The sequence below is a fragment of the Mytilus californianus genome, unplaced genomic scaffold, assembly GCF_021869535.1.
Source record: "Mytilus californianus isolate M0D057914Y unplaced genomic scaffold, xbMytCali1.0.p SCAF_1, whole genome shotgun sequence".
In the NCBI taxonomy this organism is placed as follows: Eukaryota; Metazoa; Mollusca; class Bivalvia; order Mytilida; family Mytilidae; genus Mytilus; species Mytilus californianus.
The window spans coordinates 103,083,418-103,155,506 of record NW_026262581.1 but is presented as its reverse complement, the minus strand read 5'-3'; the positions used below and the strand labels follow the sequence as shown (position 1 = coordinate 103,155,506).

Genomic DNA, 72,089 nt, shown 5'->3' with positions numbered 1-72,089 from the left:
ACATCGCTTTTATTTATCTATTTTTGGTTAAAAGACAATAGTACAGTTGAATTTGTGCAACCGATTACCAAATCTCCGTGCAAATGTAAATCCGCACATTAACCATATAGTGAGGGCATTCCAACTTTCACATCTAAAACACGCCCGCACAAACAAACACACAAAGACTATTTTTCATTAATTAGAGCAAAATCTGTTCATAAATAATTAGAATACCTCTACTTTCACAATATTTGGTTATGATATATCATAAGTTTAGATCAGCAAGCGTTGACTTCTTATTATGCTCTGTAAAGGGATTATTTGTAGAATGAGCTATACACCTCAGCAGTACACTTTTCAATCAAATGTTTATTTAAAAGAAATAACATGATTTATACTACGGTAAAACATTTTCAATTAAGGTTTTACAGGTACGATTGACGCTTTTGATTTTACAATTGAGATGAGCAGCAAGAAAGAGATTATTCCATATTTTTCTTTTACCAAGGTCAGTGGCGGATCCAGAACTTTTCATAAGGGGGGGGGGGGGGGGGGGGGGCGCTGACTGACCTAAGGGGGGGGGGGCCTCCCGTCATGCTTCAGTGATTCCCTATATATTCAACAAAATTTTTCCCACAAAAGGGGGGGGGGGGGGCCGGGCCCCCAGGCCCCTCCTGGATCCGCCTATGAAGGTCGTACTGTTAAACTATGCTTGATTTGTGTAACTCTAGATGTTAAATGCTACGTCACAAAAAGGCAATCTGATTGAAATCAAAATCCTGTGTCCACGCTGCGCTTGAAAGCAAGAGCGACATGATCTGTATTTTAATCAGATTGCATCATATGGATAGTTTAGATGACGTAAATTTCAGCACAATATTACAGATAAACAATACCCTACAAAAGATTTTCAATGATATTTTCATTACAGGTGTTAGTAATATTACGCCTTGTAACAATAATGTAAATGTTGGGGAACATGATCCTAAAAAGAAACATCATGAAACTGATGCCGACACAGGTAAATATAATTAAGATACTTATTCTAACGTAAATATGACTCCATTTTTACTAGGATGACAGGTCATATGTAGTAATGCTATCACCCAGATTCTGAGTGTGCTTTTAAACACGCATTACTGCGTATACATATATAAATGCGCTGACTTCATATATATTATTATTATGAATGAAATTTCACGAGAATATTTGTTTAAGAAGATTTATTTGTAATATTGACATGGTTTGCCGTGAGAAATATATATCAGTAAAAAAATCATTAATCTGTGTGTACGCGGGTTATTCTTGGTATGAAAATAGTCGAAATCGGTTTTGTACCCATAATGCACGCGGATAAATTTCTCACTTGATGACGTATCAGCATCAGCTGTCAAAGGTTACATAAACTGGTACCCGTCCGTTATTTGACAAGTTTGACAATACCGTCTTGTATCAAACTCCATACAGCATTATCGTTCGGGTCATACTTCCCTTTCTCTACAAGTGTAAAGAAGCGTATGTCACCACTGTTTCGGAGTTTGGTCAGGAATGGACTAATTTACTTTTTTGAAATGGCCGATCTCGAACCCTGATGCTTTTAGTGTATATATGGTGATGGTTTTAATATGGTGGAGGATTAATGTACACATACATAACCGAAACATACCTACTCATTTGAGATTGTCCCGACGTGGACGGAAGAAGAATTCCAGAAAAAGAAGAAGAAGAAGAAGATGCACAGGTAAACGCTTATTTGTTCATCTTTACCGCTTCAAAGATGGGACTGCATCAAAGAAAGCCATGGTACAGGTGAATGATTTTATTTCAAGTTGCCAAAATCGAAGGTAAGATCATTAACTCACCCGAATCGTTTGGTAAAATTTTTAAAAAAGTCTGGATCAACCATGAATGAAGCTCCATAAAGGCCCCTTAGTATTATGCTCTATTTGTTCGAAGATAGATTTGTAAACGAGAATACCCTGGCGTTTAGAAATTGGTGATAGTTTCTCTGTCATGGAAGGGGACCCCCCCCCCCCCCCCCCCAAAAAAAAAGAAAAAAAAAAGAAAAAGGACATTTAAAAAGGGGCATGTACAGCCATCTCAAGTGGAAGTTGGGAGATAAATGCCTTGTGTATGGTGTCTCTGCAAGTTAAAATATCCTTTTAATAAATTATTTAGGGGTCTGTAGTTTGCAAGGCAAAATTTTGTGTCCCTACCAAACATGCATGACATGTAAAAATTTTCCTGTGTCAGTTAAATTTTGGCCGTTTATATATATCTTTGTAAAACAAATTTACATACCTATCAATTAGATTTATTTGAAATTTGCTAACTGAATATTTATGAAATATTTGCAACTTGACATCTCAGCATATCTATATATGTCAAATGAATGATATATTTTACTAAGAATCTGTTATTCCAATTAAAGAGTCTATGCCATAAAGAGCAACTCAACTTATTAAAATTATTTTCATATATGATGATCATGTATAACATGTCGTTGTGTGAATCTTAAGCTTATAGTGTTGTATGTCCACTTTTGATAAAAATGGTGACAGCTATATATTTGATATCCAAGTGCAATGGTCTATTTCCCTATACAATGTACAACTATAATACAAGATTTCTACACTCTACAAGATTTTGTCAGAACTACACTGTTATATCTCCACCTTTCCGTTTGATAACAATAGCTTATTCATCTAGATAGTTCAGAGAAGAAAAAAAAATGTAGTGTTGTATCTCCACTTTTTTTCAGTTCTTTTTGCTGTAAAATAATTGTTATTAAAATTATCCTTGTAGTGCTATGATTAGATTGTTTGCATGGTTTGAACTCAATCTATAACTCAATCTATAAGCAACACTTAGCAAATCCAGAAGTTCAGAATTGGGGATATTACACAGTTTAAAAAAAAAATCATGGTCTATCTCCATTAGAAATATAGGAATACATTTCTAATAACAGCATATTTTGTAGTGAAGTGTTCTATCTCCAGAAAAAGGGATGCTTTATTTATCTAAGTCAAATGCGGATCCAGGTTTTTGAAAAAGTGGGCCCGCAGGTCCCTTTACTAGACAAAATTTGTAGTGAAACCGGTAAAAAGTTTGGATTAACCATAAATGAAGCACCATAAGGGGGAGCCCGGGCACTACCCCCTCCTAAATCCGCCCCTGTATGTTGCTTGTCTCTTAGAAAAAACCAAATCAAAAGAAGACTTACTCTTCATGTACGTAAATTCGATTCTTATATATATAACTTTTTACGACTCAGTAATACAAATTACAATGTACTTTAAGTGGGTAAAGCTTGCATATTCACAAGTCAGCATTATACATTTTTTGAGATTGCTAAATTTAAAATATTTGAGAAATAATTCTTTCATGTAATGCTCTATGCTCATTTTAACATGGGTAGGCATTATATTTGTCGTTATTTTACACTGAGCGTTAGCGAGGTGTAAAATATGGTCAAATATAATGCTTAACCATGTTAAAATGAGCATAGAGCATGACATGAAGGAATTATTTCGATTCTTGAAGGATAAAATGGTATTTTTATCAGTCGAAGCATAGGAAAATGCCTTACGGATGTTTGGCTGTTCCAGTTTCCACCTTATGAATCATGTACATTATATTTTCATATTGATAAGTTTAAAACATAATAGCAGGGTAAATACACGATATTTTAATAACAATATAAAATAAAATGTTATGTATTCCTGACACGCAATGTTGTCATTTAGGGGTATTTTTAACATTGCCATATAAGCGGGAGGTTTGGCTAGCCATAAAACCAGGTTCAACCCATTATTTTTCCTTAAACATTCCTGTACCAAGTCAGGAATATTGCGGTTGCTATCAAAAACTAGTAGTCCGTTTCTATGTATGTTGGCGTTTGTTTTTGTGTTTCCCTCGGTGTTGGTGTGTGACCCGGATTTGTTTTCGCTAATCGATTTATGAATATTGAACAGCGGTATACTACTGTTGCCTCTATTTATGTAAACAGCTAAAATATATATATTTTATTACGATCAAAATGAAAACAACGAGAATGTAAACAGTAAGTTATGTCAAACATATTTTGTGCTAATTAGAACACGCCTTTGTTTAGAAAGCGAAATAAACAGTTGGAAAGCAAGTCCTTCGAAACGTCCGTTGTCGTCAAGCTCTATCAGCAACAATAGCAGGGGGAATTAATTAGATGGCGCTACAGTCGTCCGTGACGTCAAATAGTCCGCCAAATCAATCGGGTAAAAGATTGACGTTTAAAGTATTTATTTCAACTTGTCATGCTTTTATTATAATTGAATTTTAAAATTTGTAGGTTTTGCGACCAATATAGATTCAATACGTCATACAAACATTATCAAAAATAGCTTGTTATTGCTATTTCTTTATCCTGTCCGTTCTAAAAAATTTCAGCCATCTTTTTTGTTCGCCAAAAACATCGATTTTTCATAACTTGACGTTTGCGTATCCAAATACGGAAGAGAACGGTAATAACCTTAAATGAAACCGGGTAAACTATTTCAAATTTCTACACAATTTTAAAGCCATCATTTTTTACTATTATGCATCAATTTTGGTGACCACCAGTCATGTCAATTTGTACCTGGTTTTGGCTGCGTTTCTACTTCAAAACAGTAAAGTTCAACTTCTTTTCATTGCACCTGTTTCCAAAGTACTCTTAAATACTGATTTTATTATAGATATGAATGAAATTGTGATTGAAAATTGCTGTTTTTCACAATTCCATACGATACCTCCATTTTAAAGTAATTAAAACCCTTTTTGATCCCCTACACAAATTGACGGTGACATTGTTTTCTTTTTCAACATACGTCATATAACGTTTACAAAATATGTGTCAGGGTCATGTGCATAGTAAAAATTTAAACATTGGACAAGTGAAACAACAAACAAATTTCTTCTTTATGGCGTTTGAAACTATAGGTCTAAGAAAATTTCATCTATACTGGAAGCAAAGATGACAAATTAATGATGGCCTATGGATAAACAAAAGCACAAAAATAGCAATAGAAAATGCATTGCAAAGAAAATTTCTGGAGGAAAAAACATATGAAAAAGGAAATGAAGGTCAGTTAATTATATTTATATTTTATAAGTTAAAAACCTTGCTTATTAATTATCTCTTTACTGAGTAAGCTACATTAATGAGAGCAAACACTAGCTTTTCAAGTCAAACAAGAAATTAATCCATAGAGATGTGTACTTACAAAATTAAATTTATTCAAATGGCAAATTCTTGTCAAATTTAATCATCATTGATCATTATTAAAGTAAAATGCACAAGATTTGTCATACCAACTTTCATTTCTGAGATTAATATCCAATTATTCTGGTAAAATATACAATACTTTGTTTATAAATATGTAAAGCAGCAGATACAGCAACCTGAAGAGAAGAAGCCCCATTTTTTTTCAAAATCTATAAAATACCCTGAGAAATTGGACAAAGGCTACTGTGCTAGCTAATCTAATAGTTGAATTTTTCAAAATTTTTTAAAATTCAAAATTATGTCACCTTTACTTATAATTTTAAGCATTATTTTTTTACAGATTTTTTGTCATTTTTTGGTAAACTTTTCCTTTTTCTGTAGGATATTTTCTAGGCAGTACTGTACTGTTCAATTAAGAAACATAGGCTTGAGTTAAAAGGCTTTTTTACTTTGAAGAAACTAACTTTTGACTCTTGGTTCCACTTTATTAAAATATAAAATATAAATGGTCAGTACTATTTTTTTTTCAGAAAGATTATTTAAATTGTATACAGTATGTTTTATTGCTTTAAACATTGCTAGAAGTAGTTAAAAAAAAATCCATTAGAAGTGATCCCATATACCATTATAAAAATTGCAAACTGAAAGTAAATTTCATCAGCCAGAGCTAATTTATATCAATTCAGCTAGGTTTCTAGATCTAATTTTTACCAATTTTTTGTCTTTTAATTTTTACCTGTAATCCTTCTCTGAAAAGTAGGGAAGTATCTCTTCTTAATATTAAAATAACATACTAGTAGTTGTTTGTTAATCGACTTTCTTTTATTTTCTTCTTGATTTTTGTAAAATAAACTCCTTTTTATTCATTTGGTGGGTTTTTATTTTTTACTGGTGATATCAAGGGGAGATAACCACTTGCACAAATCGGCAAAAAAAAAACACCGCTTGGTGTTGAACATAACTTGACGTTTGCGTATCCAAAACTGTATTGCCTAGATATTCATATCGAGTGTTTGTCTTAATGAGATGCTTTATTAAATTTAAATTCAGCCCATCATTTTTAGTTTCCTCGAAAATATTTAGATTTTTCGATCAGAAGCCTTGACAATTTTCACACAAACTTCAAGTTTGAAGATAAAATAAAGAATAAAGGACTTTGAGTTGATGTGTAAGTTTTGACCAGTTAAAACTATGTATATTCAGGATTATTTTGATCAATAAGTTTTTACCATGATAATGGTATTTTAGTGAGTAAAAGTGAGGTTTGTCTCATCCGTAGATTTACTGAATTTTCACGGTCACGTGATTCTATTGTTGCTGATAGACTTGGGGTCAAACCGTGACCTGCTTTCCAACTGAAAGACGTCATATTAGAATAATTTAATTTTGGATGTAACGCGTCTTCTGATTGGCTGACGTTGTTTTGTTTATCAGCTCATAGACATAATTTTGTCATGTGACCGTGACGTCATCAACGTTTTTTCATGGTTTACTCCGGTTTAAAATGGAATTTAGAATTAAATTATAAGAAATGACTGTAATATTTTTTCTGTCTATTCGAAATAACATAAAAAATGTGGTGCACACTTTGAAATAACCCGCTGTAATATTTTTTCTGTCTATTCGAAATAACATAAAAAATGTGGTGCACACTTTGAAATAACCCGCTACTACGCGGGTTATTTCAAAGTGTGCACCACATTTTTTATGTTATTTCGAATAGACAGAAAAAATATTACAGTCATTTCTTATAATTTAATTCTAAATTCCATTTTTGATGTTATTTCTTCATAGACAGAAAAAATATTACAGTCATTCCTTAAATAGAAAATACTATGAAATATGAAAACAAGAGATGTATAAAAACTGGAATTGGAATTTTCTTCAATGCCACATGAATGTTTACATTATTTTTTAATACAGCAACGTTTACTTATACAATTATATGTGTGCTGTTTCTTTCAGGAAAATGTATATACTAGTGAATCAATGGTTTAAAACTACCAGGATGTAATGAGAGATGTCAAGTAATGAACAAAAGAAGTGACATGAAGTTAGACAATACAACTTTTGTGCTATTGTTACTTGCAGATATATTACTGAATTTTGTCAAAATGTGAACTGTAAACTCACAGGGACCAAATGTGTTATAATTTGTAGAAAAGATCCAGCTGTGTTCCATTATCTCAAAAAATTGTGAATTTAAGAATTAAATTTTCATATCTATTTACTGAGTTTATTGCTGCCCAAAAAGAGGGTTTTGTGCTTTTTTACAACATATTTTGTCATAAATCTTTTTGTGACAGTTGCTTATTATAATTAGGGCCCAGTTGTTGACATGTCCCGTATATAGTAATCTCTTTGTTCGTCTGCCTTTACATTAGTCAACACTTCTATGTCATACGATAAGTCAAGATTGCCTCAACCGGTGTATAAAAATATGTGGTAGAAAACTTGGTATTTGTAAAAAAAATCACAAATCTTGAAAATACATTTTTTGGGCTAAAATTTCCACATAATTTGATATCAAAGTTTTTTGTCTTGCATGCAAATGCGAGTCATAGGGATTACAATCCAGTGACAGCGTAAACTATTTTCATACAGCTTTATATTTCCGTGAGTAGATGACTTTGATGCTTCAAACAGTATACAAATACTTTATGTTACAAAGTTTCCCTCTGTCATAATTTTTTATGTTCATTGTCCTTGACGTTATTTTCATGGCTCAGAGACTTTTTGAATTTTTTTTTATAGTTTTTAAATGACTGCAAAATTTTTGTGGTTGTATAATTGTATGACATTGTCGTCGTTGTCCGAAGCTAGACATTTGGTTTCCAGACAATAACTTGAGTATAAGTATATGTATCTATGAAATTGTACCACAAGGTTCCATACGACAAAAGGAAGGTTGGGATTAATTTTGGGGGTTATTGTCCTAATTGTTTAGGAATTATGGGCCAAAGACAAGCATTTTTCTTGTTGAAGGAAAATAACTTGAGTATAAGTCTGTGGATCTCTATGAAAATGTACCACAAGGTTTCAAACCAAAAAAGAAAGGTTGGGATTAATTTTGGGTGTTATGGCGCTTACTGTTTAGGAAAAAAAGGGACCTAAAACAATACTGTTATGATACTTTGTATAAATTGCTTATTTCTTGACCACAATAGGTAAATGTCAAAAGAGTAAAAACCTAAAAAAATGAACATTCATAGTAGATCAACGCATTTAAACAAACCATTTTTTTCCAAATAACTTACATAGTACACAAATTTATATCATGTATATTGAGTATTAAAATATGCAGAAGACTAAAACATTTAACTGATAAAGTATAGAAATATTGTTGCCTGCACAACTCCAGCTCATTAGAAAATACGAATTATTGCAGGAAGGTGCCTGCTATCCACATACAATACACTATCATTAGAATAGAATTTGGGCATTCAATGAATAAACATGTGTCTAACAGGTCATAAAGATGATCTAATACACCACTGCTATACATATATGATATGATAAAAAGCAGCAATCCAAATTATAATGATAGTCAGATGATGCATATAAGTGAATTATCACAAAAGTACAGTCGGTATTACAGCAAGATTAAAATCCCTATCATTTATTCTCAACCAACAGATCTTGAGTTCATCCGAGTAGACAGTACTTCAGTACTTTGATTATCTTCGGTAATCTAGCAACACCTAAATGAAAATACAACAGTGTCTACTTTATACTTACCGAATCATACACAGACAGTATTCCGAATGCACGGAGCCCTTATTTGTTGAGAATTTACAAATAATTTCTTCTCTCACTATGACCAAAGTGAAGCAAATTTGGCCAACTTGAAACATAAAAATAACAGATATTTCGGAAAATATAACGGTTCGGTTTGTTTCCAAAAAGGTTTTTCAAGTTTACCCTGAATTTGTATCACTAATGCAGTCTTCCAAAAGTTTGAATAACATCGAAAGATTAATTACTTTGCTTTATCAAGTCTGTGTCCATACTTGTTACAATGCTTATATTATTTTTCAACAATCATACATATACGGATAATATCAAAGTGTTATTCGTTCTATATACATTGCTATGTAGGACAGTTTCGATATACTATACCAAATTATACATGATTTTGTAATATTTTGCATTGAATGATATCAATAACCAAAATGAATTAATGTGTACATTAAGATAATTTATGACTTTTCTTCTGATCGAAGTTTGGTTTTGGTTAAGAATATCGTTCTACTAAGTATTATTTTCTTATAGATTCGCAAAACTTTCTAATTTATTCTAAAATTGCAGGTTGGAGTCAATAAACATTTATAAGTTGGTTACAGAAATACGACATAATGTTGTTATAACCTAATTTTACATGACTGTGATACTGTACATTTTAGTAAAAAAATGAAAGACTTTTGAAAATGACCCATGTGTGAAATTAGCCAAGTCTCTTTCGTATAGTGTAAACTCTTTACTTTCTTATAAAGTACATTAAAATCTATTTTTTGGCGAAGGGCTTCTTGTTTAAAATGTATCGACGGTCACTTCCTTTCATTTCGTATAAATCTAAAAAAACAGCATTATTTCTTACTGTAACAGATTTTCGAAATAATAAAAAATGTGATTCACATTTTGAATTTGAAAGTAAAACTTTAAACCCAAGACTTCGGCAGAAACTGTCTAGTGAGATGAAGGCAGTAGTAGCATTCCACTTGAAATCAATAATAATACGGCATATAGCTGAAATTGGTATATAAAGGTGTCGATTTGAAAAAAAAAGTTAGCTCGTTAAATCTTTAGCAATTTTCAATCATCATTGTACATGTATATCATCATAGGATAATAATTCATTATTATATATTTTTATCAATTATCCATATTTCAAGACATTTTGCCAACTACTTTTTTCAAATAAATAAACCGATTGTTTAAAAAAACCACAATCAATCGTTTAACCGAAAACAATGCGAAACATATATTGTTGATTAATTAGGTAGACGAAGCTAATAATTTAAATTATCATACTTTATAGAGTAAATAACTTATAATTTTTACAGTATGATAATAGCATTAAATTTACGTGAACGCTATATTTCCCGAAATGGTGCTTAGCGGGCTGATATGAAAAACTTATCAACTGCTTCCGGCCACTATCGCATGCCTTTCCGTGACGTTATCGCATTTTATCGCACCGCGGGTAAATTATCACGTTGTGATTGGTTTAACGCCGTCACGTGGTGACCCCCTATGGATCCGTAGGGAGTTAGTAAATTCCATAGTGGGTTCATGACGTCACGTCTACTGTTAATAGTGACGTCATCTATTGATGTTTTTGTATTTCATTGTTTATTTTTCTACAAAACGCTGCAGAAAAAGTATCGCGTGCGATAAATTCGTTATACGGTTAACTACTGACCCCCTACGGACCATAGAGGGTGAATAAAATCCATACGGGAGATTCGGCCTCCGGCCTCACCCCCTATGGATTTTACTAACCCTCTATGGATCCGTAGGGGGTCAGTAGCGAACCATATAACTTATAGCATTCCGACGTTACACCTCAATGGTACGTTTTCAGTGAAAAACATAACAAAGTAGGGTACAACACTATTAGGAAATAGGAAATTATATTATGTAAAATGCAAAACAAATAATACAATAAATGCATTTTTCAAAGTTTCCAGCATAATTTAGCAAGTTACTTGACAAATGTTGACTTTTCCAAACAGTGTTCATTATGTTTTGTTGGTTTTTTTTATTGTCAATATAAAAAAAATATTATACTGTTGTTTTTCTCCTCCGCTGAGGCATATGCTAGAACGATTTCATATCGGATGTATTACATTTTGGCGTCCGTCGTCCGTAAACCTTTCACTTTTTGAACTTCTACTTGAGAACCACTTAAAAGGATCAATATATTAAACTGTTATTTTTCTCCATTGTTGAAGAATATGATAAAAAGATCATAACATGTCATTTTTCAGGCTCTTGGGCTGATATTGAACCTTGGTCTGATAATACATCTGATTTGAAAAATGCCATGTAATAATCTGATTGGTCTTTCAGCACTTATATAAATTGAACAGATATTGTAAATATTAAAGGGGCATTAGCTACGAATAAGACAAAAAATTAAAATATGAATATTCTGTTTCAAACAATTATAAAAGTGGAATATAGAAATAATAATTTGCTATATTTCTCTATTTGCAGTCAGTATGTTTCAACTTCGTAAAAATAAGCTAAAAAAACATCGCTGAGGTATTCTTTACGTGCAAGTCAAAATTTAGCTCATTTGAATCGATATCCATGCAACCTTTAATTTGACCTTTAGTTAAGAAGGTTGCGCACGTGTTCTGCATGTGGTTCATTCACAAAAAAAATTTAATAATGTCAACTTTGAAAAGTGAAACAAGGGAAGTGATGTATTTTAGTTGATTTTAGTCTCTGATGCATGATTTTTTATTATTAATTGTTTTGGCTTTTAACTAGGAATCTGATTACAGTAGTTGTCGTCTGTTTATGTAGTTCATACGTGTTTCTCGTTTCTCGTTTTTATATAGATTAGACCGTTGGTTTTTCCGTTTGAATGGTTTTACACTTGTAATTTTTTGGGGCCCTTTATAGCTTGCTGTTCGGTGTGTGCCAATGCTCCGTGTTGAAGGCCGTACCTTGACCTATAATGGTTTACTTTTATAAATTGTAACTTGGATGGAGAGTTGTCTCATTGGCACTCATACCACATCTTCCTATATCTAGATAACAGGAATTAACATATCGTAAAATGATCTGGCACACCAAAACCCATTTTTATACAGGAAAAACTATGGTCCCCTTACTTCTATTAAATAACACGTTATCAATTTTAATAGTAAAGCATATGAAAATAATGAAATTAACTATTTTTGAAGTGTCAAACACTCTCTGGATGTTTTGGATAAATTACGTGCATTGGATAGTCCGTTTGCAGTTATGATTCTTCCACTCTGTACAATACACTACGGGAACCACACAATTTTATCATACAAAAGTTCTCTTATTTAATTAAATGGTCCTTTTTTAAGCTCTGGTTGCAAATTTATTTGCTACAACTTATGTAAAAACTTCTTCTGTAACGAAAAAGGAAAATTTGCTAGATCTACTTACTGGAACTGATTAGATGATTAATATCCTATCACACTAGGACCACGATCCCGCCACGACCTCAGAAATTATGAAAAATTTTGGAAGTCGTAGCAAGATCATGTTGGTCGTGGTAAGGACGTGTCAAGGTCTTCATGATCGTGGAGGTCCACGACCAACTTTGAACATGCTCAAAACATTCGTAGTGCAGTCGTGGCCAAAACTAGTCGTAGTAGAAGCATAGGAAGGTCATAGTAAGATAGGGATGGGCGTAGAATCATCGTATTGGAAATCGTAGTGCAATGATTCGGGAAGCCAATGGAAAGGATTTCGCTGCGACCTTACTACGATTTCACTACCACTATCCCGATTTCAAGTTACGTCTTTATTACGCTTCTACTACGATATTGATACGATTAGACTACGATGAGGAAGTCGCTGCCACAACGCACTTGCCGTCCTTAATACGATCTTACTACGTCCCAAACACGATAATTGCACGACCTCTGTTGATATAAAAAACAGATGCAATAACTTCTACCTATAATTCAACCATGGACACACATGAACAAAACTTACTTCTGCAATCTTTAATTCAGCTGCACTGTATCGATTTGGCTGATCGGGCTACACATTTTTTGTTATAAGATGAAGGAGAAGAAGAAATACTAGACAGCATAAGGTCCTTTTGGGTGCGCCCTTGGCTTTCTGTTGAAAGAAGACTCCAGTTTGGGCATTGCGATCGACTTATGAAAGAATTAAGGATGGCGGATCAGCAGTCGTTCTTTGATTTTTTAAGGATGCCTCCAGAAATGTTTGATGATCTTTTGAACAGAGAAAGAAGATAGAAACCCGATTCAGAAAGGCACTAGATCCCGGTCTGAAAGTTGCTATTACCTTAAGGCACTTAGCTTCTGGCGATAGGTATCCAACCCTTCAGTACGATTTCAGAGTCGCGCTCAATACTATAAGTATTTTTATTCCTGAGGTTTGCCAGTCAGTTGTACAGGAATATACTTTTATTCTTGAGGTTTGTCAGTCAGTTGTACAGGAATATCCTGTCCAACAGAACCAATTGAATGGCGAGCTATTGGCAAAGAGTTTCAGAGAAGATGGAACGTGCCACACTCTTGTGGCGCACTCGATGGAAAGCATGTTGCTATTAGAAGCCGGGCTTAAAAGCGGATTATTGTTTCATAACTATGAAGTTTTCTTTACATTAGTGCTCCTTGCCTTGGAGGATGGAGACTACACATTTTCATGGTTAGATGTAGGAGGATATGGTTCCATGTCGGACGCCCAGATTTACAACGCGTCAGAATTAAAGGAGTGTTTAGAAGATAAGACTATTGGATTTCCAGAGTCAGATCCCTTACCTAATGACGACCTAAACATGCCATACTTTATCTTGGATGACGACGTATTTCGGTTGAGAACTTATTTGATGAAGCCATATTCTAGGGCGCAATGAAAACGTAATGGAAACTTAGTATAGTCGTTGTTTGATCGCAGTAGACTCGTATTGAGATCGCAATGCGATCGGGAAGGTCGTGGTACGGTCTTATCAGACATAGCAAGAGCGTGACAAGATCGTAACTACAACATATTACTATCGTAGCAGGATCTTATCGGGATAATAGCAAGGTCGTGGTATGGACTTGAAAACTATGAAATACTGTATATTCAGGCCGACCATACCACGATCTCACCGCGATCTTAATTTTTGATAGATCGTAGTGGGATCTTCGTGGTCTTGGTTTAGAGTGAAGGGGGCTTAAAGCTGTAAATTTTCTCCTTGACAACATCTATGTACGTTTCGGCAATTAAGTTTATTGACAGGTTGTAGGCATTCCTATGGAGACCGATTAAGCCCTTTAAATAGCAGACTTGTTCCTATACTGTAATGAATCACAGTTTATGGCCAAACTCAGTAAAGATCCGTCTTAATTTCATTAAATGGAAAAATAAAAACTAAATAAGTAAAAAAAAAAAACACTTACTGTTACATTAATGATATTTTTGCTTTCAAGAATTTTTTTTTACTGTGGAAACTGTCGAATACAGACAGCAATAATTGTCCTTTTCTAGATTTGGATATTTCAGTTTCATTTTTTGGACGGTGATGTTCCGTTTGTCCCTTCTTACAGTGTGTATATTTCGCTATGCCCGGGTCTGTAGTCGCGTTTCAGATTTCAGTGAACGTAATTTATGCATAACTGGTAAATTATTAAGTCAATAAAACCTTTATTAAATTCTTTCATAGAAACAAAGATTTGGTTAGGATGTTTAGCTGTACTTTTTAACAAAATTATTGTAAATTTATATACGTCTCATGTTAACTAATTGATCCTTTGAATTACTATTTCTTAAAGGTTATTAATTTTACACAGAAGTAAAATCTTTGAAAATTGTTTTTATCGGTACTAATGTTGATTTTGTTTTTGAAAAATTAAAATATAACTAAATATATATTGCTTTTTATTTATAGTTGTGTTACTCATGATCCTGCATCCCGTCGATACAGTTTACTTATATTTTGGCATTGCATAAAGTCATGCGTTTCTCAAACTATTTATGACGTCTTTACACTAAATCAGTTGGATGTATACTGATTGAAACTTTAGTTTGGGAGAATATGAATTATTTATTATTTGTAATTGACTTTGAACTAGCTTTCAGTAACTGAGAGTACTCCTATTTCGGTGCACTGTCTCTATTGTTTTTATGTTAGTTGTTTGTGTGCCTCGTACCGATCTGATAAGTTAAGCCAATTGCAACTGATTAAAAACGTTTTTGTTATGTTGTGCTGTTACGTCACTGTCCCAGGTTTAGAGGAGTTGGGTTTGAGCGCTCACAAACATGTTTAACCCCGCTACATTCTTTATGTACCTCACATAAGTCCGGAAGCCTGTTGATGTCTTTCTTCGAAAAAAAAATTGTTATAAATTAGGCCGTTGGTTTTCATGTTTGAATTGTTACACATTTTCCATGTTGGAGCCTTTTACAGCCGACTACTAGTATACGGTATGGGTTTTTCTCATTGTTGTAGGCCGAGCGGTGGCCTATAATTGCTTACATCCACTTCAGACCTTATAAAACGCCACGAGTGTCTGATCAGAAAATTGATGAACCAGGGATTTGTCAACTGAGAACGTCTCGTCTCTTTTCTATAAAAGTTCATCAGAAGATACCAAGACCTTGTTGATAAATATTCCGTATCAACTTCACAAATCATACATGATGGTCTTGAAGTATAGATTCTAGGTACTGACGTTGTTTATCATCTTCATTACATTTTATAGTGTTCTTTTTTATCTGTCTTTGTATATCTTTAACCTTTACTGTTTAGTCCATTTTTGGTATTATCCTTCTAGCTCGGTACTTGTACATCACGCCATTGTGTTATTGTGCTGTGGTTATTTTTTGTATTCTTGTCTTTCATTTTTGCTTATGTGCTTGTCTATAGAGTGCCTATATGCCATTTAATTTTTCTTTGTTGACATTGTTGTTAGTTTTTATAGTGATTAAGATTATAACACAATGTTGACTGCTGTACCCCAATTTTTGACATTTTTACCTATTATGTCTGTTTGTTTTGCTCACATATTGTTGTCAATATAATGAAATTCTATGCGCCTGTCATACAAGTGAGAGGTTTAGCTAGCTATAAAACCAGGTTAAATCCTACATTTTCTACAAAAGGAAATGCCTGTACCAAGTCAGGAATAGGACAGTTTTTTTTCCATTCGTTTGATCTGTTTGAGCTTTTGATTTTGCCATTTGACAAGGGACTTTCCGTTTTAGATTTACTTTGGAGTTCGGTATTTTATTTATTTACTTTTCATTTGAACTCTTGTGGATAGTTGTCAAATTCGCAATCATACCACATCTCCTAAGTTTAATATATAATTATATATACATATATTTTAATCTATAACATGAAATCAAACATACCTAGAAAAATCGTCATTATTCCATAGCATGTGCGTGTCTATTTATTTATATATATTTTTATACGCCCGTTTACGGGACGTATTATGGTATACCGTTGTCCGTCCGTCTGTCCGTCCCTCGTCAACATGTCGGACAATAACTCAAAAACGTTGGAACAAATTTGCATGAAACTTTGGTGAATTGTTAATATCTATTGACGTGAGCTCCTTTTCGATTTTTATAAATTTTCGATTTTACGTATCCGACTTATGGGCTTTTATTCATTAGGGATTTTCCAGTTTTCGGACAATAACTCAAAAACATTTTAACCAATTTACATGAAACTTTTGAGAATTGTTTATATCTATTCACGTGAGCTCCTTTTCCATTTTGATAAATTTTAGGTTTTACGTTTCCGAGTTGTGGGATTTTATTCATTAAAAAAGGGGGATTTTCCAGTTTTCGGACAATAACTCAAAAATGCTTTGAGCAGTTTTCATGAAAATTTGGTGACTATTAAAATAACCTCCCTTTACTCTATTTTATAAATTTCTGATATGACATTGAGGAGTTATGGAACTTAATTCATTGAAAAGGCGACGGGCGTTTCATGTGCTCATGGCGCAGCTCTTTATTCTATATCGGGTTATATGACCGTTGGCAATTTTCGAAGGCCATCTCGATGGATAATTAGATGGCTTCTAGTCTAAAATAAGCACAAAATGCTGATACATTATTACGAGTAAATGATTGTTAATTGTTTCCTTTGGACTTTTTGTAATTTGAATATACGTTTTAGTGTTATTGATCAAATATGAGATTTGCTTGTATGAATGTTAAGTTTCGTGGAAAGGAATTTAAAGTTTAAGAAACTAGGCACCAATTTTTATAGGAAATCATCAATAGAAATCGTCAGCAATTGACCGTAATTTCTACTTGAAAATATGAACAATTTAAAAGCAGATAACGGATTTAAAGTAATGTTTATAATATTGTTTATTTCCATTGTCTTTTAAGGCACTGCTGTGTTGTTGAATCAAGACACTTACAAATATAGCTGTTGTGGTTTTATATACCAGTGGGAGTTCTATACGAGTAGCACAGGAACAATTGAGGCCCAAGTTTGGCGACCAGGTTCTGGAAATATGTATACACTGGTAGGATCGAATACATTGACAGCGACAAGTAAGTATTTGAAAAAAAATAATGTTACCCTCCACTTAACATTTTCTTAAATGAAATTTTTTATGCAACAAATAATGGTAGAATCTAACTACCATGTTAGTCTGTATTAGAAGTCATAGTTAGATAAAATCCGAATTTGACCTGCATCATTTCATTAGATATAATATATACCAAATGGATGATTAAATTTGTCTTGTATATTGTAATCAACGGGATGGTATGAAAGAATCTCTATTCAAATATTACCAATGAATTCAATTTTAGATCAGTTGTACCGGCTGCTGGGCTTGTTTTCATTAAATATTGTATGCCCTTTTTTTGTATTTTAGTCACGGATCCTCTCATGTTACTTTTGGAAATCTCTTGCTCAGCATGTATAATCTGTTTTGCTCAGCAATATTTGCCATTTTCTATTGCATTTATTACTTTATTGCAAAACATGAAACCCTGGCGGGTTAAAATGCAAACATAGTACATTGTATACAAAAGTGACAAGAAACATAATACATGATAAATGTTTTAAACAAGTCAAGTTGATATTAATAATATATATATATATATATATAATAATTGACCAATGTGGACCTTATTTTCGCAATTCCATAGATTGCTTTAAATAGTCTACAACACTAGACAAAATATCAAATTTATTGGTTTACTAAAATAATGATCAGGTTAACATAAACAAATATAAAGATAAAAATAATCGAATTCGCACCAAGTCCAAACGATGTGAAATTTATTGGAAAAAACAAAATTGGCATTTTCTGCTATGCATATAACACCCGTGATGCGATTTCAAATTCCAGAGAAATCAGCAGGATTAGGCAATATATTTTACTTAAAGAAATCCATATAAAGTAATATGCCAATACGTTTGTTTGTTAACCTTATATGATATTTTTAGGTTCCAGACCTTATAAAATGTCAAATATTAAGAAGGTAGTGAAATCGTTTTATTTTGTAGACGCTTGGACCGAGACAATTCAAAGTATTTCTAATGGACAGAGAGTTCGGACGAATGCAAACGACTATGTGGGATTGTAAGTCATTACCCAATAGATTCATTTGAATTTCGGTTAGATTTTGTAACGCTTTACATAACAAGTTGTTAACCTCACGGTTTACAAAAAAAATGATCGTGAAGGAATAAGTAAGGGTGGTAAATGAGAGGCGAAAGATACCAAAGGGACATTCAAACTCATAAGTCGAAAATAAACTGACAACGCCATGGCCAAAAAAGAAAAAGACCAACAGACAAACAGACAAACAACAGTACACAAAACAAAACTTAGAAAACTACAGATTGAGCAACACGAACCCCACCAAAACTGGGGATGATCTCAGGTGCTCCGGAAGGGTAAGCAGATCCTGCTCCACATGTGGCACCCGTCGTGTTGCTCAAGTAAGTACAAACCCGGTGACAAGTCTAATTCGGTAGGTCACATTAGAGGAAAAGGGTACGGGATGGTAGTTACGACAATAGGAACATATTCGTTGTCATCTGTGAAACAGATACTCCACAACGGTCAACGAACTTGTGATGGTGTCCGTAAAATCTACGAAGGGATGATTTCAACTTCACCACTTGGAACTCTTGGTTTAACTTGATAGCTTCCTTGTGAGCAGCAAGCATCTATCAAGGAATCATGATAGGAAATAAAAGCCCTGCAATATCGTATCAACTGGGAGATATATATTCCGTATGCATGCGCTACTGGAAAGTTACTACATAGAAATGGAAGGTTCACCATCGTGAAGGAAATCTTATCGAAAAGACACATGAAAATTAAATAGTTGATCCAATTTATTGAATTATAAGGACAAATTTTGAAAAAAAATAAAATTGTCTGTCAAAATGTTACAACGTTATGATCAGTATCTGAGAAAATCCGATCACCGTTGTAACAAAATTACAAAAGCCAGATTTCTCTTCACCATCTCAATGACATGAAAATGTAATCAAACATGTTTTTTTTTCATTATATGAATGACTAATTAACTATTCTCTGGGCAATGTCGCTCTATATTAATGTTTAAAATGGCTCTTAAAATTATTTTGTAGTGGCTGAATCAGAAAGTGGGGGAAGGTTTTAATATTAATATAAATGTTATAGTTTTGATCGTTAAAGATCGGGTGCCACTATTTGTGTTCATAAAAAGGATAGTGAAAGATCAGTCTGTACTTATACATACATTTATCATTGTAATTTGTACAGTACGGTTTATATTTGTTGGGGAATAAACATGTTTAGACTAAGATGGTTCAATGCCATTTGATCTGTTTTTATAGGATCACGCCGACTAGTCCGGAGGTTTATTTCAATATTAAAACATACGTAGAACTTTTAAGCGATTAAGAGATACTATATTTTTCTACTATTATATAACCATTAGTCAAAACGGTGTTGGAGAAAATATGATTAAACAATAGATCAACAACTTACTTCAGCAAAGTTCTCATCTGTTAATAAAATCTTTAATAAAACAGTGTACATTTGTGTGTTGTAGACATTCCACAGGCAGTTTCATCATCACTCATAAAAACGAAGGAAACAATAAAAATAGGTTGAAACTAACAGGCGAAACATCATCTATGCCATCATCGAAAGACTGGTCAGGTGCGAATGACGAAGATGAAAAATATGCTATATACTCATACGTTGAAGCAAGTAAGTCTATACCAAATTTTATATACCACAAATGTCAGAACAGCTTAGACGATGATATTGCATATTATCTTACCTCCTATACATTTCTAGGAATATGATTGGTTAAAAGCGTCCGCGTGGAGGCCGTGTATATTCCATATTAGGTTAGTAGGGAGGCGGGGCTTATTTCATACACGGTTAGTAGTCATACACGGTTAGTAGTGGTGTTACGTCCCTTTATAAAAACAAAACGGTACTGAGAAAAAATCTAAAAGGTTTCAACAGACGAAGAAATTGATGATGAAGATTGAAATAAATTCATAAAACACATTTAAACCTAACAAGTTGTTATTGTTGGCATCTGTTTTTGTAGGATCAATGGAAGTAGTTTCTTAATGCTAACGGTATTGAAAACTTGCTGATTTCGATAAGTCACTAGTCTAAATTTCACACGTTAAGATAGTCGGTAAGATAAATTCGTTACATAGTATGCTAGTGACGTAATACGGTATATATCACACTATGTAACTAATAATGTGCTAAATACCTATTTGATTACCTTTATCGTGATTGTTATATACATGTACTATTGTCAACAATAGTCTTAAGCACGAGAAGGTCGATCTTTTAAATGCATTAAAAGGAGTAGAGCAAAACCAAAGCACAGCAATAGTCATTGGTATATATGTAAGCGAGTCAAAGTTTTTTCTTAGATTAAACTTTGCCTCCAAAGTAACGCTAGAAAATGTGTAACTTCAACCACTAATAAAGACGCAAGTGTATTTGGTTATGATTACAACTTTTTTATTCCGTTATTCAAAAAGGAAGATTTTTCTTTCGTTAAAAAGGCAAGGACCAATGTGTAAAAAAAACTATTGTTGTTAACAAGCTATGTGATTAAAGGGATCGTGTATTATTTCTTTTAGCCAGACAATTTTTGTACGTACAAAATCTAAAGTTTAACCAAACACTATCTCAAACTTATTTCTCCTAGGTCTAGGATTAAATATCTATTGTTGGACATGAAAGTAATGACACAAAAAGTTTAACATTCTAAATAAAATGCCAATTGAAATATCAAAATCAAAAAGTTTCAAGAATAAATTAACTTAAACAGGAAAAAATAAAGGTTTTACTATGTCAACATCTGTGCATACCAGAAGGAAACTTTTGAATAAAAAAACAATTATTGTACAATGATATATACGGAAGCCGATAAGGGTCATTAAAAAAAATTAATTTATGTCTTAATTACGACATAGTATGTCGTAATAACGACATCGCTATGTCGTAATAACGACATATTATGTGGAAATAACGACATCGCTATGTCGTAATAACGACATATTATGTGAAAATAACGACATCACTATGTCGTAATAACGACATATTATGTGGAAATAACGACATCCTTATGTCGTAATAACGACATAATAACGACATAAGGATGTCGTTATAACGACATCTATATCGTAATTACGACATCGCTATATCATCTATAACGACAACCTTAGAATTGCTACTTTGTGATCATCGACACACTATGGGAAACAACATTTGCATCTTTATTTTAAGAACCATTTATCAGAATTGAATCAAACTTGATATACGTGTGCACTATAAGGTCCTATTCAAGTGTTGCTTCTTAGTTACCCATTGGTTAAAACACATGACCGCCAAGGGACTTTGAAAAAATCAATGTTCAAAATCTTCTTCTCAAGATCGATGAAATGACTGATTTTAAACTTAGTATAAATATACAATGTGTACCTAGTATCCAGGTCCTTAAAAAGAGTTTTTACGTTTTGAGCTGATCCGAAGTTAAAAATGGCCACCAGTGAGGGCAAAATTTGTATCAAAACCCTATCGTAAACATATTCATTTTTGAGAATGATAACCACTGAATTTAATCAAGCTTAATTAATATTAAAGTTAGTTACTCCATATGTCTGCACATAACAGAACCTTATTTCATGATCAAGTCTAATGGGACCCATTGAAATGGCGAACGATTCCTTGAAGCCTCTATTTATATTTTATAAGATGTGTTTAGTACCCGAAGAATGTGTGCTATTGCAATCGCTTGTCGTCCGTCGTCGTCTGTAGTTACCGTTAAACTTTTATTAAAGATTACAAAAATCACAAAATGTTGATAAAAGTTTAGCCGCCGTCGCCGAAAAATCAATTCCTTTGTTTTGTTATTTTTGACGTTCATCGCAGGCGAGGCAAAAATCCGTTATTTCGCTATGTGGTCTTTTTTTATAGTATTGTGGAAATAATTGCATAAAGTTCGAGATTGCATGTGAGTTACGTAAGCGCGTAACTGTTTTTTATATCCTGTGGTGTTTGTCGTTGATGAAATATGTTCGTTGTTGTTCTGCAGTTTACATGGTTTGTGATTATTACTACACTGTAGTATATTATTTGTTTGGGCGTTTTTCTGTGATGAATGTTCTTGCGTGTGTTTGATCTGTATTTCTGTTACGTAGTGTTATCATTTCCGCGACATTTTTAACATTGTCATAAAGCGGGAGGTTTGGCTAGCCATTAAACCAAGTTCAACCCATCATTTGTTCTTAAAATGTCCTGTACCAATTCAGGAATATGACAGTTGTTATCAAATAGTTCGTTCTAAGTATGTTAAGGGTTTATTTTTGTTCACCTTAGTGTTCTTGTTGTTCGTTTTTTTTCCTCTTACAGTTGATATGTTTCCCTCCGTTTTAGTTTGTAACCCGGATTTGTTTTCTTTCAATCGATTTATGACCTTTGAACACCGGTATGCTACTGTTGCCTTTATTTAGTAACAGTGTCCATGCTGTTGGTTGCCGGTCAAAATCGACGGACTTCAAGTGATGACAATACATGTAGCTATCCCAAAAAATGTTTTAGAGGACACAACTCAGGTATGGGTCAAACTGATCTTTCTGAAATTTTCGGCATAGGTCCATTTTGTCATGATGAACCCTCTACAGATTTGAGATAAATGTAACGATATTCGAGATATTATCAAAAAACTAATGTGTGACCATTATGTCCTATTTTTTCAAGTTAATAACAGCGGCGGTGTTTTTAAGGAGTCGAAAATCAAAGCACGCCTTTTGTGAAGGAAACATTTAACAAGGAAAAATCAAACTAACTTTTAAAGAATTTTGCACATTAGTTTCAAAGGAGATTTTTAAAACACGCTTTCGACAGACGACGACCGACAACAAACGATGGCAATCGCTCGCATACCACTTCGACTACGAGACACAACTTCCTTAAGTGATAGGTGAAGGTCAGGGGATCCATTAGGCTCGATTATTAGGGGTCCAAAGTTTAACATAGGCCCCAATGGAAAAAGCTTTGAAAATCTTCTCCTTAAGAACTACCAGGCCATATTGGATCAATCTTAGAGAATGGATGGTCCTTATATATATATATGATGAGGATTAAATAGAAAAAAAGAAGATGTGGTATGATTGCCACAGAAATTAACAACTATAGGTCACCGTACAGCTTTCAACAATGAGCAAAGCCCATACCACATAGTCATCTATAAAAGGCTCCGAAATAACAAATGTAAAACAGTTCAAACGAGAAAACTAACGGCCTAATTTATGTACAAAAAATAAACGAAAAACAAATATGTAACACATCAACAAGCAACAACCACTGAATTACAGGCTCCTGACTTGGGACAGGCACATACATACAGAATGTGGCGGGGTTAAACATGTTAACGGGATCCTAACCCTCTCCCTAAGTTTGTAGGAATAGTTGTCCTATGGAACATTGGTTTAAAGAACTTTGGGTCCAAAGTTTAATACAGGCTTCAATAGAGAGTACGCTGTAAGAATCTCATTAAGAACTAACAGTAGCAATGCAGTTATAATTTGCATCAAGCATCAGTAGGCCATTAAGATGCAATTGTGTACAAATGAAGGTACATAGGTCCATGGGTCTGAGCACTAGGAGTCCAAAGTTTAACATAGTCTTTATTTTGAAAAGCTTAAAATTCATCTTCTTTAGAATCTGCAATGGAAATGCAGTCATATTTTACACGAATCTGTACATGCCAAACATAACTAGAGGCTCCAAGGAGCCTGAATCGCTCCCCTGTTCAACTGGGTCTCATTTGACTTGATTACAAAATAAAGTTCTAGTATGTGCAAGTAAATAACTTTAATTAAGCTTGATTGAATTTAGTGTTCATTATTCTCCAAAAAAGATGAATTTGTTTACGCTACAAACTTTTCCCTCACTGACAACCATTTTGAATTTTCTATCTTAAAAAGTGACAACGCTAAGGTTGTCGTAATTATGACATAGCAATCAGGAGCCTGTAATTCAGTGGTTGTCGTTTGTTGCTGTGTTACATATTTGTTTTTTGTTCACATTTTTTGTACATAATAAAGCCGTCAGTTTTCGCGTTTGAAATAAATTGTTTAACATTTGTTATTTCGGGGCCTTTTATAGCTTACTATGCGGGGGCTTTGCTCATAATTGAAGGCATTATGATGACCTATAGTTGTTAATTTCTGTGTCATTTAGTCTCTTGGCAATCATAATACATACTCTTTGTTTATATATATAGCGATGTCGTTATAACGACATAAGGATGTTGTTATTACGACATAGCGATGTCGTTATTACGACATAGTGATGTCGTTATTACGACATGTTATGTCGAAATTACGACATAGTTATGTCGTTATTACGACATAGCGTCGTAATTACGACATAAATTTTTTTTTTTCGAATTACCCTTATCGGCTTCCGTAATTTGTCACGCAGCCAATAAGTGTTTTTTTCGAGAAATACTGTAAATATATCGATATCAAAAAAGCACTACTGCTTTCAGTAACTTCACAATCTTTCATATATGTCTTAGTTATCATATGAAATTTTTTTAATGTAGCTATTTCGGTTGTAGTACTGATATAACCAAATAAAGAGCTCAAATTGAGATAGGATATTTATTATGCGTTTTTCATTTATCTTTGCATTCTTTTCTAACCAAGACAATTATGTAGCAGTTTTAAATGTGCTCATGTGTATATAAATTGTTGTCGCATAATGAGATTTTAAAATCTTTAGAAATTTCTGATTTGATATAGCCTGTTTCTTTCGTTGTGTGGTGTTCTTTTGTATACTTAATCTTGTTTACTTAGAAGTACATGACGCACCGGTCTCGCTCCTTTTGAAGTTCGTGCAATTACATCTGTTTTTGTTTCTTCCCCTAATTTGTCTTCCATAACGATTCATTAATTTGAACATCGGTGAACTATGTTTGTCTTAATTTAATTAATTCCCTAAACTATCTAACTAGGCGCATTTTAGATGATGGCTAAACGGTATAGATGATACCAATAACAATACTCTATTGAAATAACAAACTAACTAACTAACTAAAAGTAACTAATTTTATTCAGTATAAAATCCAGTACAAAAGGAATATCGCTGAAATACATGAAAACATAAAAAAAAAAAAAAAAAAAAAAAAACATAAAGAGACAACAATTGTGACACTTATAACAAACAAAAGACAAAATAACCCTTCAATATTATGCAATTATTCCCACTGATGAATTTCGAATCAAAATACATTTGTCTATATATAAAAGAAATCTGTTGAGAACATCAGTCTCCGAACACTTCATTAAATATCTAAATTTATCAAAATTATCTAAATTACAAAAACACGGTATAATATTAACAATATCATCATTAAACTTTTTCCTCTCGTCTTGATAGAGGTTACATTCACACATAAAATGAAACTCATCTTCAATTTTGTTATCAATACAATGTTTACATATTCTTTGATCCAAAGGCGTATTATTATATCTGCCTTTTTCAATGTGTAAATTGTGGTTAGAAATTCTTAATTTACATAACTGTCTAATATATTGTTTTGAGATATTCAACTTTGTATAAGTCTCAGGTTTATATTCCTTTTTTAACTTGTAATATGTGCGTTATTTGTTTTGGTTTTCGCCTGACATACATGAGAAAAAATATTTTCCATATCTTTCTTGTGATATCTTTTTCACTGCAGATATGAGTTTTCCTTCTGACAGTGTTCCTTTATTATTCCAGACATGGTCAAAACCAATGAATTTTAGAAACTGAAAAATGTGTTTATTGAAGGTACATGGAAAGGTACAATCAACATCTTCGATTGACTTATATGCTAATTTTGAAAAATTCAAAAGAGGGTCTTTATACAAATATATCCAGTATTTAAGAGATTGCAAAATAACAAATATAGAGATTGGATAACGACTAAGTTCTGCCATACTGGCAATATTAGAAGCATATTTAGTGGCACCAAGTACAAATTTACAATATGTAGTAGAGAATTGATAAGAAGTAGTGGATTCGTAAACGATAATCAACGAGCGACTTTAGTCGCAAGTTGATTATCGTTTCCGAATCCACTACTTCTTATCAATTCTCTAGCTTAACCCATTTCTAGTAAAACGACTGTCTGTTTTATGTTTTGACAATGAATCAATGAAATTTACGTTTAATCATGAAAATTACTTTAAGAGCTTTCTTACTAAGATCTTCAACTGCAGTACTGAAAGAACCTAATGCTCTCATTACAATACCTAGGTATTTATACTCTTGAACACTTTTGATAAGATTTTGCTCAAAATAAAAATTCAATAATTTACCTGATTTATTAAATACTATTATTTGAGTTTTTTCTATATTCAATGATAATTCCCATTTTTGACAATAAAGTTCCAAGTAAAAAAAAAGAGAGAAAACAAGATATGACTAGAAAAATTTAAGACAATTGACTAGATAAAAATGAAAACAAAACGAAAAAAAAAAAAAAAAATAAAAATAAAAATAAAATATATCTTAGATACAATAAAAAAAAAAAAAATTACAAAACTCTTATGAAATACCAATAAAAATACTCTTATGAAATACAAATAAGAATACTTTAATGAAATACCAATTACAATACCTGTTTATCAAAGAATCAGTGCCCCTACTTACTTAATACATTTAATTATTGTTTGAAAGTCCTAACGAATAAATCAAAGGGGACACAACCCTAGACCGTTACCGATGAATTATGTGGAAATCGTTAATAAAATCAAGTATTTATTAAGTAACTATATCTCTGAACTGATTTCATTGTCATTCTATTGTCTTTTTATTGCTGTTTAACTGTCTTCTTGATTTCTGGTTATTTATTTTTTGTTTAGTTTAAAAAAAAATGCAATCTTGTTACCTTTTTTAGGTGTCGCTCCACAATTGTCCGGCTTAAGTACATCAACATTTTACAACGACGAACTTTCGATAGGAGACACAACAGCTACCATTACGACCACTGACAACGATCAAGAGGACATTGGAAGCTTAACACTGACATTACAAACATCTACAACTTATTTTGAAATTGTGACTGGTTCAAGTAAGTTAATTGAATACCGTTTGTCTAGAAATACAATTATCGAAATAATTTTCATTTTGTATGTTGCCAAATCGGTTTTACAAAATAAAACATCAATAGCAAATTGAAATATGCATGTTGTTTATATATATTGTAGAGACAGTACATTTAAAAAATGAAATTCTAAAATTATGAAACTAAAACTATAACGCTACCATGACTTGAAGTGTCTGTATTGACGTTACAAATTCTTTTGATTTTAAAAGATTTAAATTGTCTTAATAACCATATATATTTTTTTTGAATTTAAAAATCCATAATCGTAACCAGAATATATATCTCCTAAATGATACGATATTCCAGGGCTTTAGTTTCATATCATGATTTCTTTTAAAGAGGTTGCTTGCAAGGAAGCTATTTTATCAAGGGTTCCAAGTGATAAAATTGAAGTCATCCCTTTGAAAGTTTTATGGACGCGATCATGATTTGGTTGACCGCTATGGAATATCTGTGTCACAGATGACTGCGGATACGTTCCAATTGTAGTAACCACAATCCCGTTTTTCTTTTCCTGGCAAGTGACATTAAAAAAGTCGACATATGACCGTATATTTGCTTGCTTGAGTAGCACGACGGATGCCACAAGTGGAGTAAGAACTGTTATCCTTCAGGAGCACCTGAATGTTTAGTGGTCTTCGTTAAGTCCAATTTTAAATTTGTACTCTTGGTATCTTCTATTTCATGTTTCTTTTTTCTACTGGACTTTTGCATCATAGTATTATGTGCCAAGAACCCGCTTGTAGCTGCTCCTTTAAAATTCTCGTAGAACATGTATTTAACTGTTCTGGTCAGTCACTTTTAATAACATTAATGTTACCAATTCTTCTGTACCAGATGCGCATATCGACAATAAATGTCTTTTCAGTGATGCTCGAGTCCAAATTTATTTGAAAATTCAAAGCTTATTAAAAAACGAAGAGCTTATAAACACGATAATTCAGGGCATTCATTTTGTATTATGATTCCAAGTTGCCGCCTAAAATGAGACTAGCAAACAAATGAATCTTAATCATTGCACAGATTTTTCGGCCTCTGTTAAGAAAACAGTATTTCAAAAGGACAAACAAAATCTTGATATCCCACCAACTTTCATGGTTTGTAAACGAGTCATATCAAGATAGTCCATCCTTAATTTTTCTTTTTAAGTAGGTAATTTTGTTTTATAGAACCAAGCTTGATTATTCTGCAAACTAAGCTTCCAATTCCCGCGGGCAAAGTAAATCTTTGACGAATTTAGCTATGTTTGATATCTCTTTTGAACATATATCTCCTAACTTTTGTACATGTTTATACATCTCTTGTTTTCAAATGTTTAAGTTTGAGCATACCTGATGTAGGTTAATCAAGAAAGCAGTTCGGACACACGAAATCTATAACATTTTAATTTCATTGACTATGTCATACATTAATGTAAATGGTATATCGCACATTTACTTTTTGATAGATGACATAACAGTTAAAGCTGTACCGCCTGTTGGGACTTATACTCTACAACTGGAGGTCGAGGATCCTTGCACTTTATCATCAACTGATTCAAAAACTATAACAATAAACAACAGAGTAAGTATTTACACAGTTTAATGAATAAAGACATATATTTTTGAAATGAAGAAAACTTAAAATAGTTATAATATGCAATAATATGCAATGTGCAGTGTTATGTACTCCTCCTTGGCATCTTTTTATTTAAATACCGCATCAATTGAATTTGGCAGTAATGCACATATCCACCCGTCCGTACGTCTAGCTTCGTTTGTTTGTCCATCCGTCACAGTAATTTCCGGATGATGATTAAAATACCATTAGACAAATATATAAAATTTTAACTCAATCATAGACTTATGAATACATTACTTTTTCCATTTTTGATGGTTTTGACATTAGCTGTACAAGAATTATGACCCTTAATTTTGAGAAAAAAATTGGATTTCGCGGTTTTCCAGATGATCTTTTAAGTACCGCTTGACGAAATTATTTTGAAATTTCAAGAGTTTGATGGTTTTGGATTGACTATTTCAGATTAACATGCCATACTTAGCTAAAGTACCACTTTACACATTTTGTGTAAAATTTTGATACTATGTCACGAATCACTGATGACAGACCATACACGACTATTTTTATTTTGATGGTTCTGAAGTAAACTGTTCAGGGGTTATGACCCTTAGTTTTGTGAAAAAAATGGGATTTCTTGGTTTTCCAGATTAAAGATTAAAAAGAATAAGGTATGCATATCGATACAAAAGTGCCGAGTACCTGAGCTGATCTTTTAAGCTAAGGTCAACATTGTGCAACTACTAAGAAGCAAATAGAAATGTTTACTTGTGAATAAAACCTTTTGTAAGGAAATTTATTCACCTTTTCATTTATAAGTACTTGTACGAATATATTTTTTTTTCTAAAAAAGTTCATCGGAAGAGACCTTGCCGCCTTGTTGATAAATATTCCGTATCAACCTCACAAATAATACATAATGGTCTTGGCGTGGCTCGGTACTTATACAACTGATAACGTGTTATTGTGCTATGGTCATTTTTTGTATTCTTGTCTTTCCTTTTTGCTTATTTGCTTTGTCTATATGCCATTTTGTTTTCTTTGTTGACATATTTGTTTGTTTTTATAGTGATTAAGATTATAACCTCATGTTGACTGCTGTACCCCTACTTTTGACATTTTTACCTATTATGTGTCTGTTTTTATCATACATTGTTGTCAATATAATGAAATTCTATGCAACTGTCATACAAGTGAGAGGTTTAGCTAGCTATAACACCAGGTTTTCCACCATTTTCTACATATAGTAATGCCTGTACCAAGTCAGGAGCATGACAGTTGTTTTCCATTCGTTTGATGTGTTTGAGCTTTTGATTTTGCCTTTTGATAAGGGCTCTCCGTTCTCGGTATATTTGTTACTAGTATTTACTTTTTATCCAATAAATGCATTTGATTTTTTTTCCAGTTTTGTTATCAGCATAATCTGCTAAAAAGTAAAAATTGCACTTTGCCATTGTGCATTTTGCTACTTTTAATCAAATGAAAACTTACATACGGACTTCATTAGCATTGGCTATGCTCTTAACACAAAAAATGCACCAACATAATTAACCGAAACGATAGGTATATGTCGCAATTCACTATCGATATGTTTTCGCAATCTCAGATCTTAAGATACCAAAATAGTTGTGTCCTTTTCCCGATTGCTACATTTTGATTGAGTGTTGTTTCACATGCATTGGGGAGTCATGCATGCAATGCAGGTTATTTTTTTGTCGACACACCCGGTCTCGCCCCTTTTGCGATTCAGTCAGTTTTGTTTGTTACCTTGGTTTGTCTTCTGAATTGATTTATATTGATTTAAACATTGGTAAACTACTGTAGCCTATATGGCCAAATCAAAATAATTTCTTCCAAGCATCTGATGCTATGGAAACAAGTATAGCATGTGTTGAAGATATCTATCTTCTTATTGAAGACATATTGTAGGACAACCCACTATTTAAAGATGATTACATATAGATATGGTGCTGTTGATTTCAGGGAAGTTCGATGCAATCTGCATTTTGTTCGGTACTGGCATGATTATTAACAAAATTTTCTTAAATTCTCTGCTGATGAATTAAGAAATTATTAAGAAGTAAGGTTTTAACTCCGTCAGGCAAAATTTACCGTAGATGAATTTGGCTATTTTATTAGGCCCCTTTTAGTCATATTTTTCTGCATGTCTTATGTCTGATACATCCTTGGCTTATGAATGTTTGGATTTGAGTGTTCCTGAAGAAGATAAAAATCCAGGAAAGCGCTTCGGACGCAAAGTAAAAATGTTTTCCCCTTACCTCGCAAGTTATTCTTGAAATATTTTATTCTAGTATTTCTATGGCATTTAATACAATAATTTAAGAAACATTTGACACAAAGGTTAAAGTGTTTAATATCAAGTTCAATTTAAAAATGACGTTAAAAAAGTTGTAATACTACTTACTAAATGTATTTTTGAATCCAAAACAGGATTTCATAGGAACTGGTTTTATGATACGAAACGTAATTAGCCTTAGCAAAAAGAATCCAAAGCTCCAGCGGCTCTTTTCACAAAAAATCTTAAGAGTAAAAAAACTCGTAAGTCATACACATTTCAGTATAACTTACGATCAATATTAATCGTAAGATTTTTTGTGAAAAGAGTCGCAGCATTTAAATTGTTTTACACTTTTCGGTGTCTTCGTTGTCAAGGAGCGATAAATGCATAAACCTAGACATGGAGAAACTTAGTTATAAATGTGTTGGTGGAAACAATGTTGTGTACAAAAAAGCCTGGCTATAAATAAAAAAAAGCAGTACCCCTCTATTAACCGACCAATACCAATAAGATTTTTTTAACGTTTATCTGTGGCTTTAATTAACAAAGGAAAGCCCAATCCCTTTTTGGAAAACTTATCAAAATGATCTTCTAGTATCTCAAAAACATTTTGACATGACTATTTATTTTTAATGGTTTAAATTAAGTGTTTCTGAATAGCGTTTAAAGCAAAGTATAAATCAACATTAGCCCACATGCCAAACACATTTATAACATAAGAACTTCTTTCGGATTTTCATATCCCTTGTGTCGATAACCGATGGGAATCAAGTCAAAATTAAACTAATAGATAATTCCAGCAAGTCATTCAATATCGTCCCCTTAGTTGTGTATGAAACCATCACAATACTCCGTCTGCATTGATTTTTCAGCCACCTGTAATGAACAACCTTCCAGGGTCTGTATCAATATCAGAAGATACAGCGGGTAGTACGTTAGTTTTTACAATCAATGCCACAGACACAGTTACTGATCCATTAACTTGTATAAATAGTGGAAGTTCAGTAACATTCTCTGTTACAGCCATACCATCAACTACAGGTAAATTTTCTCTTTTTCAACCATACAATCATCTACAGGTAAAATATCTCTGTTACAACCATACCATCAACAGCAAGTATAAATTCTCTGTTACAACCATACCATCAACTACAGGTGAAATTTCAAAACAAATCTGTTCATACAATAATGGTACAGAAAAAGCAACTTCTTATAGGAGTTATTGGCCTAAAATGACGATTTTTACCTTATTTTGCCGATTAACTTGAAATGTACCATCGACCGAGAGAACATTTTCAGTGCTATAATGATCAGCACGACAAGATCTACAAATATGTCAAACAGGGCTTAAATCGTTGGAAAATTATAACCCCTAAATAACGATTCAACAAATGTTTTTGCCTTTCTGCTTATCTTAAAAACCATAATAGATAAAGAGAAAATTTAATATGCAAAACGATCAGCAGTACATGATCTTCAAATTGTTCAACATAGCCGTATCGTACTCATAGGAGTAATTGCCTTTAAGTGACAGTTTTTACTATTTTTTGCATTTTTGATCAAACATATAGATAAAGAAAATTTAAACAGCAAAATAGATCTACAAATTAGTCAAGATGGCCGAAATAGTTAGTTGACTTCTCATAGGAATAATTGACCTTTACTAATGATGACCAAGACAAGATCTACAAATAAGTCAACACTACTAAAATTATAAGTTGTATCCATATAGGAGTTATTGCCATTAAGGTGATGTTTACCAAATTTTATGTGTTTTTTCAAAAACTATAGAAAATAAAGGGAAACTGTTTGCAACACAATGATCAGCTAGAAAAAAGCTACATAAAGGCCAACAAAGCTAAAACAAAAAAAATTACGTTCTTTGAAAAGTTATTAGCCTTTGAATGACTATTTTTACAATTTTTTTTTGTGTTTGAGCAAAAACTATAAAAGAAAGAGAGTCAATGAAAACAGAAAAAAATATCAACTAAAAAGAGAACTTGGTCATAAATAAATTATTCTAGTCTGTAATATTGGAAAAAATTATCAACTAAAAAGAGAACTTAGTCATGAATAATATATTATAGTCTGTATTATGGTAGGTAGCCATTGCTGAACATGCACATAAATACAGGTGAGCGACACAGGCACTTTCTAGCCTCTTGATTTTTTTAGAATATACATTTCAAGCAATTACTTTTTTCAAACTCATTAACTTCTATGTTCAACTTTAAGTTGACTCTTATCTTGGATTGAGTAAAAGCTGAAATCTTTGAAATTTCAAGGGAAAAATAAGTTGTTTATAAAATTCTATTAGTACCGATTATAAAAGTAAAAAAAAAAACAACATATAATGTTGATCTGATCGACAACGACAAGCTAAAATTTCATACATTTGAAATAGAGCATCAAAGTTAGAACTGCTTTTTGACTTTGTTTGACAAAAGGTCTCAAAGTATATATAATTTTCTGTTATTGTTCATTGATTGGCTTAATTAAATTGTACATTTATATACGATGGAAGATCAAACTAGACGGGAGACTAAATATGATTGCATTTCCTTTTTAAGACTATGGAGTTTATTTAAACGCTGGAATTACACTCGACTACGACACCACATCAACCCATACAGTAACTGTTGAATGTAACGATGGAGATGACACAGTGGATGGCGCATTAACAATTAATTTAATAAGAAATCAGGTGATGTATTAACTATTTTTTTGAAATAATCACTCACCTTTGAAACTGGAAAGAAAAAGGTCATGGTCACATGGATGAAAATGTCTGCTTGTAGAAGTAGAAGACTGTATATATATATTGGTTTCTGTTTGGTATTAAATTAATTGTTAAGATCCATTTTGTTACATCTGGTGATCCGTTTATTTGGCAATCGCCAATGGCAGTCAGCAGGGTTTAAGAACATCCGTTGTTCGACCTGCTAGTCAAATGCGTTTTGTTGAAATATACTTTTTCACTTTTTTGGTCTTTTGGAAAAAGTTGTTTGTGCTGTATTTAGACCCCTCTACCAAGAAATTTGTTTTGCATGCACACGTATAAAAATTGCGGTTTTTATCCAACGCAATCATAGGTTTGAACGTTGTTTTCAATTTAGACTTGTATATATATATATATATATATATATATATATATACAAGTCTAAATTAATATATATATATATGTATCTCAAAATATTCTTTTGGGTTTGTGCCACATAAATGTAAATGTAGGTAAGAAGTCAAACATAAGTTTCCTCAACTGTCATGGATCATTCAGTCACATTGATCGAACAAAACTGATTGTAATGTTAATTTTGTATCTATTTTAAATGTTTGACCTGTATAGAAAATGGTTAAAACTAAGGGAAAAAAATCAATTGAAAAAAAACATCTTACTCGCATACTTGAATACTTGAATCAAAGTTTTTTCAAAGATCAAATTGGACTTAAAAAAAAACCATTTGCACTTTCAAAAATGAGCCTTATGTCTTGAATCCTGCAATGCATGTTTGAAATGTAATAGACAAGGTCCTTTTTTTGTTTCATTATATGTATAAATTTATTAAGTTAATAAATATAAAATTGCCATCAAACACTACAGATTTCTTGAAAGTTTTATTGAAATTCAGTCTTGATTAAGAGGAATAACAGAAAAAAGAATCAATATACATCTCAGTTAACTGTGAAGTGGTAGTTTTATGTAAACGATTCTCAATATTAAAAATGTGGCTCTGAATAGCAGTTAATAAAAAATATAAACTAAATCATTTTGCAGCCGCCAGTCATTCAAAATTTACCTGATACTGCAAGCTTTTCAGAGGATGCCATCACCAACACCTTGTTACATACATTAACTGTAACAGATGCAGAGAGTGATACAATAACTTGTACGCTGAATCCCACTAGTCCTATATTTGATGTGTCTCCTATACCTCCTGCTAACACGGGTAAGTTATATAAATATTTGACTTTTGAAATATGCTAACTTTGATCGCGTTAACATCTTAATTTAGTTCTTTGAAATTCTTATATTAAAAAGTATGGCTTCGAATCCGTCAGGCAAAGGTCACCATAAATTGATTTGTGTAAATTTTAAGTCCATTTTATTCATATAGTTCTTCAACTATTTCAGTTCTTATACAGTCTTGTTTAACAAGAAAAGCGCTTCATACGTTTTAAATTTATAAAGTGTTGTTTTCGTTTTTATATGATTTGCATAATGATGAATCATTTCTATAAATTGGTTTTAAGCGCTTTCGGGGTTTTTTTTTTGAAAGGATATTTATGATATACCATATAATGATAATGAGATATGGTATGTTCGCCAATGAGACAGCTTTTTACCACAGTCCAAATGACGTGAAGGTAAACCACTATAGGTCACTGTATGGCCTTCAACAATGAGCTGACCAATACCATAAAGTCAGCTATGAGAGGTCTCGACATGACAAGATCTAACACAACATGTCATCTGTACTTATTTTGTCACCAATATGGAAAAAACATCACGAAACGGTATTAACGATTGACGATTGTTGAGAAAACACGAAATTACAATTATAATAAATTTCGTTAAAAAGTTTTTAATTTTACTTTTCCTGTTAAACCTTTCTGAATGTAAAATGAAAATAAATGTGGTGTTATATAAGCCCTTTACTGCATTTATTTACATCAGGAACTCTCAAATCCCAAAAAATCGTTAAACCAAGGAGTGTATATAGCACACATAAAAACTAATAAAATCAAATACATACAATAAACACTAGCCCTCTGAGTAAGTACCGCTGACTTTAAGATTTCAGTTTATACGTTATATGATAAACTAGCATATTAAGTGTTCAGGTCACTTATGATAACCTTCCGTCAGGCGGGTGATTTGGTTTTCTTTTCAGTTCCCTTTGTGTTGAACGCTTATTTACGGTTATTAATTTTGTCGAAACTTAAGGTTTCAAGTATACATGGAGAACTTAAATTCCAGAAACACGTTTAGTGCACATTTCAATCGTTATCAATTTTTTTTAAATTGAAAAAAATCGAAACTGTTATTCATGAATGTACTAATTTGATTTCAATATTTTACATAGCATATGGAATCTACCTGACAGGAGGGACAACATTGGATTATGATACCACTGCCTCTTACTCACTGACGGTAGAATGTAGTGACAACAGACGAAGTGATACTGGTACCTTTACTGTCAATTTGATACGAAACACTGTACGTTTTTAAACATAGAAAAGAGAATGATGAAACTCCTTTTTCTTAAATAAGCTGCTGTTGTTTCTTATATGGAAATCATTAAAACGAAATAAAGAATATGGGTTAGAATGAAAAAGTTTCAATTATCGTTTAGACAAATTGTTTTCATTTTAGTATTTGATTTGGATAATATGATAATGAAGGGAAATGATAATATGAACAGCAGTCAGTAAAATAATTGAACACTAAGAGTAGTTGCTTTAGTTTGGATAATTGTTGAATATGGATTAAAACGGGATTGGTTGGAACACATTTTTATAGAAAAAGATATACTATTATAAGAAACTGGTATTAATGTGATGCATCGTGAACGCATTTCGAAAATAAGTTCGAGTTAGTGGAGCTCAAACCCAAATAATTGAAATCTATTATGTATCAAACATTTGAAAACAATTAAATAAAACTTGGAGAAATATTTGTATTATCCTTGAAAATATTTTACCTAAAATATAAATCGAAGGCAGAGCCTTCGTTTGCAAGTTCCCTGAGTTTTTGGTGATAAACAAATAACTTCCAGAAACATAGATAAATGTGGGGACTCCTTTGTATTCTTTTACAAACGTAACAATAGATGGTTTGAGAGGAGAAAAGTAAAGCTTTACATGAATACATCGAAAACCTCTGTTGCTATTAGGTCAAGGAACAGTAAATGGGCTATGTCGCAGATTTTAATAAAATTTTGCATACAACTTTGGATCGTTGAACGATTACTGAAAATCGAAAAAAATAATGCATTTATCTCTTTTGTTATCTGATACATACATTTCTTTTTTAATGATATGAAATAATCATATGGTCACCGACTTCGTTTTTTGTCTAATAATCAATCTGTTACCTAGTTGGTATTGTAAAAATATTACGTTTTACTGCCTGCAACGCGATGACGTTACAATTATTTCGACGTTTTGTAGGATGTTTTCACGTAGAACACCACCTTGAATGATGTATACCGTAAAAAGGAAGTCGGTGACCCTATCATTATTTTACAGCATTTAAACGGAAATTTTTATGTATCAACGACCTATAGTTTTTTAAGAAAAATCTATGTATTAGAAATTAGAGATTTAATGAGTTTAAGTCAAATACAAAAAGGTTTTTCGCCGATTTTATGTGCTTTCTATACAATTGCTCATGTATTTTGAAAAAATTCAATCAGTAATATTTCAGATGATTAAAGAGATAAATGCATTATTTTTTCGATTTTCAGTTCAAAGAGCCAAAGTTGTATGCAAAATTTTAGCAAAATCTGTGACATAGCCCATTTAATGTAACTTGACCTTAAGTAATGTATTACAGAAGATAAACGAAGAGCAGAAACACTAAGGATTTTCTACCCCAGGATAAGATTATTGTAGCGGTATCTTGCAAAGCCATTTGGAATTTAAGGTCCTCAATGCTCTGCAACTTCGTAAATGACCTTTTTACTTTTTCTTTATTCAAGCGTCATTGATGAGTCTTTTGTAGACGAAATACGTGTGTGGCGTACAAAAGTTTAAGCCTGGTATCTATAATGAGTTTATTGATTATTTTTTAGCCACCAGTTATACAAAGCTTACCCAATTCAACAAGCCTTATTGAGGATGCCAACACCAACACCTTGCTACATACACTTACTGTAACAGATGCAGAGAGTGACACAATAACTTGTATGCTGAATCCCACTAGTGCTATATTTGATGTTTCTCTAATTGCTCCTGCAAACACTGGTATGTAATTTACCTAGTTTACAGTTAAAATTGAACTTTTGATATGGGTACAAAAACATTTTGCAAACATTTCATTTTTTTTTCGTAGACCCATATTCACATACAAAGCAAGTAAAAAGACACTATTTCGTTTTCGGGGTACCCTATCAAAAGAGTACAAAATGTTGGAAAAGTGGAACACGTTTGCGGGTAAATTAGTTTTATTTTCATATCAGTAACTGCTATATATGGAGAAACTAGATAGGTGTTTTTCTGCGGAGTTCGATATTTTTTGTTATTTTACTTTTTGCAATATTTTACACAGTATATGGAATCTACCTGATAGGAGGAACAACATTGGATTACGATACAACGTCCTCTTATTCACTGACAGTAGAATGTAGTGACAACAGACGAAGTGATACTGGTACCTTTACTGTCAATTTGATACGAAACACTGTACGTCTATTTTTTTCTATAAAGAAAACATCTGTAACATATGAATAACAGGGGATATGGAATATACGTCACAGACAGTAAACCAATTACTCTTTCTACAACCACCAAAAAGGTCCACCAAACCCATCCCCCCCCAAAAAATAAAAAACAGGCTTTTTCATACCGTCTTCCACAATAAAGAATTATATAATTGTTTATCATCCACGAAATTGCCAAAAAAGTGAGAAAATGGAAAAAAAAAACACGCTGAACACACATTTGTAATTAAGATCAAATTTACTGAGAACGTCTGCTTTGCTCAAAATAGATTTCACTAATCACCACTGCTCAAGCATTTGCTTTATATGCAGAAAGTTGTTCTTGACTAGTAGTATCAAATACCGGAAATAGAAAGTACATGGCAAGTATTTTAACCAAAGTGAGCATAAATTAAAAAGGGTTAACATTCATTGGAAAACCTTTATTTTAATGAAAGAAATTTCTGTTCACAATATATTCTTTTTGTCAATTTTTATGAATGAGTATCATGAGTACTTATGGTACAAGGGTTTTAAAGTTGTTTCAACCTTCAATCATTTTATTCAATTCAAGAAAAATATATTTATATTTTGTAGCCACCAGAAATAAACAGTTTACCAAATACAGAAAGTATATCGGAGGATCTCAGTACCAAGACTTTAATTCATACCCTAAACGTAACGGACGTCAACACTGCCGATATCATCACATGCTCATTAAACTCAAACAATGCTTTATTTGAATTAAGTAAATTACCACCTGCCTTAGGTTTGTAGTTCCTTTTACGATATTATCATTTTTTCCTGTTGTCAATATTTGAAAGCAGTAGCATATGATGTAACACCGTAATACAAGTTTGGAAAGGTAAACATCGCGTCGAGTTTAAGAAAAATTACTTCAGTTCTACGCCTAGGGAGGGGCTATACTTCGTTACTTCTATCATCCCGTCTCATTTGATTTGCGTCGTATTTTTCTAAGGAACTACAAAAGGAGCTTCATGAAATTTGGTACCAATCTTTCTTTGAGCATACTATATCGTATGATGTCGATTGCTTCTCAGCTTCATTATTTAAAAACAATAGATACTACCAAATCGAGGCAACCAGACTTGCTTAGGTTTGAGTTGATGCCATTCACTTATGTTTTATTTTCTTAATTTTATTTAAATAGTCTTTTAGATTACTAATCAAAGCAGAATCGAAAACGTGTATAAACCTAAGTATGAACATGTCATTCCTTGTGATGCCATTTCACATCAATTGCTCAGGATTTTCTACCTCAAGAATAGTTTAGCTGAGCTGTATTTGGTACAAGCGTTCGGAATTTTGGGTCTTCATTGCTCTTCAATTTTGTCCTTTATTTAGGCTTTCTTATTTTCATGATTCAATCGTTATGGATGTGTCATGTAGATCGTCTGGCGTACAAAATTATAACTTGGCATCTGTGATGATGTCCTATCATTGAATAACCCATATTTCAGCCAATACTTACATCTCATATATCCCAGTGAACTTGAAATTAAGGATACTACTGATACTAGAAGGACTGCTTCATACCTTGATCTTTTCCTCAATATTGACACAGATGGACGACTTCACACGAAAATCTATGATAAACGGGACGATTTCAACTTCCAAATTATCAATTTCCCATTTCTCAGCAGTAACATACCCTCTGCCCCTTCGTATGGTGTTTACATATCTCAGTTGATACGTTATGCTCGTGCATGTTCACACTATACGGACTTCATATACAGGAGTGTGCTCCTAACGCAGAAACTGCTCCAACAAAGTTATGAGGAGGACAGATTAAAAATGACACTTCGTAAATTTTACGGACACCTTCACGAATTGGTTGATCCATACGATGTGTCTTTGTCCAAACTAACTAAGGACATTTTTACCACGTGTTAGATTGTGGTTTGACATTACGTCGTCTGATCTTTTAATTACCGAACGTGACTTATTCCCGATTGTGACTGTTTTGCTGAGTGTGAATTCGCATTGCTATAAGACGTGTCACGGTACTTTTCTATCCAAAATTCATGTATTTAGTTTTGATGTTATATTTGTTATTCTCATCGGATTTTGTCAAATGTCTTATCGTTTGTAGTTGTAAATCTTATTTTTTTCTGTTGTACTCGTGTGTTATGGTAAAGATAATTAATCACCCAGTTCATTTATTAGATTTTAGTTTGGGTCAACTAAATTTATACGATATATTTGGTTTACAGTTTGATTTAGAAGAAACACCGACATAGCTAGATAATACAATTAATCATCTAATTACTACCACAATTTTATATTAATTAGTATTGTAATTTTCATTGTTATTAATAAATGTTATATGAGTATTACAAACCTAATCTTGAATTCGATCTTAATTCTATCCTATTTTGGGGAAATTTTTAGAAATTCAAATGTGACGTCACTTTGTGCGTTGATCTCTTTGGCTAACTCGGCTGTGAATTTTTATGTGCTGGTTTATGTTGTTTTATGTATCCGTTTTTATTCTGTAGTTAGTCACCACTTCGGTGTTATCATGTATATGTCATTTTTATAAATTTTCTGTTTGCAAAAGTATGAATTATTCTAAATAATAAGGATGTTCTTATCCCAGACAGAAAACCTTAGCCGTATTAGGCACAACTTTTTGGAACTTTTGGTCCTCAATGCTCTTCAACTTTGTACTTGTTTTGGCTTTCGATCTTTTTTGATCTGAGCGTCACTGGTTAGTCTTGTGTGGACGAAATGCGCGTCTTGCGTATTAAATTTTAAACCTGGTACCTTTTGTTAGCTATTATTCGTATGTTTCTCTGTCCTGTATGTTCTCCCATTTATTTGTATTGTAGTCCTGTCATGTAATGTTGTCATTTTAATGTTATATTTAACATTGCCATAAAAGCGGGAGGTTTGGCTAGCCACAAAACCAGGTTCAACCCACCATTTTTTCTTAAAATGTCCTGTACCAAGTCAGGAAAATGGCTATTGTTATCTTATAGTTCGTTTCTGTGTGTGTTGCATTTTAGTGTTTCTGTTGTGTCTTTGTTCTCCTCTTATATTTGATGTGTTTCCCTCAGTTTTAGTTTGTGATCCGGATTTGTTTTTTCTCAATCGATTTATGAATTTCGAACAGCGGTATACTACTGTTGCATTTATTTGGACTGATATTGTGAAAATAATTGTATAAAGTTCGAGATTGCATGTTCGTTACGTAAGTGTGTCAGTGTTTTCGATGTCCTGTGGTTTCTGTCGTTGATGGAAGATGTTCGTTGTTGTTCTTCGGATTGCGTGTTGTGTCGACTATTATATTATTTGTTTGTGCGTTTCTCTGTGATTAGTGTTCTTGCGTGTGTTTTTACTGTATTTCTGTCGCGTAGTATTTTTTAACATTGTCATAAAACGGGAGGTTTGGCTAGCCATAAAACCAGGTTCAACCCACCATTTTTTTCTTAAAATGTCCTGTACCAAGTCAGAAAAATGGCCATTGTTATATTATAGTTCGTTTCTGTGTGTGTTACATTTTATTGTTGTGTTTCTGGTGTGTCGTAGTTCTCCTCTTATATTTGATGTGTTTCCCTCAATTTTAATTTATAACCGGATTTGTTTTTTTCTCAATCGATTTATGAATTTCGAACAGCGGCATACTACTGTTGCCTTTATTCATCATCAACTCTTTGTTACCGAGCTGTAACGTCATTAGCGAGAAATTCATCACAGTAAATCTTGTAAGAATCAATTCTGATTTTTTTGTATATAATTGTCGCTAAAGGGCATGTTCAAATTGTCTTAAAAATATTCTTTTGTTTTTCTTCTTCTTCAAAGTATCCTTAATGGCTGTTGTGTCCTAAAATTATGTTTAATCATTTGATTCAGGGAGGTTTCAGTTCAGTGAAATAAGTTTCATGTAACAAGTTGCAATGTTTATCTTCTATTATACAAAAAGCAATTTTAAACAATTTATGCAAAATGGTTAATATTATGTATGGAAGAACACTTTCTTATTCGATCGGATGAAAGACACGGATACCAAAGTAAATACCTTTATTCGTTTGAAATTATTTAAGTCAATTAGCCCAACGTTTGTATTAGGTTTTTGATTTTAAAATATTTTGACCTGGAGCATCCCAGAAGAGACCATAAAAATGCTCATCTTGCGCAGTAAAACTGATACAATTCACATTATTACAAATCTACATAACCCATCAAAAATCTGTAAAATATATATACCTTATAGTGTTATATTTTACAGATGAATACGGAGTATTTCTAAAGGGAGGAACGGCTCTAAATTATGACACAACACCGTCTTATTCACTTGACATAGAGTGTGGTGATCATCGTAGAAATGTCTCTGGCATCCTGACAGTTGATATCATTCAAAATGAGGTAAATAAAGGCAACGGTAGAATGCCGCTGTTCAATAGTCTTAATCCAGAAAAAAAAAATAAGGAAACAATTTGTTGTGAAAAGAATATTAAAATGAGTTTTTGTAAATCGATATTATTATTGTATGCATGCAAATTAAAGATTTATAATATCGATGACCAGTTTTTCTCATGCATATTTTTTTTTATTTTCGGAGGAATGATTTAAAGATAACAATATGAGACTTTCCCTGAATTGTCTACTCTGTATATTACTTTAAGTTTGAACAATAGAAACTTGTTCGTTGGTTCATTTAGAATAAAATAAATCCGTTTAGTGGTATTTCGAGTTGTTGTTTTTTCAGCCTCCAACCATTGTTAACTTACCAATGAGCTGTGAGATACTAGAAAGCATAACAGCAGAAAGTCTATTGTATACCGTATCTGTTACAGACCCGACCAATGACACAGTAACATGCACTCTGACAACAGTCACTACTATGTTTTATTTGCAAATTGGATCAAATCAGTATGGTAGCTATTCGAATTATAATTCACTCCTTCAACTTCAAATTGTAACATTTGTCATTGTTATTTCACGTATAAAACCATTGAAATAAATCAATACAGGTTGACGGAAGTAAAAGATAAATAAACCTTTCAGTCTATAACAGCATTGTCAACTTAAATCGACTGAAATTTTCCATAAGGTTTGAAAGTAGTAACAAGAAAAAGTTAACAAACATTTAATAGAAATTATTTGCAGATGGTTTTAGTTTGTTACCCGGATTTGTTTTTGCTTAATCGAATTATGACTGCGAGATACTACTATTGCCTTTATTTATACCTAAACGATTAGTATTGTAAAACAACATCGTGATTTCTTAAACTAAGTTTGACAATACGTAAAGTGTATGCAATGTACGATTTGATATTGGTGATACTCAAACCAAATATTTTAAGTAATTTAACTTTCCAAAATTTCGCCCTCAAGCTAACGTATTTAGGGTTTATATTCTAAAAACAAATTTCGTGCGAATTTAAAATGGTATCATCTCACGTTTATTATTTTTTTTCTGTAAACTACAGTTTCTCTTAATCTTACATTTAACTACTGAACAATTTAAAAAGAAATGACCTTTTTCAACACAGAAACTGAGATATATGTTAGAGGGAATCAAGGTTACGTGTATGACACCCAAAGGCAGTATACATTGGAAATAGTGTGTGCTGATAAACAAAGAAATGATTCCTCTGAGTTTTACATATACATCCTGCGTAACATGCCACCATATTTTACTAATATCCAAGGTAAATATTGATAAAAAGAAAACTCGTGTTAATGTCAGTTATAATGTGTATGTAATATAGAAGCCCGCCTCCGGGTGCGGGATTTTCTCGCTGTGTTGAAGACCCATTGGTGGCCTTCGGCTGTTTTCTGCTCTTTGGTCGGGTTGTTGTCTCTTTGAGACATTCCCCATTTCCATTCTCAATTTTATTTAACCAGTAATTTTCACTATAAAATGTATTGTCATTGCTAACTACAAAAAAAAAGGCAGATAAAGTTTGTGTTAGCAGGTAATTAATCATATCTTATCATTCTGGTTAATGAATATCCCTTATTCCACATTTGTCTTGTAGTAAATTTATTTACGTTGGAATCAATTATGCAAACAACAAAAATAAAATCCACAGAAAAAAATCACATATCTTTAACCCAAAGTTGATGCAGTCAAAAATAAGTATATTTGATCACATTAGGATGAACGCAAAGGACAAAAAACGTAAATTGCACACTGGAATTCCTAATTAAGATAAATATTAGGTTTTATTTCTACTTGGAAAAACATCCTACATTAATCTTTGTTTCATAAAAGTTTGACATCTGAAATTTTTGAAATCTTATTGTTTCAGATAAGTATGTAAGTTTAAAATAATTGGATTTATTATATATCTACAGATAAAACTACCGTACCGGCTAAAACCACGACTATTGGTCAGGTTATATTTACTGTACAAAGTATAGATCCAGAGAATGACAACTTACAATATACCATGACTAGTAGTAGTTTGACTGCACCTTTTCTGATAAACCAAAATAGTAAGTATATTTACATTTTTTTTATAGATTTTAACACAATGCTATGAAACATAAAAACATTAAATATATCTATAATCTATCGCAATATTTTTTTTATCTCGCCTAAAATGCTAACATTTGAAATGTAAATTCACCAAAGAATGACTAGACTATAAAGAGGATGTATCGTTTATTGCATTGAATTGATATGCTATGATGCTTACTCAAATGAACAACAAATATAAGTAGCAATAGAGAAGAACTTAATACTTGGTGGATATTTTGAGACTTTAAATGAGAAGGTTTTATGTATAATTATTTTGAAACAAATGACATATGTTGTACCTTTATGTATTTTTTACTCTGTATAGCTGGTGAAATATCACTTAGTCGATCCATAGCAGCTGAGTTAGTATCTGGATATGAACTATTCATAAGTGTATCAGATGGGAGGAATGTTGTTGCTAGTCGAACGCTATCAGTACGGATTACAGGTACATGATTATAATTAGATTTTTTCTAGCCCTGAAATTACTTTAACATTTTTAAAATTATATGTTCTTGTGCCAAAATTAATTTGATGTGTTTGAATCATGTAAGTGCAAGGATGTCAATTTCGATTACAAAACCTAATGATCATATTATAAATGGCAATACCTGATGTTCAGTGGTTGTCGTTTGTTGATGTGGTTCATAAGTGTTTCTCGTTTCTCGTTTTTTATATAGATTAGACCGTTGGTTTTCCTGTTTGAATGGTTTTACACTAGTCATTTTTGGGACCCTTTATAGCTTGCTGTTCGGTGTGAGCTAAGGCTCCGTGTTGAAGGCCGTACTTTGACCTATAATGGACTTATCTCATTGGCACTCTTATCTTCTTATATCTATGTACAAAACCTGGTATTTATTACACAACTTAGAAGTGTATGGATGCTATGATCACACGGTTAAAAAAGTGTACGCACCATCATAATTGCAAACTAAAGCTGGTTCAAGAGAAAAAAATGCCTATAGGGAACAAACCTTGTCATTTGAATAATCGTTAAACATCACTGTTTGTGTGTCTAAAAGAACACTATGGTTACATTGTTTTTTTATATATTCTTCTAAAAAATAAAACAAAAGTAAAACTATAACAGAGCGTTGGTTACACATTCTAAATGTGCACTTAATGCAGCAAAAACTATATTCCTTGCCTAAATACTACGGAACCAACAAGACATTAAGTGTCTTTTGGGTATTTTCGGAAGCATTTATTCGTATGGTCATTAAATATTTGGATCGCATCGACATATCTGAGAAAAAAAAACCTTGCAACTTTGTTAGTTCCCGCGGGTATCATCTACTCAGTAGTCAATGTTCGATACTGATATGATTATCAAACGTTTCTCAGATAGTTACAAAATGTAAACAAGAATACACAATTTATTTTATCGCTGTAAATATAAGAGGCAACAAGGGTTTACAAATACCGTATACCGCACATCCATTATGAATGTACAAATGGAGTAACAAAAATGATGGAAGCGCATGAACTCCAAAGAAAAGCAAAAATTCTGCTTGCATCGATAGGATAAGCGTCTCCCGCTATGCATGCATCATCTGTCATGAAAATCGAGAATTAATAAAAAATCACGATAAGGAGTAAGACACAATCAGTAAATATCAAGATCAGACGACCATGTTGATATATAGAAATATAAGATCGCAAAATGTCGCTCGTTCGTTAAGACATGGACAAAGCGAATCTTTGACCAATGTGCGTGAAGGTACCATAATGTCGTTTTCAGTTGTTCTAGATCTAGTCTAAATAATATTATGAAAAACCCAACAAAAGATGAAATATGAACTTTGAAATTATTTATATAATTTCAAACGAAACTAAATGTTCCTTAAGCTTTGCAATTCCTTCATTATTAGCACCGATGAACAAATGTATTTCCTAGACTTACAAACACCTTATCTTGTGGAAAGTAGTTTTATAGTATAACAAACCTCATCAAATATACCAGTCTTGTAGTTTTGTAAGACAGACGTGCGTTTCGACTGCAAAAGACTTGTCAGAGACGTTCGAATAAAATAATGTTAAAAGGTCAAATAAAGTACGAAGCTGAAGAGCATTGAGGAACCAAAATTTTGATTGATTGACTGAAAGATAGTTATTGTATAACGCCACTTTCATCACTATATGCTATTTCGCAGCGGCCAGTTTTTATTGGTGGAGGAAGCTGAGTTGCTCGGAGAGAACCATCGACCTTCGGCAGGAAAACTGGCAATCCAAGTCAATTAAGATTTGAGTCGAACGCACCTGCCACTTGCAATGTTCGAATTCACAACCTCAGCTTCGACAGGCTAGTGATTGTGACTTGGATGGATAGTTGTCTCATTGGCACTCATACCACATTATCTTAGTTATAGTGATGCAGAAGTTGAAATACTAAGACCACTCAGCCACCGAGCCCCACTTCCACTAAAAAAAATCCGCAAGGTTTTGCCAATACATCTAAGCTGATCGATTCTTACGATAGAAATGCTGACTACTGAACTGAAGCGTCATCGACCCAGCGGTATAGACTTTCAAAGAAAAAATGATTGAAAGCGATTTCAGTGTGCATCATACGTCCAGACACACTTATAAAAAACATATTTTAAGACTTAATTGTAAAAAAAACATCATCAATAACTAAAAGAAGATTTTATGTGCTTTGTATCGATCTGATGAGTTTTCAACTGATTTATTATAGTTTGTTCTTAATATGTTGTACTGTTATACTACTGTCCCAGATTATGGTGAGAGTTTGGCGCTAGAAAATATGTTTAACCCTACCATATTCTATATGAGCCTCTCCAAAGCCTGCAATTCAGTGGTTGTCGTTTGTTTCTGTATATCATTTAAAAAAAAATTTTTTATACATACATCAGGCCGTTAATTTTCTTGTTTGAATTGTCTTTTCGGGGCCTATTTATAGATTACTATGCGGTATGGGTTTTACTCATTGTTGAAGGCCGTACGGTGACCTCTAAATGTTAACTTCTATGTCATTTAGTCTCTGGTGGAGAGTTGTCATACCACATCTTATATTTATAAGTACCGAATTACTGGAAACCAAAATGGAAAATACAACTAAAAATGTTCCACTGTATAGTGACCAATGTTATACAAATGGTGAAGTTGAAATCATCCCTTCGTAAATTTTACGGACGCTATCACGAGTTGGTTGACCGTTATGGAATAACCGTTTCACAGATGATATCGGATATGTTCCTTATGTCGTAACTACAATACCCTTCCCTTTTCACGAATGTGATCTACCGAATTAGACTATTTACCGGATTTGTAATAACATAAGCAACACGACAGGTACCACATGTGGAGCAGGATCTGCTTACCCTTCCGGAGCACCTGAGATCACCCCCAGTTTTTGATGGGGTTCGTGTTGCTCAGTCTTTAGTTTTCTATGTTGTGTCATCTGTACTATTATTTGTCTGTTTGTCTTTTTATTTTTGGCCATGGCGTTGTCAGTTTGTTTTCGATCTGTGAGTTTGACTGTCCCTCTGGTATCTTTCGTCCCTCTTTTATATTGATGCATACAATATATAATGCTTTTTTTCAGAAATCAACAGTCCTCCAGAATTTCTAACTCCTTCGCACAATGTAAATATATTGGAAGGAATAAATATTGGTTCAACAATATTTCAACCAGTACTTACAGATGCAGATGTGTCAGATGTTCATACATTTTCCGTGTCATACTCACCACCAGAGGGTGCTGTTTATTTTCAAGTTGACTCGTCATGTACGTTTTATTTATTAATCAATATTTAAAGTGAACATGATGTATATCTAGTTAAATATTAAGTTCTTTTTTAAACCTGTAGTCTCGCAAATTTGCATATCACAAATTAACCTTTTTCTAGCAATAACTGAAAATGATAGTATAGTATTTTTTAACGTAAATTTTGTTGCAGAACTCATATTCATGTATTATGTAGATGTTTTCTTTACAGAATTTGTATTTATCATTTACACAATGTTCAAGATATAATAAGAGCAATTTTATTTGACGAAGAGTAAAGAAATTAATCATCGTATCATACAGTTGATGTATAAGCTTGTTAATCACTGTGTGATTTGACAATAACACTTTTTAGCTATAAATATTTCTTCAAAATTCCAAAATTTTAATAGTTGACATATTAGACAAAAACACAAATATTATCAGAGACAACAATATAAAAGCAATATATGAACTATATAGCCTGAATTGGCACTCAAATTGTTTTTGAGCCCAAACTCTCTAATAGAAAACACATAAAGTAAACTCTTCTTCATAAAATTAGCAACATTATTTCCACTAGCGATCAGATAAAATACCAGTAATATTTAAAAAATTTCGTCCTGACTTATAGACGGATTATTATCGAGATAAATTCTCTGGTATAACTTTAGACTTGTTGGTAAAAATAACAATAAGTTTTCAAATTTAACCTGAATTTAGTACGAAACTAATCAAATCGTATATCAAAAATAATATAAAAGATCATGTTCGGAAAATGCTGTGAAAATACACTCATCATTGTAGAAATTATTGTGTATTTAATATAGTTTTAAAAAAATAACATTGAAATCGAGATATCCGAAGTCATCGTTATACAACGCTACTTTCCATGTGATTTTAAGTGTTTTGTTTTTAATTATTTCAGCTGGATTAATAACATCGCTTGCTCAAATTGATTATGAGATTATTCCCTACAAAACATTCCTGTTGATGATTACGGGTTCAGATTCTCTGATAGAAGATTCCTCAAATATAACTCTGAACATACAGAATGTGAATGAACCTCCAACATTTACAAAGAAAAATTATGCATTCACAGAAACAGAGAATAGTGTAAGGTCTAAAGTGTTTTCACTGAATTTAAACCTAAATGTTAGAACACTGAACACTGCACATCGTTTGCGTTGTTTCTTATTTTCTTTATTAGCTCACTTGGCCCGTAGGACCAGTGTCAGCTTTTGCCATCGATAGGCGTCCGTTGTTTGTCGTCGTCGTCAGTTCACTTTTACAAATATCATCTCCTTTGAAACTACAGAGGCAAATTCAAACAAACTTAGCCACAATCCTCAATGGGGTATCTAATCTAAAAAATGTGTCCGATGACCCGGTAAAATAAAGTGTTTGTCTATTCATTTGAAAACCGCTATAGATAAAGAAAATTTGACAGATTAATAACTGTAACTTGCAAAACTTACAACAAGACAAGATCTACAATAAGTCAGCATAATGAACGATTTTTCCCAATTTTTTGCATATTTGAAAATTATAATAGATAGATAAAAACTTTAAATAGCAAAAATGATCAGCAAGACAAGATCTACAAATAAATCGTTAGTTGACTCCTTACTGAAGTTATTGTCCTTTAATGACGATTTTTCCTATTTTTTGAATTTTTGAATTCTTGCCTATTATTTTGAAAACTATAATAGATAAATAGAAACTTTAAAATGAAAAAAAATATCAGCAGGATAAAATCTATCTATACGTCAACATGACTGAAATTGTCAGTTAACTCTTAATACAGTTATTCCCCCGTAAATGATGATTTTCTACTAAAAAGTGACCGTTGTTACTGATGCAGGTGAGCGACACAGGCTCTTAAAAGCCTGTAGTTTTATATATATTGCAAACATTTTAACGATTTTTGTTTACAGTCGTCATTTTGAACTCCAATGAGTAATCAAAACAGTAGAAAGTAAAAAAAAAAACCAAACTATTTGTTTTATTGACTTTACAGTGTAAGAAATAACATTTGTTCTAAAGTGATAGGTCCTCAAACAATGTCTATGTATATATCCATGAAATTAGGAACAAGCTGTTATCGGTAAAAAAAAAAACACTAAATGTTTTTCCACACTGGGTACATTAAAGGGGCACTAGCTGTCAAATTCTGTTCACCGATTTGACTCAAATTCTCATATTAGAGTTTTAACAATGTAAAACATTTATCCAAATTATAAAAAGTTTTAAATAAACAATTTACAGGGCATAGTCTCGATAATATGTAGCTTCGTTTCGTGTGTATTTAGTCTAGACGCCATCTAATTAACTATCGAGATGACCCCGAAAACAACCGACAGTCACATGACACGATATAAACATAAACATCTATATCAATAGATATATGGACCTCGTGCAAATGGACTTTTCTATGTCTGTTTGATTTCAATTTTAAGGTTAAAAAAATAAGTTAATTTTCGATTTTACCTGTATAAGAATGATTTTTTTGTGGATCGAATCAGTCAATCAAATGATTTACCTTTGTTTCACTTTCAATGTTGACATTCTTTTCTTTTAATAGCCTAACACGCATAAATCATGCATAATCCATCTCTAGCTAAGGTGTTAAATTGAAGTTCACATGAATACGGATTCCAAGAGGTCGAATTATTCACTTGCAAGTGAATAATTCATCATCGATGATTCTTAGCTTATTTTGACAAAATTGAACCATACTGGCTGCTAATAGCGAATTTCACTATTTCACTTTCATTAATGATTGAACCAAAAAAATCATAATTTAAATTTTTTATTTATCTCGTAGCTAGTGCCCCTTTAAGAGAAATTAAAGTATCTACGTCTTTCATTGCGATTATAACTACAATTTTAATATAGCTACAATCTCACTGCGTTTATGTATTTGGGAAATTTTGTGTCCCTACAGAAACTGAAACATATATTGTGTCAGTTGACATTTGCTTCAAATATATTTTACACTGCACCAGTACCACTGATGGCTTACTGTCAGTTTCTAAGGGAACCATGCGTCAAACAGCCAGCTTTTCGGTATTTGCATTAATTAAATAATGCATGTAACAAACTTTTTAATTTATAGCTAATAAACATTCTGTGTAGCCTAATCACACACTTTGACAATTGTTGACGAAGACGAAACAACTCTCCTTAGTCTCGCAGACGAGACGAGAAAAACATTTAAGGAATGACTGTAATATTTTTTCTGTCTATGAAGAAATAACATAAAAAATGTGGTGCACACTGAATAACCAGCATAGCGGGTTATTTAAAAGTGTGCACCACATTTTTTAGGTTATTTCGAATAGACAGAAAAAAATATTACAGTCATTCCTTATAATTAAATTCTAAATTCCATTTTTAAAGAGTAAATTTTGAAAAAACGTTGGTGACGTCACGGTCACATGACAAAATTATGTCTATGAGCTGATAGACAAAACACTTTCAGCCAATCAGAAGACGTGTTACATCCAAAATTAAATTATAAGGTTGTAACAGACCTATTTTTCTGATTTTCCTTAGCGGACGTCTTAATAAACCAGCTTCCGACACTATCTTATGAAGCAAATTTTACAACAGGGATCATGTCATTAAAGCAGCAAGACACATTATTTCCCAGTTAGAACAATATACAAAGGTGTAAAATTGCTGCTAGGAATTTTTCATTACATAAATAATTTGTTGCAATGGTCAATGTCGATATTTCTTTTGTTAGTGTAACATTTTTGTCTAGTTTGTCTTATTGAAAAAGTTCAATATGTGTACTTTTTAGGATCCGCTTCCATGCTATTTCTAAATCCAGGTAGGTTGGTGGTCTAGTGGTTAAGACCGGTGGCTACAGTGCTGAAGGTCCTGTTTTCGATCCTGACTCGGGGCGCTGTAAATTTCAGTACATAAGAAGGGTGATTTTCACCCTCCCACACACATCTCTGGTATCCATACCGGAGTTTAAACTAGAATGGGTAATTTGGGGGTCTCGGTTGGTCGAAGTGGCCCCCGAGTTTGACCAGGAGGTCAATCTTCATATATCTCTTCGGTTTGTCTGTTCCCGTCGAGTTGCCCGGAGGTTCTCTCCGAGTACTTCGGCTCCCTCCACCATAATAACAGACTAGCACTCCCGTGGTGTTGGGTTGGGGATTTGTCCTAAGTGGTGAGTTGTACATATGTTAGTGACACATCACCATTAATTCTGTTAGGGAGTGTTCATGGATACCACTGTACCCTCGCAACATTCTAGGGGAGCTTCGAGTAATGGAGGTATCAACCCGAACATACATACATTTCCAGTATTTGTATCTTTATTGGACTCATTTCTATCGGTAGAAACGACATTCAAAATAAGTACTGTAAATTCAGATATTATTGCGACTTTGAAATGACAAAACTTTTCATGAAAAGCTGCATACGTATTGTATCCGATATCAGATATCAGAATGCAACTTCTTGTAATTGCGATACTTACTAATTCGAAGTAAATGCATTAATAACAACATCACAATAATGTCGGAATTTACAGTAACTAATTATGCAGTTTAAAATTTACTCCGGTTTTATAGTAGGACGATTGTTTATAATTTCTATGATGATTTTCTTATTTCTGAAGACTTATTATGACAATGCAAATACTGAAACTACTTATTTACAAAACAATTTCTAATGAACAAAATTTGAAACGAGGAATACTTATGTGTACACCTTTCTTATAATAAGCATGCATACAGGATCAATTATTTCCATTCTTTTTTGTTTTTCCAGGCAGGAACTGTTCTACAAAATCCATATTACCAGTACACAGATGAAGATGGAGATACTTTAAAATTTTCATTTGACTGTGGCGTCGACACAGGTAGATTGGACATGGATTCAACCACAGGACTCCTGTCTTACTCAATTGATTATGATTTAGATGAAATTGGCACTGCATCCCAAATGAACTGTGATGTTTACATTAGTGATACTGAGTACTCTGATACTGCTTACGTGAATATTACCGTGCTTAATGACAATGATAATTCACCCAAATTTGATCACCCTGAATACACTTTTTTTGTACCAATCAGCACAGGAGTTGGGTCTTTTGTTGGACAGACACAAGCAACAGACTTTGATATAGGAAGTAATGGTTAGTAAATATCTTTGGAAATATTGTGATTTGTTTAGTTACATAAAATGTGAACATTTAAAATATGTAGTTTACTTAGCTATATCTGCTTTTTGCAAACATAATATGAGACTAAATAGCCAATATTTTCTTTCGGGATTTTAATGTCAGTTTAGGATTTACTACGATTTAAGTCAAATTTACTGCTGAATTTCCTGGTAAAAACAATTATTCTAATTACTTCTTGATCAGATATATGCCAGTTACCAATATTTTTCCGAGTATTCTCCAAATATACAGAAAAAAGTAAATTTTAATTAAAGTATACACCTTATATAGATGGATAAACATCTCAATAGTAAGATCCCTGCATCTTTATAAAGCATGACATACATCACTGACACAAAATGGCTCAAACCTCAAAATTTGAAAACCGATTTTTCGATTAAATAATAGAAAATAAAAGTGCTAACAAATGAAATCTTAGACACAGATTAGATAAGGAACAAATAAGACAAAGTTTTGTTTCATATTCATTGAATTATTTTAGGTAGAAAGCATGCACTTAGTAATGATACTTTTGAAATAATAATTTACTTTAGAGAACATAAAAGATTGAAAGACATTTGAATATATACCCGAATTACGATTGTACTTTCTGATAAGGGTACACAGTTGGTCTATTGAACTCCTATTATAGTTTACAAGGTAGAATTATGTAGAAAAAATAAAATATATAGAACATGTGCATCTGCTTTTGTATTTAATTTTAAATAAAATAACCACTTGTTGAACTTCAGTAGAATTTTGGGAAAATTTCCGATATAGTGGACCAGTTATGTCTTTGAAACTCCTCTGAAAGGTAGAACCTATGTATGTTGCCAAAATACTGAACATATAATGAAGATGTCGATGTGGGAAGGATTTTGATATTCCTCAATTATTCAACAAAATTTACTGGTCGTATATCTTTTCAATTTTGGTGTAAATATTCATATATGGTACATGGTATGTCAATCTTACGACTGCTATATTTAACTGGAATGTTTGTATATTGTAAAATAATCGAAAATACACTGAAGGTATGTTTGTGGGATTTGTCCGTGTATAAATTTATAGCGGGCGGTGATACCGATCAATGAAATCACAACCATCAGTATGATAAAAACAAAATTAGAATTTTGAAATTAAAATTTTTTTTTAGATGTCTGGAATTTATTGATGATCATATTTGTATTTAACAGACACATATTGATTATGAACAAATAACACAGTATTTCTTCTTTAAAATCATGTATTCATATGCTTTGCTAGAACAAACTTCAGTTTTGGAATTACCTAATTAAATCATATCAGACCACTTATTGTCTTATCAAACTTGACAGCTGATTTTGTTTACCGATATAGAGGGAAATTTAAGCTTTTAAATTTTCTGCAACAACACATAAGATTAAAGATATATGATTTTGTAGTAGAAGTAAAAAAGAAAGAGATGGTAACGATAATTCTGTTGAAAGGACTAATGCTGTCAAAGAAAGAGAGTTTCAAAACTATTAAAAAATTCAGATGTATGTTAACTTAGGATAAACAAATCAACTACTGTTGTTTCTGTGAAGAATAATTCTACACAAAAGTAGAATGAATACAATTATATCATTTAATTGATGAATAATTATGCACAACTATCAAAATATGTCGTACTTTTTCGGATTCGTGTACCCATGTTCTATGCGGTAATACATAAATTTATAATTTTATTAGTACTTCAAATATGTTTAATGAAGTGACATATTAGCACGCAACTTGAAATATTTTGCAGGCGATGTCCTTTATCACATTACACAGGAAGGCGTTAGCAATGCTTTGTTTGAAATTGACGAAAATGGTTCAATAAAACTTAGCCAAAGTCTAACTAGTTATACCGAAGGGTCAGAGTTAAATTTAACAGTTTATGCTGTGGATTCTGGTGGAAGACAAGATACAGCTTTAGTTTATATTGTACTTCCTGTTCCATATGAATATACAGCTTCGGCACAAAATGAAATACAGTACATGACCTTTTTTACGTATGCTCCAAATATGGCCTGGTTTGTTCCATTGGTGTTCGTTTTGTCGATTACATTGTGTGTTGTTATTCATACACTATACACTTCAAAGTGTTCATGCAAAATATCAAAACGGTAAGTAAATTTATTGAATAAGCAAGCCTTTATAAATTCTAAAGCGATCAAATATGATCTAAAATCATTAGTTAGGAAATATGGTTGAACATGTAAATCATGAACTATGAAGTATTTTGGCTTTATTTTAGATATAATGTCTTGCTAATTTTTTAGAAATTTGTTCTGCAATCAGGTGTTGTTTTTTGTTTGCTATGGTTAAACACCTTCAGTTCATAAGTTTACTTTTAGTAGTTAACGATGTTCAAATCTCTATATATATATACCTACTATGGTACTAGCAATTCTCACAGACAAACAATAAAGATAGATGTGAATGAATAAATGGGAATGACTTTAAAAACAAGTCCTTATTCATTGTTATTGCATGCAATTGAATCTTTCGATGAAACAAAATATTAAGAATTTCAAATCAGTCATCTATGTGGGACAGGAAATCAATTGTCGTCACCTAATTTTAGATGTAATCTCTTCTCATTCATTTTCAGGAAAAACAATAAAAGAAAGAGAAGAATTAGGCGACGACTTGAAAGATATTAGTTTAGTCACATACTTTAAGAAGACTTTTTTTAAACGTTTTTCCATAAAAGAAAGATAAAACAGTTAACGAACTCATCAAGATCAAGAACATAGGAAATAATAATTCTGCAAGCCTGTTAAAACTAATTCTATTGATACAATTATTTACTGATAACAATAACCATAACCTTAATATCAATGGTAATTTTATTTAGAAAAAGACGCTGAATATACCATGGTGACATTTAAAACTCATAAGTCGAAGATAAACTGACAACGCCATGACAAATACTATGGGTGACCGCAGGTGTGCCGAAAGGGTTTGAAGATCCTACTACACTTGTGGCATCCTACTACACTAGTGGCATCCATGACGTTGCTCATGGTAAGTGCAAATTCGGTGATGAGTTTACTTCGGTGATGTCACAATCGAGAAAATCGAGTTGAATACAAAACTTAAAGACAAAATAGATGATTTTAGCTTCCTAATCATGAACTTTCCATTTCTCTGTAGCAACATTCCATCCCATCAGCGCCGGTATATGGAATACATATATCTAAGTATATCTTTAGGTATCCATGCGTTTCTATCATTTTGCAATATTAAAGTGATGAAGAACTTTATCAATATAATCATCAAAATAGTTAAAATATTGTAATCATACTCTCATGTATATAATTATGTAAATATTGTTCTGTGGAGTTGCAACCATCATTCATAATATATATTATATGTTGTTACCTTGTGTTGACTGTGTATATTGCCTCTTGTTTTTTAATAAAGTATTTACTTATGTTAAGTAAACACGACATTCCAGAGCTTTGAGTTTCTATCACGATTTCTCTGAAAGAGAGTTGTTTCTTACAAGGAAGCTATTAAACCAATGGTTCCAAGTGATAAAATTAAGTTTTTACGGGTACCCTCACGAGTTGGTAAACCGTTATGAAATGTCTGTTTCACCGATGACGATGAATATGTTTCAATTGTGGTAACCACAATCCCGTCCTATTTTTCTTGAATTTGTGTGAGCCACATGACGGGTGCCACATATGGAGCAAAATCTGTTTACCCTTCCGGTGCACCTGAGATCATCCCAGCTTTTGGTGTGGTTCGTGTTGCTCAGTCTTTAGTTTTTTCCATATTATGTTTCGTAGAATGTTGTTTGTATTTCCGTCGTTATTCATTTTTCGCTATGACATTGTCAGTTTGTCTTCTACTTATGAGTTTGAATATCCGTTTGGTCTTCCGCCTCTCTTTTATCCCTTCCGAAAACAAGACATTTGTATCTACGTTCGCCAATTTTTTAAGGAAATAAAGTTGGACTAACTGTTTCAATCTGTCTTTAAGTTAAGAATGGGGAATACTAGTGTAAAGACTCATCAAAGATACCAGGTTCATAATTTGACTAGCGTTCGTCTACATAAAGACTCACCAGTGGCGCACAAAAATTGCAAAAATTGGGTCAAATGTAGCTAAGGGCTTAGTGTTTCGAATGATTAAAATTTTATAAACAGAATATTTACTCAAAGTGTAGAGTAGTTTAATGTTTTTGTACTATTGCAAGAGAAAATAGACTTATATTATATGTAGTCTTACATGTCTTTGGAATCTTTAAGTATCCCCATCTAGGATCTAACCCTACAGTAGGTAGTTTCACAGTAACTCTGACTTTGATTGCTGAGTAAATTGATGTTAATAGCTTAGAAAGTTTTCATGGAGCACTTTGCAGACCCAGCAATATAACGTTGTTGATGAAGTTCCAATTACACCTTAAAGTCTTTTGCGATATAAATAGGTAGTTTTTCTAAATACGAATGAAAATATAGAATGTACCGTAACGGTCAATCTGGCAGCAGCACCAAAACATAAGCTAATAAACTAGACATCTAGAGGTCAAAATATGGTCTGAAGACAAGATTACATTCAAGGCACAAATACCTTCGAGTCTTAAGTGAACGAATATATATATATATGTATTACTTACACCCCTAAATACACATTATTATACAATCAAACCTGTATTAAGAGACCACTCAAGAGAGAAAACAAAAATAATCTCTTGATACAGATGGTCTTTGAATACAAGTTCTCGCTTTTGACTAGAAGGAATCATTCATCAGCATAATTTACGTACTAATGTAAATATAATGTTGTGGTATCATTGTATTCGTTAAAATAATAAAATTACACTATAAAATGTTTGTTACTTGTTTGGTTTATATATTTTTTATTGTATTTGTTAACTCAAGAAAAGTTCCTGATTATATTAAATCCTTTCCCATTCATGTTCATCCATGTAATTGTATCCAAGGATTATACCCTTTACATATTCTTTCAGTTTTCAACACAAATTATACAAATGGCTTAGCTATTAGTATTATATCACTGAATCAACAATATGTTTTCTTTTGAGAAAGGACCCTAATCATCGATTTAATACTCTAAATAAAGGCAATAGTAGTATACCGCTGTTGAATAGTCATAAATCGATTTAACTGAAACAAATCCGGGTCACAAACCAAAACCGAGGAAAATACTAACCTATAAACATTTTCATTTGACCGTTTGTTGCTTTTATCGTTGTGCAGACACATCATTTTTTTGTAATGCAATATTGTTAAACCTCTAAGTTCATCGTCACCATTTTGGGCACATTTTTTATTTCAGTTACTTTTATTCGTAATGTAATCAGTTTTTAAAGCAATTCTTAATCAATTAATGTCTTTCAAAACAACATTTGAAACTTCAAATATTTTGTAATTAATGACCTGTGGCCTTGGTATCAAGGTATAGACGTCCTGCTTGTTGAACTTAATGAAATACATTGTATGAATAATTCATGAGGTGAACATCTAATTGTAAAGGTCAAATGTAATTTATATTGTATATCGTAAAATGAAAACAACACTTTATAAAGTTCATGCGTCCGATTCGTTTTTCTGGATTTACCTTCATCAGGAACGGTCTAAGCCGAATATTCGAAAGCCATGGATGTATGACAAAAAAAGGACTTAATAATAGCCAAATTCATCGAGTCTATTTCTATAAGAGGAATGCCATAAGAAGCACTAGAAATCAATACTAAAACTGTACAATATTTCAGTACTAGAGAATTAGTCAGCAAATAATTTCTGGACATACTCTTAAAAACCCAGACAGCAACAGTATTTAGGTAACAGTACAAACATTACGAAGAAATCAGTCCTGAATTGATAGAAAGTATAAAATTTCTCGTTTCTGTCTGATAATTCGTCAATACAGAGGGTAGGAACGTACCAGCACATTGTTAGTATATGACATTGTTTATGTTAATGATAAGAAAAAGACGTTGAAATACATGATTTGTCAATGTTTTATACCTCATATTCCAACAGATATTGTTTATACAATTGTAACTGTTAGTCATCACCGCGTCATTTCCATGCCATTGTAAAACTAGAGGTTCTAAAAAGCCTATGTCGCTCATCTAGGCCTATGTGCATCTTCAACAAAGGCCACTCTCCAACATTTTGGACTAGAATAGAATTCATGACAAAAGTTTCATTTTTGTTGACCTTGGGTTGCATATAATTTTTTCTGTTTTTTTGCTATATGAAGTGTCTATCTATCTATCTATTATAGTTTTCAACATAATAGGCCAAAACACTAAATATGGATAAAAGAGCAGCAAGTCCAATAAGGAGTCATCAGACAATTTTGGATATGTCAACTTATTTGTAGATCTTGTCTCATTTTTTGCCTATTTAAGTTTCTATCTATCTAATATAATTTGAAAAATTATTCGCAAAAACGAAAAAAATGGCAAAATTGTCATTATAGATTAATAACTCCAATAAGGAGTCGTCAGACTAATTTGTAGATCTTGTCTTGCTGATTATTTTGTTTATTTTAATTTCTACCTATCTGTTAAACTTTTTTTTAAAACAATAGGCAAACACGCAAAATATTGCTAAAAATCGTCATTAAAGGCCAATAATTCCAATATGGAGTCGACAGAAGATTTCGGCTATGTTGACTTATTTGTAATTCTTGTCTTGCTGATTATTTTTGCTATTTAAAGTTCTCTCTATCTATTACAGTTTTCAGGATAATAGGGAAAAATGAAAACAATTGGCAAATTCTCCATTTAAGGTCAATGACGCCTATAAAAAATCGTCTTACAGTTATCACGCAGACAGACAATAGTGTCTCAAAATTTTTACATTTTTGCCCCTGTCAGATTTTCTCTATTTATAGCGGTTTTTCAGAATAGAAAAAACTTGCATTTTACCCCTATGTTCTATTTTTAGCAATGTTGACCATTTTGGTTGGCAAGTGGAGTCATCGGACACATTTGTTAATTTAGATACCCTAATGATATATGTGGCCAAGTTTGGTTAAAGGCCCAGTAGTTTCAGAGGAGAAGATTTTGGTAAAAGTTAACAGACGAAGACGACGGACGACTATGATGACGGACGCCAACTGACGAGAAAAGCTTACTTGGTCCTTTGGGCCAGGTAAGCTAAAAAACATATTAAGGAGAAATCATAAATCATAAGCCGCAAGCAAACACGTTCTGGAATAGTTTACCAACATCGAGATATATACTCCACATGCAAAAGGAAAAACTGAAAGCATCTCTTATCGTAAAGTTAAGTTGTCAATCGACCCGGCATTGTCATTATAAAGTCAAGAAAAGAATCCGACTTAACTGTATCTGGATATCTCCTTTATTACAAGTCCGAATGGATACAAGCGATCAACACAATCACCAAACTTGGAATTAATTAGTGAAAGGTCATCAACTATAGAGCAAAATGTGAAGTTAAATGATAGTACTAGCTTTTTCCATTCATCTCCTGTATGGTGTCTGTCTCATATGAATAAAAGAACAGGTCGACAATGAGATCTCACAGTTGGTTCCTGTAGAAATAAAATTGAGAATGGAAATAGGGAATGTGTCAAAGAGACAACAACCCGACCAAAGAGCAGAAAACAGCCCAAGATCAGTTTTCAACACAAATTATACAAATGGCTTATCTACTAGTATTATATCACTGAATCAATGATATTTTTTCTTTTGAGAAAGGACCCTAATCATCAATTTAATACTCTAAACTAAGGCAATAGTAGTATACCGCTGTTCAATAGTCATAAATCGATTTAACAGAAACAAATCCGGGTCACAAACCAAAACCGAGGAAAACACTAACCTATAAACATTTTCATTTGACCGTTTGTTGCTTTTATCGTTGTGCAGACACATCATTTGTTTGTAATGCAATATTGTTAAACCTCTAAGTTCATCGTCACCATTTTGGGCACATTTTTTATTTCAGTTACTTTTATTCGTAATGTAATCAACAGTTCAGTTTTAAAGCAATTCTTAATCAATTAATGTCTTTCAAAACAACATTTGAAACTTCAAATATTTAGTTATTAATGACCTGTGGCTTTGGTATCAAGGTATAGACGTCCTGCTTGTTGAACTTAATGAAATACAGTGTATGAATAATTCATGAGGTGAACATCTAATTGTAAAGGTCAAATGTAAATTATATTGTATATCGTAAAATGAAAACAACACTTTATAAAGCTCATGCGTCCGATTCGTTTTTCTGGATTTACCCTCATCAGGAACGGTCTAAGCCGAATATTCGAAAGCCATGGATGTATAAGAACCGAAACACTTGACAAGCTATATGACAAAAAAGGACTTAAAAATAATAGCAAAATTCATCGAGTCTTTTTCTATAAGAGGCATGCAATAAGAAGCACTAGAAATCAATACTAAAACTGTACAATATTTCAGTACTATAAAATTAGTCAGCAAATAATTTCTGGACATACTCTTAAAAACCCAGACAGCAACAGTATTTAGGTAACAGTACAAACATTACGAAGAAATCAGTCCTGAATTGATATAAAGTATAAAATTTCTCGTTTCTGTCTTATAATTCGTCAATACAGAGGGTAGAAACGTACCAGCACATTGTTAGTGTATGACATTGTTGATGTTAATGATAAGAAAAATACGTTGAAATACATGAAAGCTTCTCTTTTATCGTAAAGTTAAGTTGTCAATCGACCCGGCATTGTCATTATAAAGTCAAGAAAAGAATCCGACTTAACTGTATCTGGATATCTCCTTTATTACAAGTCCGAATGGATACAAGCGATCAACACAATCACCAAACTTGGAATTAATTAGTGAAAGGTCATCAACTATAGAGCAAAATGTGAAGTTAAATGATAGTACTAGCTTCTTTCATTCATCTCCTGTATGGTGTCTGTCTCATATGAATAAAAGAACAGGTCGACAATGAGATCTCACAGTTGGTTCCTGTAGAAATAAAATTGAGAATGGAAATAGGAAATGTGTCAAAGAGACAACAACCCGACCAAAGAGCAGAAAACAGCCCAAGACCACCAATGGGTCTTCAACACAGCGAGAAAATTCCGCACCCAGGGGCGGGCTTCAGTTGGCCCCTAAACAAACATGTGTACTAGTTCAGTGAAAATGGACGTCACACTAAACTCCGAAACATATAAATGAACTAGAATTAAAAAACATACAAGACTAACAAAGGCCAGAGGCTCCTGACTTGGGACAAGCGCAAACATGCGGTGGGGTTAAACAGGTTTTATGAGATCTCAACCCGCCCCCCTATACCTCTAGCCAATGTAGAATAAACACACACAGCAATAAGCACAGTAAAAACCCGTATCATGCCAGTAACTGGTTTTAGAATAAATGTGTTTATTTCCGATGCAAAGACCCTATGAGTAAATCAATATTAATTCCAAAATATGCCATCTTGAATGACCTGACAACAGTATCGTAACTATATCCCTTCTGAATAAGTCTGTTAAAATGTTAGGTAAGCTTTTGAGGTGAATGACGACATGTTTGTGCTTTGTATAGAATATTACCATAAAAGATTGGATGTGAAATACTTGAACGTATAAGATGTCTGCATGTTGATTTATATTTACGAATGATGTCCTTGTACCGATGATAACATTTAGTAAATGTTTTGACTAGTTTGTGATATCGAAAACCCTGGTGTAATAATTTTTCTGTAATACAGAGATTTCTTTCGTTAAAATCAAATACGTTGTTACATACACGAGCGAATCGAACACGTTGAGATATATAAACACCATAACATGGTGGCAAAGGAATGTCACCATCTAAAAATGGGTAATTAACAATAGGAAATGAAAAATCATATCTTTTATCGTAAATTTTGGTATTAAGCTTCCCGTTAATGATATAGATATCAAGATCCAGGAAAGAGCAGTGTTCATTGTTAGTATTAGCTTTATTTAAAGTCAGTTCCGCAGGATAAATCTCTTTAGTGTACATACTGAAGTCGTCATTATTGAGAGCCAATATATCATCTAAATATCTAAAAGTGTTATTAAATTTTTGTATCAGATGTTGTTTCGATGGGTCTTTGCTGATTTTAGTCATAAAATGTAACTCATAACAATACAGAAACAGGTCCGCAATAAGTGGTGCACAGTTAGTCCCCATTAGAATTCCAATAACTTGACGATATACGGAATCTCCATAGCGAACAAAAATGTTATCTAGTAAAAATTCAAGTGCAGTTATCGCATCAAAGCAGGTCCAATTGACATAGTTCTTTTGTTTGTTGTTACTAAAAAATGACCTAAAAGAGTTTGAACATATATATTCGCATTCTGACTTTTTAAATGCCCATTTAATTAGGTTTTTCTTAATGAGATTATGGGCAAAGTGGTATATAGGGTAGAAAAATCAAAACTTTGAACAGATTCGAAATCACCAATATAAGCCTGCAATTTATCAAGTACTTCCAACGAATTTTTGACACTCCAAAAGTAACTAATTCCACTATTTTCAAAGGCCTTATTTGAACAATTTATTACCAGGTTTTTGATTGTACCAAGTGTACTAGTAAGTAGAATAGACAGTTTAGTAGTGGAACAATGGCTTGAAGACGAAATAAATCTATATTTGTAAGGAGTTTTGTGCAGCTTCGGAAGCCGGAACATAGTTGGAACTTTCATTGTATTTGGTTCTGCTTGTAAAGAGGTAGCTAAAAGTTTATGTTTGTTACAGATGTGATTTTCCAAAAATGGAGTCAGTTGGAATGTTGGTGAATTCGTGATTTCCTTTTGCAGAACCTCAATGTAAAATTGACGTCAAACGATAATGATATTTATATTGGCAGCCTTATCAGCCGGGACAAAAACAAATTCCTTGGCGAGTTCTTTTAGCTTATGTTTGATACGAGAAATTGGGCTATTATGGTTGTTGTTATGAGTAAAATGTTCTTTAAAATATTTAATACGAATATGAACTATGTTCATTACTGAATTAAAAAAAGAATCTAACTTGGAAGGAGAGTTGTCTCATTGGCACTCATACCACATTTTCCTATATCTATCTAAGGATTTTTTGTCAGCTTTTTCTCGTTTTATCCATGCCGATCGTCATTTGAAAAACACGCACTTCATACGCAATAAAGAGGCGGAAGGTATCAAAGGGATATTCAAACTCATAAGTCAGAAACAAACGACCAATTCGTAAGAAATGTGTTGACAGTAAAATATCCAATCAGTTTAATGCTGTCAGTTTTAGAGAATCTTTTGTTCAAATCAAAGTGTTTTTTAACAAAGTATCATGATTTATAACGTTCAATCTTTTAATCTTTAACCACAACCCCTTTTTGACACTCCAAGGCCAAAGAAATAATTCAAATCATAGGAATACACAATTCTGACTGTTACATTTTCTTTTTTCATTTTCTTTTGTCTTTCCTCCGAAATAATATTATCAATAAGCAGTCAGTTATGTTGATGAGTAGAAAAGTTAAAAATATAATGCAATTATTAATTTTGTGACTAGGACCTCACAGTTGGTAGATTTTAGATTTATTTAAGGTCTATACATACATTTATGCAATCTTTCATTTTTTGTCGCCTAAAATGGGCAATTACACTTTACGAATTTTATGCATCCGATGAGCTATTTCGAATTTACCTTCCTCAGGAACGCGCAAAGCCTAATATTTGAAAGCCAATGATGTATAAGACCCAAACACGTGAAAAAATGTATGACCAAAAGGGACCTAAAAATAATAGTCGAATCCTTCCTAATGTCAATTTTGCCTATGGGATTTAGAACATTCGTTTTTCTAAAAAATTGCTCAATTTACAAACGGATAATTTGAAAAAGGTATCTTATAAAACATGTCAGTACCGAAGCACTGCCTACTGAGCTGGTGATACTCTAGGAGACTAATAGTCAATCAGTAGCGGTATCGACCAAGTGCTACAATAAATGAAAATATCACTTATAAAATTGATGTGTACAATATAAACTACGTGGAATGTATATGGGACCTTAGATGATAAAATGACGAATTTTAAAATCTATCTTTTTATAGTTGACTTTTTTTATTACTAGTATATAAAACCATCTCTGTAATTCAGTGGTTGTCGTTGGTTACTTCTGACAGATTTGTAATTCAGTGGTTGTCGTTGGTTGACTTCTGACAGATTTGTTATTTGTTTATTGTTTTGTCATAAATCATGCCGTTGGTTTTTTCGTTTGAATTGTTTCCCATGTTGTCATATTGAGGCCTTTTAAAGTTGACTATTCAGTATGGGTAATGGTCATTGTTGAAACCGTTAATGTTGTCTCATTGTCAATCATACCATACCTCCTTATTTTTATATTAATTCTAAAATAAGGGTATTAGAGTTAACAAAGACATAAGTACAAACAAACACATGATTTTATACTGTATAAAGGAAAGCTTTCATTTACTAAAATTAAGCTCAAAGTGCTTAACCTGCTGATAACAAATAATGCCGAGCTATGTTCAAATAACAAATGCATTTCTTCATATAATGCTTCATACAGCAACATTATAAACAGTACAAAAATACACGATCTTGTGTAAAGCCCAGAACAAGTTCTTAAAAATTTCAATGTAAAAAAACAGTGTACGCTTTGAACAATCGATATTCAAAATGAGAACTGATAAAAGTAGATATGGTGCAAACATGAATCGACCGGCAAGGCAAACAATTTCTTTTAGAGTTGAATTATAAAACTCATTCGTGCTACGTAATAAGCCACATTAGGTAGTTAAGTATAAAATGCCAAAACTTGATATTGAATTATCAGTGTTGCATATATAAAAAGTAATTGGTATTTAGATGGCTATATGTACTATTATCGTTATTGATGATATATAAGTGTTTACTTTCAAATAAAAACCACAAATCAAGACTTAAGCTACAATATTGAGACAATTTTAAAATAGTTATATTTCTTGACTTTACCTCACATGAAAAATCACCAAAACTTGGGATTTTCTTTATATTCTAAAGTTATTTACAGAATAAAATTAAAACTGCACGAACAAAAATAGTCATTCACAAAAACGGGATGTTGAGCAAAGTTTAAAGAAAGGTCATCCTCATTTCCAAACAGTCCTCTATACTTTCCTATATGTACTGACAATTGTTTGGTAAATTTTATTATAATTTAGGGTAAGATTGTCTGATTCACTTGTACTTTAAAACTTCTGTGAATGAAAATGAAGTTAAATATTTACAAGTTTATCTCTACCCACAAGGTCTGAATTCAATTTAACTATTCATGAGAAAAAACAATAATGCGGATTTTTCATAAAATTTTATCACAAAGAGTGCTTTATTTCTATAATTTTTTTTCTTTTCCTTTATTTGACAAGCATATGTAAAGTGAGTTTAAACTATTTTAAGAAAATTAGAGACAAATATTGTACTTTTAATGATTTGATACATTGAATTGTACTTTAACTGATCAATAGGTATCGACTAATTGTAGTTCAAAATGTAGAGTACTATCTTCAACCGCAGATCATAGGGTGGGAATTCCGGGCTTTTTCAACCTCTCTATCAAAAATTTGTAGTGGGGACTTCTTTTCTTCAAGGAACCACATACATTTTCTGCCCGACATTACAAAATGTTTATAGTGTATACGTAATCTTCCTTTTCATCAATCTATTGTACTGAAACGTGTCAGTAAATAATCAGTTAATTGTAATGGAATGGGTGATATGTAAGTATTTTTTATTTTTCTATTTTTTGTGAATTGATATTTAATTGCTCGGAGGTCTGCTTTTAGGATATTCATTCGGCCAATTTGACAAAAAAGTTAGTAAAATTGCCTGTTTTTGGAAACAGAAAATCAGTTTAACGTTAAACATACAAACAACAAATCATTTGTTATCTACAGTTTTCAAAACTTAAAGACAAGGAAAAAAGAAATGAAAAAAGTTCAAATCTTACATTGTTATTGTTTATTTTAAGGTTAAATATTAAGGGTAATGGATGTATTAAAAAATCTAGAAAATTGTCTTAAATACGACGAATTGATATATGTACAATTTTATTGATTCTGGTAGTAATAATCCCACAAAGACTTGCAGCATAATTAAAAAATTATGTCTTGGTTGGATTTATACAGCTGCATTTATCTAAACTGTGTTTAAAAAAGAATTTTAACTAAAAAATCCTGTAAAAAAGTCTTAATAAACTCATTTAAAATGTTCCACAATAAATTATCATTAAGAAAATTTATATGACTAAAATTTAAAACTCTAAGTAAAAGAAAGTTTTGTTCAAGTATAAACTTTATTTGACCCTTTACACAATTACAATAAGTTGCATCCGTCCGTCCGTGCTCCCTCGTTAAAAAATTTACATTTTCATTATCTCATCTGACACCAACAAACCTATCTAAAGCAAATTTGATAGGAATAATATATTGAATTTCCTATATATAATATATCTTCATTTGGTTTTGATCGAAAGAAAAACAGAGCCGCCCCACAGAAAATCTTTAGAATTCTTATTGGTCATTTAAAAAACAACCTCTTCTCTACGGCTTTACGACCCGTCTCCAAACGGCTACCATTTAAGTTGACCGGATTACAAACATGACGGTATTGGTGGAACACATTTACAATTGAATACCTTTAGAAAATTAAATTATCCTCCCCCTCTCTGAATCTACTTGATCTACTGGCCAATTTAAAATCAAATTTTTAGGAATGATGCGAAATATCTGATTTCATTTAAATCGATAGAATAACATGGCTGCCAGAGATAATATTTGATTCTAATAGGGTAACTGCAAAAAAATCTCCTCCTCTTGATTGTGTTTCTTTATGGGGTTTCAAACGGTTGAATTTCAATTTAGGGCTTAAATGGTTTTTCAAGAGTTTTAATTGATAATTACACACAGAAAAGGCAGGACGGGCTGATATGGGAAACTTCCTATAAAGGATTTTAAATTACGTTTAAAAAAAAAAACGCTTTGCATATTTATGGCGCTTTCAGTTGCCAAATAACCATGCTCTTTTTATCATCCACAGAAACATAATTTGTTTTAATAGAAACTTGTTTATTCCATAATTGTCCTGTTTACAATTTCCTCATTTGCACAGGATGCAGATTAAGGATCCCCGTTTACAATTTAACCAACTGCCCGGAAAGCAGGAGCTAAACAAAAAGTCCACTTTGTTCTATAAAATGAAACAAATTCAGTATTTATTACATGAAAAATTAATATAAAATTGAAAAGTTATATATATAGCACGACTTTTACGAATTAACGTATTTAATTCACGAAAAGTGTAGCTTTGAGTGGATTAAATATGCTAATGAGTAAGGCGTGGCTATATATGATTTGTAACATTAATGGACGATGACACATGTCGAAGTTAAACTTTACTGTAACTTTCCATGAATTGAATATGTCAATCAAATAATGGCGCTTTCTAAATAAAAACGTCTCTTATTTTCAGAAAATGAAGTCATGGATCAGATTGCTTTGTAGGATTTGATTTTATGATACATGTACAGGTGAATGAATTGTTGCCGCGATATTATCATCAAGGTTTCATGACCAGAGAGCGAATTATGTATACAGGTCGCTATAGCTTGCATACATAATAAATACATATGGTTTTTGAAGGCGGCTTACTATATAAAATTGAGAATGGAAATGGGGAATGTGTCAAAGAGACAACAACCCGACCACAGAACAGACAACAGCAGAAGGCCACCAACAGGTCTTCAATGCAGCGAGAAATTCCCGCACCCGGAGGCGTCCTTCAGCTGGCCCCTAAACAAATATATATAATAGTTCAGTGATAATGAACGCAATACTAAACTCCAAATTGTACACAAGAAACTAAAATTAAAAATAATACAAGACTAACAAAGGCTAGAGGCTCCTGACTTGGGACAGGCGCAAAAATGCGGCGGGGTTAAACATGTTTATGAGATCTCAACCCTCCCCCTATACCTCTAGCCAATGTAGAAAAGTAAACGCATAACAATACGCACATTAAAATTCAGTTCAAGAGAAGTCCGAGTCTGATGTCAGAAGATGTAACCAAAGAAAATAAACAAAATGACAATAATAAATAAATAACAACAGACTACTAGCAGTTAACTGACATGCCAGCTCCAGACTTCAATTAAACTGATTGAAAGATTATGTCTTCATCATATGAATATCAGGCACAATCCTTCCCGTTAGGGGTTTAGTATCATACCATCATAACATATATGAGAAGAACATAACCCGTGTCATGCCAACAACTGGTTTTTAAATAAATGTGTTTAGTGCCGATGCAAAGACCCTATAAGTGAATCAATATTAACGCCAAAATATGCAATATATATATATAAAAATATATAATAAATGCGCCTTAAATTCATAAAACTTTTGTGTACATGTATATGCATATTATGTTTACCCTATATACCTTCATTCCTCAATATGGTTTTAGTATTATTGTTAAACATTTTCACGGGTTGGGTGGGGGAAGGTGGGAGGGGGTGGTGGGGTCTCAACGTGAGTTTTTTAATACAGATGTGCAGCCGGGATTTCAAAAACGCCCCCCATTCAGATATTGAAGTCTTGTGAAATCACGACCCAAAAAAATATTTAATGGCAAAATCAGTACCCATTCATATATTTCTCAGATATCACATATTCATTTTGGTTTTAGATTTTAACTTGATTTTAAACGGTAAATCAAGATTTATACAAAAATCTAATCAAAAGATGAAAATAACTGACCCATTGACATATTACCTCGGTGAAATCGCAACCCATTGATACATTTTACGTATTAAAAAAGTGACTTATTCCAGCGTTATCATATGAACTATGACTGTGTTACTTTATAGTATAAAAGCAACAAAAAAAAACCAAACAAACAAAAAACCAAACAATAACAAATGATAGTTACTAATGAAATGTAAATTATTAACTGATAGATATTTCTTGAGTTCATGATATTGTTTAGAAATTTTATCAGATTGTTCACCTTGTGTCGTCCGTGATATAATTATAAAATTGAAGCATATTTTGATAAACATTAGAATAAAGGTCCACTATTTGAAAGATTTGACGGTAAAATCCTACTTTCAATCTTGGATGTCTATACTTTATCCTAGTAAATGTTTTGTGGTAGTTTCCAAGAAGTGCAGCCGGAAGGAACAATAACAATTCCCATTGTTTCTCCCGACTGCACCCCCGGACTTGAAATATAATGGGTGTAAGGATATTTTAGTATTTAAGATTATTGATTATTGGCGAAAAAGAATTGATTATGGTCCCTAAAAATTACCCTCCCGGTTGGCTATTCTAGCAAGGAACGTGTGCCAGTTTAATGTTAAACCAAAATATGTAGCTTCCTCCCCCCTTTTCTGGTTCCGCCACTGGTCACTGACTGAGAAATCACCTAGTCCTACACCCTTTATCGCATATTTAAATAGTTTCATAGTTTCATAGTTTATTAAAGAAAACTCAGCCGCAGAAGACTGCGTAACAGGAGCATATTATACACAATATTAATTACAACATGGTTCATAATACAAACAGTATACATTGTTGAATTATACATCTTCAGAAATAAGTCTTAGTTTATTACAGTTTTAAATTAGACAAGCATTTTTCTACCTTTTGAATAAAAATTGACAGCTTAGACAGCACATTACTATTACAATATTAAAGCATGCCTAGTACTTTTTTTTTACATTTGGATATTTTAAATAATATGGAGGTATGAACATATATACATGTTTTTGAACATAGAAGCCAAAAAATAGAAAAAAATAACAATCTTTTCATTA

At 32.4% G+C, this 72,089-nt stretch overlaps 2 protein-coding genes and 1 long non-coding RNA gene across 3 annotated transcripts; all 3 read left to right on the top strand.

Annotated features, from left to right (window-relative positions):
• The first annotated feature begins 17,321 nt into the window (after positions 1-17,321).
• LOC127714402 (uncharacterized) lies at positions 17,322-20,127 on the top strand. The gene is made up of 3 exons (XR_007987716.1): positions 17,322-17,470; positions 18,438-18,513; positions 19,982-20,127. It is a non-coding gene; the product is annotated as an uncharacterized LOC127714402 (long non-coding RNA).
• Positions 20,128-32,308: 12,181 nt separating this feature from the next.
• Positions 32,309-38,404, top strand: LOC127738521 (uncharacterized). The gene is made up of 5 exons (XM_052249806.1): positions 32,309-32,471; positions 34,001-34,134; positions 35,206-35,377; positions 36,515-36,648; positions 38,225-38,404. The coding sequence occupies exons 1-5, from the start codon at positions 32,312-32,314 to the stop codon at positions 38,402-38,404; spliced, it is 780 nt and encodes a 259-aa protein (XP_052105766.1). The 5' UTR covers positions 32,309-32,311.
• Positions 38,405-42,821: 4,417 nt separating this feature from the next.
• Positions 42,822-57,717, top strand: LOC127728375 (cadherin-11-like). Its single transcript, XM_052235724.1, has 10 exons — positions 42,822-43,240; positions 43,584-43,752; positions 44,371-44,529; positions 45,179-45,319; positions 45,670-45,792; positions 48,910-49,092; positions 50,000-50,187; positions 53,863-54,229; positions 56,028-56,388; positions 56,877-57,717. The coding sequence occupies exons 2-10, from the start codon at positions 43,608-43,610 to the stop codon at positions 56,926-56,928; spliced, it is 1,719 nt and encodes a 572-aa protein (XP_052091684.1). The 5' UTR covers positions 42,822-43,240; positions 43,584-43,607; the 3' UTR covers positions 56,929-57,717.
• Positions 57,718-72,089: the final 14,372 nt, after the last annotated feature.

Bases quoted from the DNA above. Each gene is read 5' to 3' on its own strand.
- LOC127738521 (XM_052249806.1), top strand. From the start codon at position 32,312: ATGAACAACCTTCCAGGGTCTGTATCAATATCAGAAGATACAGCGGGT. The intron at 35,378-36,514 runs GTAAGTTATATA...TATTTTACATAG, and splicing joins TATACCTCCTGCTAACACGG to CATATGGAATCTACCTGACA. The intron at 36,649-38,224 runs GTACGTTTTTAA...ATTATTTTTTAG, and splicing joins TCAATTTGATACGAAACACT to CCACCAGTTATACAAAGCTT.
- LOC127728375 (XM_052235724.1), top strand. From the start codon at position 43,608: ATGAGCTGTGAGATACTAGAAAGCATAACAGCAGAAAGTCTATTGTAT. The intron at 44,530-45,178 runs GTAAATATTGAT...ATATATCTACAG, and splicing joins ATATTTTACTAATATCCAAG to ATAAAACTACCGTACCGGCT. The intron at 45,320-45,669 runs GTAAGTATATTT...TACTCTGTATAG, and splicing joins TTTTCTGATAAACCAAAATA to CTGGTGAAATATCACTTAGT.